General features: G+C 52.5%; 4 protein-coding genes across 9 annotated transcripts; 1 reads left to right on the top strand and 3 right to left on the bottom strand.

Moving 5' to 3' along the window:
- Positions 1 to 1,777: 1,777 nt before the first annotated feature.
- Positions 1,778 to 22,288, bottom strand: TRPM4 (transient receptor potential cation channel subfamily M member 4). 6 transcript variants are annotated; one of them, XM_036744254.1, is made up of 25 exons: positions 19,091 to 19,409; positions 18,659 to 18,726; positions 18,221 to 18,395; positions 17,783 to 17,963; positions 17,243 to 17,406; positions 16,956 to 17,139; positions 16,743 to 16,804; positions 16,125 to 16,328; positions 15,508 to 15,607; positions 14,867 to 14,979; positions 12,628 to 13,008; positions 12,328 to 12,447; positions 12,098 to 12,227; positions 11,518 to 11,663; positions 7,461 to 7,573; positions 7,136 to 7,213; positions 6,587 to 7,033; positions 5,488 to 5,701; positions 5,101 to 5,275; positions 4,807 to 4,984; positions 3,171 to 3,361; positions 2,936 to 3,068; positions 2,674 to 2,746; positions 2,497 to 2,590; positions 1,778 to 2,266 (listed from the first exon to the last, which is right to left on the bottom strand). In XM_036744254.1, exons 1-25 carry the CDS (start codon positions 19,112 to 19,114, stop codon positions 2,262 to 2,264), a joined length of 3,753 nt encoding a protein of 1,250 aa, XP_036600149.1. In that variant the 5' UTR covers positions 19,115 to 19,409; the 3' UTR covers positions 1,778 to 2,261. The 6 variants fall into 6 exon arrangements, 4 of the variants coding, with proteins under 4 accessions (XP_036600149.1, XP_036600152.1, XP_036600150.1 ...); XM_036744257.1 differs by having other exon boundaries at positions 5,488 to 5,620; XM_036744255.1 differs by lacking the exon at positions 19,091 to 19,409 and adding an exon at positions 22,146 to 22,288 and having other exon boundaries at positions 1,811 to 2,266.
- HRC (histidine rich calcium binding protein) lies at positions 20,274 to 23,398 on the top strand. Its single transcript, XM_036744260.1, has 6 exons — positions 20,274 to 21,862; positions 21,942 to 22,009; positions 22,277 to 22,345; positions 22,435 to 22,489; positions 23,022 to 23,058; positions 23,153 to 23,398. The coding sequence occupies exons 1-6, from the start codon at positions 20,491 to 20,493 to the stop codon at positions 23,187 to 23,189; spliced, it is 1,638 nt and encodes a 545-aa protein (XP_036600155.1). The 5' UTR covers positions 20,274 to 20,490; the 3' UTR covers positions 23,190 to 23,398.
- Positions 23,399 to 24,253: 855 nt separating this feature from the next.
- Positions 24,254 to 40,015, bottom strand: PPFIA3 (PTPRF interacting protein alpha 3). The gene is made up of 28 exons (XM_036744259.1): positions 39,764 to 40,015; positions 38,561 to 38,662; positions 38,253 to 38,417; positions 37,901 to 37,975; positions 37,685 to 37,762; positions 37,064 to 37,279; positions 36,248 to 36,394; positions 35,848 to 35,982; positions 35,659 to 35,742; positions 35,178 to 35,309; positions 33,835 to 33,897; positions 33,457 to 33,536; positions 32,897 to 33,044; positions 32,416 to 32,636; positions 32,047 to 32,293; positions 30,863 to 31,005; positions 29,861 to 29,991; positions 29,616 to 29,712; positions 29,324 to 29,405; positions 28,581 to 28,781; positions 27,606 to 27,668; positions 27,423 to 27,449; positions 26,497 to 26,672; positions 26,013 to 26,110; positions 25,532 to 25,707; positions 25,369 to 25,437; positions 25,088 to 25,259; positions 24,254 to 24,442 (listed from the first exon to the last, which is right to left on the bottom strand). The coding sequence occupies exons 1-28, from the start codon at positions 40,013 to 40,015 to the stop codon at positions 24,381 to 24,383; spliced, it is 3,642 nt and encodes a 1,213-aa protein (XP_036600154.1). The 3' UTR covers positions 24,254 to 24,380.
- Positions 40,016 to 43,298: 3,283 nt separating this feature from the next.
- LIN7B (lin-7 homolog B, crumbs cell polarity complex component) lies at positions 43,299 to 48,272 on the bottom strand. The gene is made up of 6 exons (XM_036745962.1): positions 48,195 to 48,272; positions 47,345 to 47,463; positions 46,662 to 46,733; positions 46,036 to 46,245; positions 45,219 to 45,382; positions 43,299 to 43,457 (listed from the first exon to the last, which is right to left on the bottom strand). The coding sequence occupies exons 1-6, from the start codon at positions 48,229 to 48,231 to the stop codon at positions 43,436 to 43,438; spliced, it is 624 nt and encodes a 207-aa protein (XP_036601857.1). The 5' UTR covers positions 48,232 to 48,272; the 3' UTR covers positions 43,299 to 43,435.
- Positions 48,273 to 60,948: the final 12,676 nt, after the last annotated feature.

Genomic DNA, 60,948 nt, shown 5'->3' with positions numbered 1-60,948 from the left:
TTGTCCCGTTTCCATCATTTCCATCCGAAAGTCGCAGCACCATAACTGTTAAACCCGAAAATTTGGTTGAAGGAAACAACAGAGCTAGGTGATAGAAAAATCCATGTTGTTTATTATTTTCCCTTAAAGCATAGAGGAGCTAGCTTACTTGTACGTACAAGGAGTCAGAGTATAAACTCCGGCTGCCTGAACAAAGCAATGAGAAAACTTATATACGTAATTTTAGCAGAGCTAGCAAGCCTGTATTACCTCATTTTTTATGACCCCCATGTATGTTTAACCATGATACAAGAAGAGGATTTTCCTTAATGGAATAGAGTTGTAAAGGATGTTGACAAAAGTCAGTTGAAACTACAGCCCAGCATCTCTGTGTCTCATTACATTCCATAACATAGTATATACCTGTAGAATATTAAGCAAGGTAATCTCTCTTGGGGTTAGGGTAATGTCCTTAGGTCAGTCTAATCTGGCCTTGTTGACAGAGGTAAGGGTATTGCCTGAGCAAACTTTTAGAGAGAACAAAGAAGCCCAGGTCCTGGATCTTCATCCAGTTACTCATTAATTCAGGCTCTGGGTCTGATTGAAATTAGAAATGATACAAAATAGTATAATATTTTCCACATTCCCCAGATGAAGGGGAAAGTGAGTCCTCATTTTGGCCCCCTACCAAGGCCTCAAAGTGGACAAAGACTGGGCTCCCTCCCACAAAGAGAATATTGTTTAGGGGAAAGCCTAGGGATCACCCTAGATCCTAGGATGGTATGCATGCAGGAGGCTCATGACCTCATACTACAGGTGCCCCTGATATGTGATGAAATACTCCCAACTGGACTGAGCTTGGCTCCATCTACCCTGGCGCCCTGATGCTTCAGTTAAAAGGCACAAACTTGTGGCTGCTAGACAGGGGAAGCACCACCAGCTGCTGCCATGGGAGAACATGGATCTGTTTTTCAGTTCTAACAGACAAGTTCCCAGGTCAGAACTATGATGAACTCTCAAGGATGCCCGAGGGTAGTTCTCAGGCATGGTTAGCCTGAGGGTTCTCAAGCTCTATGAGAGAGAAGGCTTCTATGGTGAGCCTCTTACCACCAGCAGATCAGGAGCAGTTCTGTTCCTGAAAAATCCTTTCCTTATACCTTATCCCACCCCCTTCTCTTTCAGTTTGGGCTCAGAGAGCAAGTGGAAGTCATGGCACTGGATCTGGAGCCACAGATACTGCCCCAGACATTTTTTAGATGAACTACCATCAACCTACACCTCTGCCATCTTGTATTTGGGAAGCTGATCTCTTGAAACTCCCAGGTATAAAGTTTGACATTTCTCCTTATTTGATTTCATCTTATGCAATGTTCAGTTCAGTGTTTTAGCCTGTCGAGAGCTTTTTTTGGATCCCGCTTTAGTCATCGATACGTTAACTGACCAACCCAATTGGGTGTCATCTGCAAATTGAATGACCATATTGTCTATCCCTTATCCAAGTCATTTATAAGAATGTCCAACGGCAGAGGGCCAAGCATAGATCTTTGGGACACGCCAATGGAGTCCTCCCTTCAAAGTGATGCCAAACCATTCCTGATAGTTCTTTGGGTTTGGCCATTCAGTGAATACCAAATTCACCCAACTGTACTCTTTTCCAGCCCACAACTGTCCGTGGGAATCATATGAAAGTCTGTCAGATGCTTTGCTTCAATCTTGGCAAAGTCTGGCTACAGCATTTCCTAATCTGCATGTCCATTTAGTTATCCTATTCAAAAAAGAAAAAGGAAATTGCTCCCAGCATCTTACAAATTGGTCTTTATTTACAGCCTTTGCAGATTTTAGACACTGGGGAGAGGGGTAGAACCCCTGGCCCTGACCCAGGCCCTGGTTCCCTGAGGTATCCCCACAGTCCAGGGTTGCCTGAATGCCTCTTTGTCATCCTCAGACTTGATCCTTGGACTTGGATCTTGCTGCCTGGGGCAGGGGTCATTTTAGATTGGACAACTGCGGATAGGGGGAGGCACCTGGTGATGGTTTTTTGGTGATGGGGTTATTGTCAATGTGGCCATCTTCCTGGGGATTGAAATGGCCATGTAAAGAGGGTCCAAGAGAGTGAAAGATCACTCCCTGAGAGGCCCCTAGGAAATGGAAGGGTCCTTTTAGACTGGAGACCTGAAGATGGAGATTGTCCCTGATAGGTTGAACTTGAAGGACAGAGAAGGATGGCCCTGAGTCCTGTGTTTCAAGGGGATGGGAGTCCTTTGGTGTCCAGCCCCAAGGGTTCATTCTGTGGGAAAGATGAAGGAGTTAGTGACCTGGAAGCCAGGGGTAACGAGAAGATTGGGACAGGAAGATGGAGACCCAGAGTGACTCAGGGATGGAGAGTAATACAAAAGCAAGGAAACAAAATATGGACAAAACTGGAGAGGGGAGTATAGAAGGCAGACATGACCAGGGCAGGAAGAAGGCCAGAGCCAGGGGCAGGGAGAGGGCAAGAAGAGGGCAGGGGTTGCTGACCTTTCAGGGGTTGAGTGGGGACGGCTGGTGAGATCAGCTCAGAGCGACTCAGAGCCTCAACCACCCTGCTGAGCAGTTGGCTGCAGTGACGGACCTGGTAGAAGTGTGGGGTCAGAGGAGGAGATGGCTGCACCCAGACCCCCATCCCCACCCACCCACCCACCCACTCCCTCTTACCTCATGCTCCAGCCCCACCAGACGCTGCTCATAAGCCCGAATCTGACCCAGATGCTTCAGGACTGTGTCTACCCTGTGTTTGGGAGGGAAGCTCAGAAAAGTCCCTTCCTCTGCCACATCTCTGCCCCACCAGGGATATCTCCCAACCCCAGAGAGCCTTCATTCTCAGAGACCTCTCACCCAAAGAGACATCCCTTCACTTCAGAGCTGTCCCCTGTCTCCCCCCACCTGCTGCCCTCGAGGGGCCTCCCTCCCTCCTCACTTATGAGAGGTTCTCCGGAGCCTCTCTGAATCACTCTCCCTCTTGTCCCGGGCTTGGACAAGGAGCAAGTTCTCTTTCTGCACAGACTCCCAGGTCAGCAACGTCCTCTCTGCCTTGTCAGACAGGTGCAGCCCTGGGGGGTGGCAGGAAAGGGCTCAGCCCTGGGCCCCCAGGACACCTGGGAGATCATCTGCTGGAGAGCCCTGCCCCCCAGCCCACCACCAGGAAAACTTACTGAAGTCCTCTGGTGAGGGGGGGATCCGCTGGTGGAGGCTGCACCTGGGATGCCTCAGCAGGAGGAGGATGTGGGAGAAGATGATGAAGGGTGGGGCCAGGGCTGGGCGGTTGTGGAACTCTCGTATCAGCCCATAGCGCTGAAACTTCCAGTATAGGTCGCTGTTTCCTTGCACCTTTCCAAAGGTGTAACTGCGGGACCAGAAGGCAAGAGGGTCAGAGGGCAACTCATCAATAGTTAAGGATCATTTAATCAAAAGACATGGATCAATCAGTGGTCAAATGGGGAGTATAAAATGGTTATTGGGTCAAAGATCATCAGGGTCAAGGATCAGTAGGTCAGACATCGAAGGTCACACTGAGTCAAGGCCGAGGCAGTAGTTACAAGAAGAGCTCAAACACAGATCATTGAATCATGGGTTACAGGGGTCAGAGGTTATTGGTCAATAGGTCAAAAGTCTTTGGAGTGAGAGGTCAGCACAGTGAGGATTTAATAGAAGGAAGTCATTGGATCAGAGGAGAAGTCTTTGGAGCAGAGAGTCAGTGGTTAGTAGGATGTGGACAATTTAACTCAACAAACATTTCTTAAGCACCTATAAGGTTCTAGGCACAGAACATATGAAAAATAAAGCACTCTCTGCCTTGAAGGAACTTCTGTATAATGCGGACATAGGAAAGTAAAAGCAGGCAAGGGAAGGGAGGGCTTCCCTAGAAGAGAGCCCCAGGGCTGAGCCTTGGAGGAGGGAGAGTGTGAGAGGGGTCTAGCTAAGGCAGATGTGGGAAGCAGAGTGTGAACAGAAAATAAGACGAGAAATAAGGAAATGGAAAGACCTTGGGAGACCTTTGGGAGAAAGTAGGGGGCCGGACTGAGAAGCCTCACAAAGCCGGGCTCACTTGGAGGTGATTGGGAGCCACAGAATATTTTTGAGCGTGGAAGGTCTGATCTGATCAGATTGTGTCTCAGGAAGGCACACATCTTTTGTAGCTGTTGGGCAGCTGGATAGGAGGGGGAGAGGTCAGGAAGAAGGAGAACATTTAGGAAGCTAACAATTAGGAAATCCAGGTAGGAGAAAGGCGTTGAGATCTTGAAGTGGGCAACAGCACTTACCTATTTTATGTCAGTGGGAGTGTCTGTAAGTGTGTAATGTAAGCACATAACACATCCATAATACTTAAAAGAAATTTAAGAAGACTCAGCAGAAGGTGAGGAGTTGAGAAAGACTCTGGAGCTAAGAACGTAAGAGACTGGCAAGGTGGTGGGCGGTACCTTCAACCATAAGGGGCAAATCCTTCAGAGGGTCTTTGGTAAGGCTGAGTTGGGGTGTGGAGGGGGCTGGCATCACATTCAGGTGTAGATAGTCCTTTGAGGTAGGGCCTACAGGTAACTGTCTCAATTTTACAGATAAGGAAACTGAGGCACATAATGGTTAAAGTGAGATGGCAGCTTCTTGAAAGTGAGGGGAGATAAATGACAGATAGCCTGAGGAGATTGTGGGATCAAGGAGAGAAGAGGTGTGGAGCTTCTTGACGGGGCCAGGAGGTCATTAGATGAAAGAAGGACAACAGGGTTTGATTGATTAGACCCTTGATGAACACCCAGCTGAGTTTGTTGTATGCTCATTGGCAGGGTTGGGCACCTGAACATGGCGATGAGAAGGTTGAGCAGAAGCACATTGGCCACCAGCAGAAAGATGACCAGAAGCAGCAACACCAGCCAGTTGGCATAAACGGAGACACAGGAGCCTGAGGGGGACCCTGGAGGCCGGGCCCACATGCCGAGTTCCTTGGAACAGTTTTCCTGCTGCATCAGGGTCACTGTGGGCCGCCAGGAAAATGGGACAGAGACAGGGACAAAGTCAGTCACAGAAACATCCAGAGACATCAGACATGCAGGCACACACACACAGAGATGCCTGGAAGGCCCTACTCACCATCCATGTCTCCCTGGGGGACCTGGCCAAAGATCTGCAGGTAGGGCCTGTAAAAAACCCGTCTTAGGATGGCCATCAGGTCACGGTCCTGTGGCCGGAGCAGCCCCTCAGTGGCCACACCATAAGCCACAAGCCACACACCCAGGAAGAAAAGGAAGAAGAAGACATCCTTCATCTGCAGGATAGGGAAGGGGGTCTGAGGAACCAGCAGGTACCACCTTTCTTCTTCCCCCCCCATCTGCCCTTCCCTCCTTTCTCCTCTTCCTCTCTCCCTGCCCTTACCCCTTACACCTCTTCTCCTTCCTCCCCTTCCCCTTTCTCCTCTTGCCCCCTCCCTGCCCTCCACCCCCCTCCCACTTCTCTTGCCTTGCCCAGCCCCACCCTCACCATCTTGTGCACAATCACAATCTTGGGTCCGAGCTGCTTATTGACTGTGAAGATGTGCAGCAGCCGCAGGGTGAAGACCATGAAGTCCAGGCAGAGCACTGCCCGGCCCAGTTGGTGCAGCTCCGTCGTTAGCCTGTGCGTGAAGGAAGGGAAAAACAGCCACCGGAGAAACCCATCTGCCGGGTACTGGGGCGAAAAGTCTCTCAGAAAGTCCCTGAGAATAGGGAGGTGAAAGAGATGTGTCTCCCTTGGAGAAGGAGGTGTTGGGAACCTGGACTGGGGGAGCACAGGCCGCACTGGGCAGTGGGGGAGCAACTTGAACCACAGATCAGGGACAGCTACCACAGCCCGGGTCACAAAGAGTTGGAGAAATGCCTAACAAAGTCCTACGAGCAAAATGTGGAAGGCTCACCCTCTCAGGGGCACAGAACCTAATCCACGTGCCAGCTCCTCTCCTTACTGCCTGGGTGGCCTTTCCCCTCTCCCTCCAAAGCCATTTCTCTCTCGGTAAACTGGGTCCATGAGCCTCAGACCATTGGATTTGATGGGAGTTGGGACGGTGGGAGGCTGCTTTATGATGCAGCTTCCTCTGGCATCATTTGCTAACTAAAACCCTAAGATCTCTAGGATTCCTTCTGGCTCCGACAATCTCTCAATGTTTAAAGCTGTCTCTGGGTTGAGGGGAAAGGGGTCCAGGTAGGCCAGAGGGCTCACACAGCCAATATCAATCCGTCAAAGGGTCCACGGGACATTTTTTGCATCCCAGTGAGAGACCAGCAGGACATCTCAGGGAAGGTCTTTGAGCTAAGGGGCAAGAACATGCAGGACAATCAGAGATGCCAAGGAAGTAGCAGCTGGAAACAGGTATTTCAAGGCCCAGAGGGTAAGCGAGAGGGTAAACATTGTCCTTAAAGCAGAAGGGAAGGCTGGATTCAGTTAAGAGGGCTTAGGGAAGAGTTGGTGCTTTGAAAGACACAGGTTTGGATGCCACTCTGAGGAAACCATAGGGGCCTGGAGTTCCTGAGGGAGAAGGGGCATCAAAGAAAGTAGAGAGGATAGGCCCTCCCCACCTGAAGTCACAGGGTCAGAGGTCACTTACCTGCAGCTGAGACCCACAAAGAAGAGGCCGAGGGCAATGAGATCACACTGGTTCCAGGTGTCAGCAAGGTAAAGGTGAAGCCGCCGACTCAGAGGCAGCCTCCCAGGCCCTGAGGGCGTGCCAACCCCAAGGTTCCCCCAGCCCCCCGACAGGCCCTGTCGAAGTTCCTCACACAACAACGTGAAGACCCAGAGGTAGAGAATGAACTCGATGGCAGTGGGTGATTCGGGCTGGATGTCTAGCAGTAGAACCCGTGCAAAGAGCAAGAGGAACAGGAGGTAACTGACCACGTTGCCCAGGAAGATTGTCACCGGAGCCCCCCAGAATTGGGTCCAGCGACGGAGGCATCGGGCCCACTGCAGCTGATCTGGGCACCAGCAGCTCCCTCGTGCCCCTGAGGGCGTCCTGGTCCTTGGCTTCTGGGGCTTCTCTGAGAAGTCTACCAGCCTGCAGGGCATTCGTGGGAAAGGCAGAGATTACCCCTAAACCTGGCCAAACTAGGACCCACCCCCCACAGGCTCAGAGGGAAAACCTCCACCTGGTCCTCACCCGGAGGGGCGTTCACTGTTGATGCCATCCACATTTGGCCCCCACTGCTCTCTCTTCAGCAGCTCCTCATCTATGGGTCTGCAGGCAGTTGGTAAAGGGGAAAATAGAGAGGAGTTGGAGGCCATTGAATCAAAGGGGAAACTGAGGCTCAGAGAGGTCTTATGGCTTGCCTAAAGGCACCATAGCTGTCCTGTTGTGAATTTGAAACCAAAGAAGCTCAGGGCGGGGAGGGTGCCCTGATTATGCTCAGTCCCAGCATGCAGGGGGCCTCTCGGGGGCAGGGATGGGGCCAAACACCAGGGTGGAGAAGGTCAGGGAGTCTCACCTAAAATTGATCAGGTTGGTATAGATGAATGGGGGACAGAAGAAGGTGAGGACCAGGGCCCAAACGGGAGTGCTGCTGTCCATTTCTCCCCACCACTTCTCGGTCAGCAGGGACTGAGGGCAAGGGATGGGGGTTAGGACCCTGAGGATCTCCATGGCCCCAAGATAACCCAGGAAGGAGCAGTCAATCTCCCTCCCTCCCAAGGGCTCAGCAAAGACATGTGAGAAGTCAATTCCTGAGGGAGTGGGAGTGGGGGGCGGGACAGGGTGAGGAAGAGAAGCCCTCACAGCTTCAAGGCAGTACTTGTAATTCTCCCTAACTCAGTCTCCATCCCACCTCCCAGAGCACTTTTAATGAGAAAGTAGAGGCTAGTCACTGTGAGCCCCTTCCTCTCCCTGTCCCTTGGTCTTCAAGGCCCTTGATGCCTTGGAGCTCTCTCCTCTGTCCCCTGGGAGCTGCCTCTTGCCTCCCACCCTCACACCTTCCCTCACTCTGCTTCCCTGCCTCCAGTCCACCATCCACTCAGTTATCAAAGGGATCTTCCTCAGTCCTAGGTTTGGCCAGGACACCCTCTGGTCGATAATCTCCAATGGCTCCCCATTGCCTCCAGGATCCAGCATACAATTCTCTGCTTCATAGCCTGACACCCTCCTGCCTCTCCAGTCTTCTTCTACCTTACACACTGCCTCCACACACTCAGTCAGCCACTGACACTGGCCTTTGGGCTGTTTCACAAACAAGACATTCCATCTCCTGGACTCCAGGCATTTTCAAAACTGGCCTCAGACATTTACTAGCTGTGTTATTGTTGGCACATCATTTAATCTCTATAGAAGAGGGTGGGGCTACAGCCCTGGAATCAGGAGTCAGGAGCCCTGAGTTCAAATACAGCCTCATAAGGACAAGTCACTGCAACCTGTTTGCCTCAGTTTCCTCATCTGTAAAAGGAGCTGAGGAAGGAAATGGTATCTTTGCCAAGGAAACCCCCAATGGGGTCATGAAGAGTTGATCTCGACTGAAACCACTGAACAACGAGAAGTTCCCTTCCAAATCTATGACCCTATGAATTTACTCCCATTTTCGCTGGTTTTGCCCTCCAGGGCCAGCAAGCCCTTCAGATATTTGAAAAATATCCATCCTGACTCCTTCCCAAGCCTTCTCTTCTCCATCCTAAACACACCCACTTCCTTCATCACATCCTCATCTGGCATAATATGGAGGCCGTCTGCCATCATTATGGACTTTCTTGGAGGATCTCCTCTGGATGACCATTGACTATCCTTCCTAAACAGTACAACTGGTCCCATCCCTCGCTTCCAGTGTGATCTGACCAAGGCTGAACGCCATGGGGTTTACCCCTCCTCTGGTCCTTCTGGCTGTAAAATGAAAGGATCGGGGCACTGTCTCCTCTGGTGCCCTCTTCTTCAACCCAAGGGAGAGAACGTGTCTGGGGTCCTCAAGGTGGGAGGACCTTCATAAAAGCCAATTTGTAGCCACAGAATGTAAAAGGATTGAGCTTCCTAGAACCCAAAGGCTCCTGATCTATGATCTACTTCACCTTGTCACACAGAAATTAATGTGCAGAAGAAACTCTTAGTCCTGTGTGAGGAAAGGGGAGAGTTCTACTCCATGTTCTGAATCACCAAATAATGGAGTTCTATATCATACATTTTATTAAACTTATAGTTTAAAAAAACCTCTCTCCACCGATGTGTCTCTAATTTAGTGTGAGATGTTTGCTGAGGACCCCAAGAAGTTGAATGATTTGCCTTGACTCCCACATCCTGGTCAGATTTCATCTCACTCCATCTGCCCCCATGTTCTTGCCCATCTGTATGTCATCAATCCTCACTCTGTCATCCCCTATTTCCCCCACAGCTTTGTATTATCTACAGATCTGCTTAGTAAAGTTCTCTTTATTGGCATCCATATCACAGATCCCCAGGGGATTCCACTGGAGACCTTCTCCCAACTTGACATCAAATCAAATTCTAGTCTGCTTGTTCAACCAGATGAGACCAATGCATGGTCCAGCCACATCTCTTCAACTGGTCCCCAAAGACTTTCTCTTACTAAACTAAACTACATCTTCAGCATTCCTCTGATCTATTAGTTTAGAAACTCAGTCAACAAAAGAAAATGTAGCCTACACGCCAAAGGTAACCACTGCCTCAGTTTCCCCAACCATAAAAAGAGAATAATAAAAGTACCCCCTTCCCAGGGTGGCTGTGAGGATAAAATGAGGCATTTGTAAAGCACTTTGAAAATTTTAAGGCACCCTATAAAAGCTAAGCATTATTCATTTATTTCTGTTCCCTTTCTTAGATTCTGTTCACTAGTACCATTTGAAGTCATTCTTCGTCAGATTCTCCCCCAGGACATCATAATCCTTAGCAACATCTTCTAGGTTCCTTTTGGTCAGGATCACCTGAGAGTCACCTTGGGAGGTTCTCTTGGATACTGGCCCTGATAGGTCACCACTCCTCTCTCCTTACTGGGGAGGAGACATTCACCTGATGGGATCAGTGGAAATGTTCGTTCAAGGGCCAATGAGATTTTCTCCTTTGGGAAGAGCCTCTGGTCTCTTTCTTAGTTCTAACTCTTCCATGTTATTCTCTCTCTCTGTCTCTCTTTGTCTCTCCCCTCCCTCTCTCCCTCCCCCTCTTCTCTCCCTCCTCCCCATCTCTCTCTGTCTCTGTCTCTCTCTCTCTCTCTCTCTCTCTCTCTCTGTGTGTGTGTGTGTGTGTGTGTGTGTGTGTGTGTGTGTGTGTGTGTGTGTGTCACTGTCTCTCTCTCCTTCATCCCTCTCTTCCACCTTCCAACCTCAGGCTCTTACTTAGGATCCTCTTTGGAATCTTTCCTTTGTTTTCACCCAGAAATCTTTCTTCCCAGTGTTCCAGGGATGATTCACTCCCCGTGACACCCTACTATGTGGAGAGGCATCCTGAAGGTCTTTCACATAAAGAGCAGCTTGCCCTTTGAGCCTAGACAGGAGTCATTTGGCTATGGTGGAAACATGAACATCCCACACTCTGTGAGATTCTCTCTTCACTCCGTCCTTGCTCATTCTTGTAGGAGCTCTTAATGGTCCTCTTCCATGCACAGCTGCTAAGCCCCACTTAGCACCATGTATGGCACATAGTAGGCACTTAATAAATGCATATTGACTGACTGGATGACTGTGACAGCTGCCCAGGATGACCTCAGACCCTGGAGGCCTCACTGTCCTCCTTCATTCTTTCACATACTGACACGTGTCTAACCCTTGTCAGACCACCTTCAGGGGCCCTTCTTTCTCCTCCTCCAACACAAGTTTTTCTTCATGTTTTTCATGTTGTTGTTCAGTCACATCTGACTCTCCATGACTCCATCCAAGGTCTTTTTGGTAAAGATGCTGGAGTGGTTTGCTATTTCCTTCTCCAGCTCATTTTACAGATGAGGAAACTGAGGCAAATAGGGGGAAGTGACTGGCCCAGGGTCACACAGCTGTGAAGTGTCTGATGCAGGATTTGAACTCATGAAGATGAGTCTTCCTGATTCCAAGGCCAGTCTCTAGCCACTACAGTTGCTAATGTCCTTCCTGACTCCTGAACCCAAATCTCAGTTTCTGTCCTCACCAGTGGAAACCCAACTGTGAAGACGAAACGGCCTGAGAGAGATGCCTGTTTTCTCCAGGCTGAGATGCCATTTCTTCATGGCAATCTACAGCCTGGCTCGGCCCTTCCTGATGTCCCCCACTGAAAGCCCCATCTTTCCTTAAGTCCCTGTCTGTGTCTGTGCCCTCTGCTCCCATTAAAATGTAAGCTTGTGGAGGGGAGGCATTGTTTCTTTTCATCTTTGTACCCTCAGTGCCTGGCATGGAAGAGATGCTAAATCAACAAATATTTGTTGGACTAAATTGTGTATGGGGGAGCAGGACTCTCCACATTGAAGGGGTGGGACCTTCCCTGTGGAGAGATGGGCCACCCTCAGTGTCTACAAGGTGGGACTTCCTATGTTTGCGTATAGATGGTGCGGTTTTCTCCATGGGGTTAAGCTGAGCTCCAACACCATTTACCTGCACCCCATCCTGTGCGAAGAACGCCCTGGCATCACCTTGTGTTGCCAGTTGGAGGCAGGTAGCGCCCCCCCAGAGTGGGGACCGGTGTAGGAGGAGGCAGGTGGCTCGGGACTCGCTGTTTCGGTGACACTCTGCAAACAGATCTAGAGAAAGAGAAACAGAGGCTGGGACCAAGGGTGGGATGCCTCTCTCCACCTCAAGAGAAGCACCCGCCTTAGAGATGCCCTCAGAAATGTATCCCCCATCTATGCTCCAGGAATCACTGGGACTGTGAGATTGAGAGCCAGGAAGGGCCTCAGAAGACTTCGATTCTGAACCACTCGCTTTACAGTCAAGTTAAACTGGGGGGCAGAGAGGGTAAGGGTCCTGTCCCTGGCCCTACACATGATATGGCAGTGATATTCTACAATGCTAACCCAGGGATGGGAGAATCCTAGACCCTACTACTGAGGCTCCCAACGTTCTCGCCTGTCCTCATAACCCCACTCCTGGCTCCATCACCCAAAGTGTTACCTCTTTTCCCCCAGGCCAGTCCCAGAGACCCTGCCCCTCCCAGCCCTCAAAGATCCATACATACTCATGGCAAGCCCCTCAAATTTGGCTGCCAGTTCCTTTCTCCTGGCAGCTTCCTCAGCCTCATGCTCCAGGCGGGCCAAGACTCGAAGCAGGAGGCAAGAACCCAGGGCACAGGCCACTGAATTACTACCCTAGGAGAGGAGAGTTACAGGTCAGGGGTCATACTGGTCAAACACATCTCCTCCTGCACACTCCCTGCTCAGATCCCATGGTCCAAGAGCCAAACCTCACCATCTCCCAGAAGTACACAGCCATTTGAGCCCGATTCAGAAGCAGGGCCCAGAGCAGCAGGTCAGTCCAGGGGGCCTGCCCCAGGGTGGTGTCCCATGTAGGGTCCATCAGGAGGCACATCTGAGCAGACAAAGGTGGGTTCAGAGCAGGATGAGTGCTGAGGCCTCCTGGGGCCATTCATTAAATGGCCTTTCCAGGGTCCCATGGGGATGATAGTGGAGCCGAGGGTTGACACCAGGATCCCCATTCCAAATCCAGGCCCATTTGCACTGTGCTGCCCCTATCCCATCTGGTCCTTACACTCTCTCGGTGGCCCCCAGAAGGATCTGGCTCCATGTCATCCACTGCAGTGTCCTCACGGTACTGAGGGGCACAGGTGGCCCCGAGCAGGTCTCGAAGAAGCCGCCCCACATCCCGCAGGTGCACTTCTCGGAGAGGGGAGGCCGGGAGGGCACCAGGGGCGGAGCTCTCCTTGCGGCCTCCATCAGCCCCAGGACCAGGGGCTACACGGTCCAGCAGGTGTCGGGCCAGGGAGCCCGAGGGAGCAGTCGTATACAGCTGGGCCAGCCGGGCTGGGGACAGGAAGTGACTGAGGCTGAGACCCCGGGAGACGAGGAGGCGCACAAACTCTGGCTGGTCATTCACGAGAGCATCCTGGAGGGAGACCTCGAGGTGCGAAGACTGAAAAGTCAGGGACGAATGGTTAAACGGACATGGGACAGACAGACCAGAGATGACAGATAAACAGGCAGACGTCTGGCAGAAAGACAGATGACACACAAGGAGGACAGACAGAGAGATGAGAGCATGGGCAGGGAATGGAAGAACCAGACAAATATAGGGAAGGATGGAGAGAAATGGACAGAAATGAATCGATAAGGAGCAGACAGAAAATAGACAAAGGGACACAGCTGGGAGATGAGAGGATTGGAGACATGGGGATAGGTGGATGGACTGGACAGACTATCACATAAGGATAGGGGAACAGATAGATAGATGGATGGATGGACAGAAAGGACAGGGTATACCTGATATGGAGACCAGAGGATGACAAGGATAGATGGCCCAAGCAAATCAAGAAAGAGATGGACAGACATAGATAGGGGACAAATAGATCAGAGATAAGGAAATGAATGGATAGAGCCAACACAGAGGGATGGAGAGATATACGTGTATTGTGTGTATACACACAGGTATAATGTGTGCATCTACAAGGTACCCCACCTATACATGCATACACATACATGTGGGTACACAGGTGTAAGTACACACACGTATGTATGTATGTATACATATATGAGGCCGAATCAGAGCAGGAATAGTGAGATAGATGACTAGAGAGAAAGGCTCAGATTTGGAAGAACAGACCAGGAATAAGGGGAGAGAGGGAGCAGCAAAAGAGATGGACCACATGAACACACTGACCAAGGGACTGAGAGACCCAGTATGACTAATAATAACGATGATGATGATAGCTAACATGTACGTAGCATTTACTATGTGTCAGGTACCATGCTAATCATTTTAAAAATATTATCTCATACAATTTGGAACTATGCCCAAAGGCCTATAAAACTGGATACCCTTTGACCCAACAATACCACTGCTGGGGCTGTATCCTAAAGAGATCATGCAAATGGGAAAAGGACCCATATGTATAAAAATATTTATAGCAGCTACTTTTGTGGTAGCAAAGAACTGGGAATCGAGGGGATGCCCATCAATTGGGGAATGGCTGAACAAGCTGCAGTATGTGAATGTAATGGCATGCCATCGTGCTCTTAAGGAATGAGGAGCAGACGGACTTCATAATAACCTGGAAAGACTTATATGAACTGCTGCTGAGTGAGGGGAGCAGAACTGGGAGAACATTGTACACAGTTACTGAAACATCGTATCTGTGCTGACTAACTTTGATAGACTTGGCTCCTCTCAGCAATGCAAGGTCCTAAGACAGCTCCAAAAGACTCATGATGGAAAAAGCGATTCACATTCAGAGAAAGAATTATGGAGTCTGAATGCACACTGAAGCAAACTATTGCTCTCTCTTTGCTTTTTTGTTTTGTTTCTTCCTTCTCCTGGTTCATTCCATTGGTTATAATTCTTCTTTACAAGTTGACTAATGTGAAAATATGTTTAATGTGAAGATATATGTAGACCCTATATCAGATTACATGACATATTGGGTGGGGAGAGGGGACTAGAGAGAGGGAGAGAAGATCTGGAACTCAAAAACTTGTGGAACTGAATTTTGTAAACTAAAAATAAATTTAAAAGGAATAAAAGAAATCAGAAGGAATAATATTATCTCATTTGATCCTCATTTTACAGGTGAGGAGACTGAGGTAAACAGAGGTTAAGTGACTTGCCCAGGGTCACACTGCCAGTAAGTGTCTAAGGCCAGATTGGAACTCATACATCATCCTGACAGTAGGTCCAGGGCGCTTTCCACATGGAACAGAGAAGTGGGAAGGAAGAAGTCTCCTGTCCCACAATTCCATCTCCCTCCATTTTTCCTACCTTCCCCTGGCCCCCTTACCCGCCAGTGTATGTCCCCTCGGAATATCTCGCTCTGTGCAATGTCCACACGATTCCAGGCCACGGCCAGACGTAATTCATCCATGTATGCAGATGCATCTGAGCTGCCACAGGCTGGCCAGGGGTGAGAATGGGAGAGAAGGGAAGGGATCAGTCCAGCCTCTAGTGGCAGGGAGGAGGGTATCATTATCCTAGAATGGACCTAAAGTGGTAGACTCCAGAAAACATGGCAGCAGGCATTGGACCTTCTCAGGCCTCTAGCGGAGAAGGCTACTCAAATTCCAAGAATGGAGTTGTGGCACCTCACCGACATTTTTAAAAATTAATTACAACGGTTCTGAGTTCAGGAAGAGAAAACAAGGGACCAAAGCAGGAGACAAGGAACAATTTTGGGTGAGATGCTATGAAAGGAAGCTCAGAATGGCGGACAGGCAGGGCAGAGAGAGAGAGAGAGAGAGTCAGGATCCCCAGCAGGAATGGGACTGTCCCATGACCCCTCTGTAAAACGAGGCTCAGGGCTAAGGAAGGAGGCAGGGCCGAGGGGCAGATGTGGCAATTGTAGGCTCCCCAGAAGAAATGGAGACCCTAGAGATTGAGGAGGAGGAGGAGGAAGAAGAGGAGGAGGAGGAGGTGGAACCTCACCCTTCACCAGAGCCCTCAGCACCACTGTCTCAAACTCCTCGGGACCATCATCAGAAGAATACACGGTCAGCATCTCCCGATGAGTCATGATTCTCTCTATCTGTGCAGGATGAAGGGGGAAGGCAGGGTGAGCAAAGACCTTCATCCCCAAGGCCCTGGTAGGCTCCGAGCCTGGTCCCCTATGAGACGGACTGTCTATGTGGTGTCCCTCTGCCCCTGAGAACCCCACATATGAATAGAAGATGAGTTTTCTGAAGGCAGATATGGTTTCATTTTCGACTATGAACCTTCTTCCTAAAATTTATTGGAACTATTAGGTGCCAGATGAAGACAAGAAATTCAGGGGGCTGGAAATTGAATTGGCTGGGGCTTTTAGGGCAAAGATAGTTGTTTAAGGTCATTCAATGTATGTAGAGTTGAGATCAGTAATATAGGTTCCCAGCCCCTCATACTTGAACTCCCCGGCCCCTCATACATACCTGGGCCCCTTAGCCCCTCATACCTGAGTCTTCTAGGTGCTCATACCTGAGACCCCCAGCCCCTCATACCTTAGCCCTTCAGCCCCTCATACCTGGGACCCCAAGTCCCTCACACCTGAATCCTCCAGGCTTTCATACCTGAGCCCCAAGAACTTCAAGGTCCCCCTTGGGAAAGAAGCGCCGGATCCGTTCACTGACTCCTATACTTCGGGTCCCAAAGGAGGAAGAGGAATCCCTCACAGCCAGGGCTTCCTCCAATGTCTCAGCAAGACAGTCAGCAGCACCCCCAGAACCTGCCACTAGCAGGCAGGGCAGCCGAGCCTTGGTGGCATCTTCCACACGCTGGGGAGAGTAGGTTTGGGGACTAAACGTTCTTAGATGTTCAGGCCAGCTCCCACCCTCCTTGGAGAGTCAAATACTCTTCCTCCAGCCTCACCCTGTCAAGGGATTATCAGTCCCCTGTGCCCAGCTCCTTCCCCTTGGGGATGCAGGTGCCCCTGAGCCAGCCTTCACCCCCTCAGGAACCCAGGCACCCCTGCCACCAGCCTTCAAACCCTCAGGGATCCCGGCCCCCAGGCTTTACCCCCCAGGCACTCCTCCATCCCCAGCCTTCACTCCTCCAGACACCCCTTCCCCCAGCCTTCACCTCCTCAGGGACCCAGGCGCCCCTGCCCCAGCCTTTACCCCCCCCCCCAGGTACCCCTACCCCCCAGCCCATACTTTCTCAAGGACTCAGGTAGCCCACCTCCCAAATACCTGTAACATCTTTTCATTCCCTTCAATGAGGAGAAGGAGCACAGGGATGTCGATTCCAGTGCCTGAGGAGAGATGAGAGCAGGTGGAGCTCTGGAATCCTGGGTCCCCACATAACATCCCAGCCAACCTCTGAAGAAGGATGCCATCACCACACACCCTCCTGGAAGCCCCTCAGTCTGAGTACCGGCTGCCTTCCCAGCTATGCTGGCTCACCTCCAACTCCAGTCTTCTGCCGGGAGATGTAGGACTCTAGCTTGGCTCGGAAACGTGTCTCACCCCCAAAGCTTCCGTAAGTCCCATCATCCACCAGGAAGAAAGCAGAGTAGTTATAGTCCAGGGAGTATTGGGCTCCATCGTCAACATCTCCTCGCCAATGGTACTGAGCAGGGAACAGGCCCTGGGGCAGAGGGACACCACACTAAGAACCCTGGTGTCTCCTCCCCATCCAGAGAGCCCCAGACCTGAAACGGAAGGACCCAGGTGCTGGGGCAGGGACTTACCTTGGGGCTGATGAGGGCCTCCCTCCTCCGTACTACACCCCAGGGGGCCACGCCCATGGCAACGACCTTGGTGGAACCTGTGCCCGCTGTGTTATGGTCCTGCACGGCCACCCCAACGTGACGACTGATGCCAGCGTGGAGCCCCTCAGTCACAATCCAGGCCCCTGGGCAGGAGGAAGCCCCCATGGCCCCAAGGGTCAGGACCAGCCTCATTGCCCACTCCTCTCTGCCTCTCCTCCCTTCCTCCCTCCCCCATCACACACATCCTGGAGGATATGGACTGAGTCATGCAAAGGCAGGAACAGAACTGGAACTAAAAGGAACCTTGGGAGCTCTCTCCTCCAAATCCCACATTGGACAGAAAGGGAAACAGAGGAACAGGGGAACTGAAGCAATTTGCCAAAGTGACGCCAAGTCAGAGGCTGAACTGGAACTCGGGTCCTGACTCTGGCATCACTGAGCTAGAAATGGTGGCAGGGTATAGATGGGGGTGGGGTGGGCACTAGGGTACACCAGGCCGGACAGGAGGAGAGGACTCACCGGTGCTGTGGGCAGCCCTCACCAGCCCTCCACGCAGCAGGTCCCTGAGCCAGGGCTGCAGCCTAGGGCCTACAGAGCCCCCCAGCACAGACACCACGAGGTTGGGGGGTGGGAAGCCCCAAGTGTGGGTGACCAGGGCATAGGCTGCAGCAGGGTCTGTGCGGTCAGACAGCCGAATGAACTGCCAGGGAGACAGAGACACAGCACTGATGGAGCTCACCATCTTTCCTAAGTCACCTCTCCACTCTGCCCACCCCCACCCCAAAGGCTAGCTAAACCTTAGCGACTGCTTTGTCCAGTGGGGCTGCCTCCCCGCAAGGTCCTGGGACTGATAAACCTGGGGGAGAAGGGGGCTGCATGGGAAATAGGGGATACCAGGGGGTCCCTGGGAAGACCTGTGGAGAAGCCTGGCGAGAGGGGGTCTCAGGGGAGCGGCACCTTGCTGAAACCTCGACCAGCCCCATGGAAGTCAAGGTCTCCATAGGCATCAGTGGGCTTTTCTGTGGTGTGGTGATCCCCATCCCACACTGTGACCACAGCAGCTCCGAAGGCATCTTCTATTGCCACAGAAGGGTGAAACTCCCGGCGGTGACCACACTGGCATCGGTTGCCCCTACATGGGCCAGAGAAAGGGGCTCGGGGATTCAAATACCCAGGGACCCTCAGAGTGAGGGACCCAAGTACCCAGATGAGGTTCCTGCAGTAGCCTCAGCGACACAGGAGCTCCAGGTTCAAGGACACAGAGACAGGAGAACCAAGAGGCAGCCACAAAGGCACCAGGTCATACCAGGTACTGACTACTTACTACCAGGTCCCAGGCCCTCCCTGAGGGGGGAACAACAGGCGGGGGCTCAGGACTCCTGAGTTCAGCCTTACCCAGGATCACTGAGATCAGCCACAAAGGTTGTACAAGTTTTCTTCTTGAAGATTCGTGGGATCCAGCTCTGGGGAAGGGGGTAGAGATACGGTCTGAGACCAGGAACCCTCAGACATCCTGCCCTCCAGACTGTCCCAGAGGCTTCCTCAGGGAGCCCCTCCCCCAACTTCCACCAGTCAACAAAGATGTCCAGATGTCCAAGCTCTCAGATCCATCCCCTCTCCTCTCGGGGACCCAGGTGTCCAGGCTCCAGCCCTTCCCCGGTTCCCTCCCAGATCCGGGCATCTATGCCCTCAGATACTCCCCTTCCTCTAGAGGACAGGGGCATTCAGGGCACCTTGCCCATTCAGGGTCCCAAGACCAGCTGGTTGTTCAGGGCCCCAGCCGCTCAACCCTCAATCCAGGATTCCTATAAAAGACCTGACCAGTACCTGCTCCTTCTCAGGCCCAGCCATATCTCCTGCTGTCTCTGCAGTAGCCTCAGCCTCACCCTCCTCAGCCCTGCCCAGCCCAGAACCAGCTCCGTCACATCCCACCCCACCCCGTCTGCTCAGGTTCCAGCCTGCCTCCTCCAGTCCTCCCTCCCAGGAGGCGGGGACGGGGGCGGGGAAAGGATGGCTAAGCACATCTCTGTCCCTGGGAGGGAGAGGCTGGGATGGATAGACAGAAAGACAGGAGAGAGACTGAGGAAGATCATCCACCCAGCCTGAAAGAGCTGAGACAGGATCATTGTGGGTGGAGGCAAGGACTGAGATGCACAGAAACCTGGAGAGAAAAAGAAACAGATCCAGAGATGCTGAGAGACAGCCAAGATGGAGATGAGGGTTCTGGTCCTCAGTTTCCCTCCTGGTCCAGTGATAGGGTAGGGCTCCAAGATCACTAAGGCCCTGAATGGCTCTGGTTGCAAAGTTTAGCCCAAGCCAGGGACCAGAAAAAAAGAGAAAATGGGGAAAGGATAGGCATTTTGAAGTGTCTATGTGCCACTCACTATGCCAAGTACTTTACCCAAATTATCTCACTTGATACAACCCTGGGGGGTAGGTGCTATTATCATCCCCACTTTACAGCTGAGGAAACTGAGGCAGGCACTGGTTAAATGCCTTACTCAGGGTCACACAGCTAGTGAGGGTCGTCCTGACTCCCAGACCCAGTGTTCTCTCTACTGCACCACCTGCTGCCTCAGAAAATACAAAAAAAGCCAGAGACAGAGAGGCCGAGGGCCCAGGCCCAGTCCCAGGAAGGGAACAGCTGAGTCCCTGTAACCAGACCCTGCTCACCTGCCCATGCCCTCATGCTGAGGGTATTTTTAACTCATGTCCACCGAGGGCTCTCAGCTGGAGAGGACAAGAGGGCCAGGGGACGTCTGAGCTCAACTCATCCCTGACCTCACCCCCCCACCCCTAGCTGGGGGCTCCTAGCCTGGAGCTGACTGTGTCACCAGCCTGGGCAGGATGTCCCCCTTAATCCCAGAGACCTCCCCTCCTCCCCAAACCCCTGGATATTGGCCCAGCCTGAGAATATGCAAGGAGAGGAGGGGAGGGCAGGGCCTGGGGCCAGTCCCAGAATAGACACCGCCTTGGAGGTAAAATTAGCCCAATGAGAGGGTGGGGGCCGAGACTAGCCCACTGAGGCTGAGCTCAGAGGGCATCAGGACCTGGAGGAGAGAGAAACCAAGAGAAAGGCAGAGTCAGAAAGCAACAGCCAGTGATTGCTGGAAGGAGAGAGAGAGGAACTGCCGTAGCCCCAGAGGGTCAAGGAAACAGGCCCCAGAGAGACAGTGAGCTGAGAAAGCCCAGAGGGAACACAGAGAGTGGAGCCCCAGGCTGGGCCCATGGTCCTGGCTGACCTCATGGGTCCCCTTTGGCCAGGTCTCCGCTTCATCCTCTTCCTCTTCCTGCTATCAACCTCCAAGGTGCCTGGGAGCCTCTCCAGAGCCCAGGCCCAGGCCTCCCCAGATGCTGCCCTGAGCCCCACAGGAGGCCCCGATGATGGAAACCAGCCCCACTACATAGCTGCTCCAGGTCATAGTCCAGGAGACCACAGGGAGGAAGAAGAAGACACCTCCGCTGAGGCTGGGCTCTGGGGGGCCCATCACAAGGAGGCTGAGCACAGCCACCCTGAGGATATGTCTGTGGAACACGGGCACTGGGGGCGAGAAGAGGAGGATGAGGAGGAGGAAGAAGATGCCTCTGATGAGCAGAGAACCCAAGGCCATGAAGATGAGGATGAGGAGGACAATAAGAATGCCTCAGAGGAGCAGGACTCCTGGGGTGGCCACAAGCCCCAGGACCCAGAAGAGAAGGAGGAGGAGGAGGAGGAAGAGGGTGTTTCCACAGAGCACAGTGACAGGGACTTTGGGGACCGAGGACACAAGGAGGAAGAAGACACATCGGCAGAGCTTGGCCACTGGGTAAGCCACGGGGACGACTCTATGGAAGAAGAGCACCTTGGCCCAGTTTCTGCCAAGTTTCCAGGCCAGGAAGGAGAGGAAGGGGAAGAAGAGGAAGACTCTGAAGCCCAACCCAGCCACTGGGGAGGCAACAGAGGCAGCACAGGGCCCCAAGGCCAAGAGGAAGAGGAAGAGGAGGAAGAGGAAGGGGAAGAAGAAGAGGAAGATTCTGCAGCCCAGTCTAGCCACTGGGGAGGCAGCAGAGGGCCCCAAGGCCAAGGGGAGGAGGAGGAGGAGGAAGAGGAAGCCATCTCAGCTGAAGCTCAGCGCTGGAGGGGGGCCCTGAGTCATAGAGAGTCAGAAGAGGAGAATTCTGCTGAAGCAGGGCATGAGGACAGTCAGGAGGACGATCAGGAAGAAGATGGAGGCATCTCTGCCCATGGTGACCATGATCCTCCAGGCCCTCAGGAGGAGGAGGAGGAAGAGGAGGAGGAGGAAGGCATAAACACCTCTGAGGAGGAAGGGCACTGGGGAGGTCTGAGGCTTGGAGCCCAGGACGAGGAAGAGGAGGAGGAGGAGGGCCACCAGAGAAGCAAGGAGGAGGCTGAGGAGGAGGAAATCTTCACCATCCAGGAGTCCTTGAAGGCTGAGGTACCCAGTGAGGACCAAGAAGAGGAAGCTGAGGCCGGTATCCCAGAGGCCAGAGATAGCTCTGAGGAAGTGGTCAGCAGGGGCCCTGGAGAGGAGAGCCTGGAAGAAAACAGTGAGGAGGAGGAGGAGGAGAAAGAGGAGGAGGAGAAGACCAGAGGCCAGGGTGAGTGATCAAGTGACCAGTGCCGGGGAGAGCAGGGATGGGGGCGGACCGCAGACATCTCTGTGCCTTCTTTTCACAGGCCAGCAGGAGCGTGAGGAAGAGGAGTACCAGCCTGGCTCCCTGTGCCATTACTGCGGCTTCTGCAAGGTGCCCGAGTGTGTGTTTGGGCGGCGGGGAGGGGGGACGGGCGGGTCCCGTCCTTGCTGGGCTCTGTGCTTTCCCCAGGAACAAGCTTGAGACCCCCGCCTGGCGCCCCGTCTGGGCTCCGATCTGTGGCGTTTACCATGTCTCTTTATCACTATCTCCGAGGTTCCAGCTTCTGGATGTCGCTCTTTTTGTGTGTCTCCCTGTGTCTCTGTCTCTTGGTATGACCCTGCCTCTGACTCTCCGTGTCCCACCACCCCCTCTCCTCAGAGATGCACCGAGTGCGAGTCCTGCCGCTGTGACGAGGAAAACATGGGAGAGCATTGTGATCACTGCAAGGTCAGAGACCACCCCTCCCTGCCCCACCCTTAGTCCCGCCCAGCGGACCTGGCTCTTCTCACAGCCCAGTCTGTCTCTGTTCCCACCAGCACTGCCAGTTCTGCTATCTCTGCCCTCTACTCTGCGAGACGGTCTGTGCCCCTGGTAAGCAAGGGCATTGGGGGTGGGGCTGCCCTGGGGGCGGAGCCGGAGACGCTTTGGAGGCGGGGCCAGGAGGCCTCCCTAGGGGCGGAGCTGCTCTGGAGGCGGGGCCAGGAGGCCTCTGGACATTCTCCGGAGGAGCCTCCTGAGGGTTGTGGCTGCCCAGAAGAGGCAAGGACGGAAGATCCCTGGTCTTTCCAGGGAGGAGCCTCTTGGGGGCGGGGCTGCTCTTGAGGCGGAGCCAGGAAGTTCTTGGGAGGAGCCTCCTGGGGGCGGGGCTGCGCTGTGGGAGGTCTCTAGACTTCTAGGAAGAAGCCTTCTGGGGGCGGGACTGCTCCGAACGCCGACCAAGAGGCCTCCCTGAGGATGGGGCTTCCCTGGGGAAGCTCTTTGGACGTTCATTGGAGGAACCTCTTGGGGGATAAGGGCTTCTAAGGGGGCGGGGCCAGATACTACCAGGTTCATGGGAGGAACCTCTCCGGGGTTGGGGCCAGAGGTGTCCAGATGCTGACCGCAACCCGCCTGTTGCCCTTAGGAGGCTATGTGGACCACTTCTCATCCAACCTGTTTCAGTAAGTGCGAGTGTGGCAGGGACTGTGTATGTGGGGGCGGGCGGAGGAGGGCAGGGACTAACCCTTACCCGCCCCCCCCAATCCACCCCAACAGAGCCTTGGCCGAGATGGTGGAAACCCCAGAGCCATGATGAACTTCTGGACAAAGAGCAACCCCCACTCCCGGTTCCACCCACTTATTTATTTCGAATAAACCCTATCCTTGCAGGAGCTTGGAAAGGATTTCTGGGATTCTGGGCGAGAACCATCTAGGTTCCCCCAAAGAGGGAAGGGCTGCCTGGATCTTTGAGGGGAAAGGGCGAATCCAGGGGTCCCTAGGAAATAAACGAGCGGAGGCGGGTCTTTTGAAACAGTTTTCTTTCACCAAGATCACTGACATCTGAGGTGGGGGCAGGAGGAGGGAGGGAGCCCACGGCCCACCTCCCTCCCCAGTCCCTGCCCCGGCGGATTCTCCCATGCAAAAACAAACCAAAACAAAAAAAAAAACAACAAAAAAACAAAACAAAACAAAAACAAAAAACCGGAGCCCGCGGGGAGGACCGGGAACAGGGCAGGGAGGTGAACACCTGGTTCCTTCTCTCCCTCCATCCCACTCCCCGGAATAACGGGTTAGGGGGAGGGGAGGACGAGATCCAGGAAACGCGAGACACACGGACGGGGAAGGGGGCCCCCAACCCCCACCCCAAAGATGCCTGCCTGGATGATCGGGAACCTGAGGCGTCCCGGATAATCGGAGAAAACGAGGCTTCCACGTTCCCCCACCCCCACCCCCAAGGAAGGAGAGAGGGCAAGAGAAGAGGGGGCGGGGCCTGTAGCAGCGAGTCCCCCGCGGGGGTGCACCCGAGAGGACCGAAGCCCCGGGGCTGGAGGTGGGGAGCAAGTACGGTGGAAAGGAAGGAACGAGGTCGGGCCACGCCCCGCCCCCTGCATGCGGCCCCTGAGGAGGCGGGGTTGCGTCCCCTCCCCCCTCACTCGGAAACAAATAAATTACAAAGTAGCAAAAGAGAGGAGGAAGATTCCAAACGGCCCCCTCCCTTCCCGAAATCCAGTTCACATGGATTGGCCAGAGGCTGACATGCCTCTTCCTCCCGGTCTGTACAAAATGGTTCAGTCCAGAGAGCCCCTCTAGTCTCTCCGAACCCGATCCCTTTCGAGGGCGAGTCCATTCTCCTGGAAGGAGGAGCAGGGCGGGCCTTTAGCTCTCCATACTGAGGCTCCTCCTGGGCGCGCCCACCTGTACCAGAGGAGGGGGGAGGGCAGGTCAGAAAGCTCGGAAAGCCGTGGCTCCGGGACTCCCGAAGGCACCCTCACCTGGCTGAGCACTAACAAGAGTATGTCCGAACGGAGACTCCGCCATCCGCCCGCGGGCTCCCAGAAGGAGGACCTAAGATTGAGGCAAGGGACAAAGTCAAAAGGACCCCTCTCTTCCTCCAAGTTGAGAGCCAGTTGGTTTGACCCATTCCTACTCCGCCCCACCCGCTCCCAATCAGCAACTTTATTAATCAACTGCTGTACACAAGAACCTCCCACACACCCAAGGAGTACTGAGTTTGGAGGAGAGGGATGGCTGCCTTTCCTTGAGAAGTTAGTGGAAAATGTCATTAAAAGTTCCCTCACGTCCCCCAGGAATCGGGTTGCCCAGGATGCTATCTCCACATTCCTCGCCCCGCAGCACAGCTGTAACGGATTTACCCAAGCTACTTCCCGATCCTGCGGCATCCCAACCCACTGACCTTGCCGGGATTCGGGGTTCCTGGGGAGTCCCTTACTCCTCCTCTCTTTCCTGCTTCATCTCCCCCTTTTCTCAAATGAATGACTATTTGCAGAAATCAGACTCCAGGATTTTACCAGGGTCCCCGTCCCCCGCGTTTTCTCTCAAGAATGGTGGGCGCCCCCAGCCTACCGCTACACTCTCCCAAGGTCCATTTCCCTCCACCAATAACGAGCTTTTCCGAGACCCGAGAGGCGCCTCGAGCGAGTCCATGTACGCCTTAATGTGGGGAGCCCCGACGGATCTTAGAGAACGCACCGTCCGGCTGCAGCTTGCGCAGAGGGAGGCCCGGCGAGCCCAGGGCTCCCGCGGCCGCGGAGCGGAAGTTGGGCGGCAGCATCTCGGCTGAGTCCGGGCTCACCCCGCGCAAGTCCTTCTCCCGGAACATCTTCCGCCACGAAGGGGATCGGCTGAAAGACTTCGCGCTGTCCTGCGGAGGATAAGGGCCACAGGGCCACCGAGCTGGCTGGAGCAGGGGTGACCGGGCAGCACTCGCTCCCTGCCCTGCTGCCCCCCAGATCCAAGCCTGGGGCCCCTACCTCATCCAGCCTCCGGTCAGTGCCCATGGAAATGAGGTTGCCAAACTCCTTCTCCAGCAGCTGCCGGGCCTATGGAAAGAGCGTCGAGGCGTGAGCAGGAACCGGCAGCCCTCGTGCTCGCCACACGCGAGCCTTCACCCCCCAGGGCTGGCAGCCGCCGGACCTGCGCGTTCTGTGTCGGGATCTGCAGCAGCAGGGCCAAGTCCGAGCAGTCGAAGGTCTCGTCCAGGGCCAGCAGCGCCCCGTGCACTCCGCTCTCTGACAGGTTTCCGGCAAACTCCTTCAGCCCCAGGCCTGACACCCAGCCCATCACCCGTTCATTCGACCACACCATCACATCTGAGGAAGAGGGAGGGGGCCTTGAATGCTAACGCCAATCCAGCCCTCTCAGCCCAATCGTGCGGGAGGGAGGGGAGCGGGGGGATAGATACTGATTACTGACCCTTGGCGGGGATGGGGAGGAGAACAGAGCCTTGACTGTCACCACCAATACTACTGCCCCTGCCCAGCTCGTAAGACCACACCATTTTATTGGGGTGGGGGGGGGGGAGCCCGGAATGCTGACACTGACCCCCAGATTCTCCTCTAGCTCTTTCAACACTGACGCCCTGAACGCCAACACCAGCCCCGCCCCCCAGCCGCACCTCTCACGTGGCTCTGACTCTCCTCTCGCCTCCGCTCCAGGTCCTTACGGTCATAGTTGAGCCTCTTTAGACACATGATCCCATAGTGGAGACTCACTCTGGGGGAGTTAGGGGAGTGGTTAGGGCATGCCAAGGGGAGGAGCCAGGCACAAATCCTTTAGGGGGCGGGGTCTCCTCAGAAAACCTTCCCAGTGGCCATCCCTCTCCTAATGGGCGGAGCTTCCACAAGGTTGTTCCCATTAGCTACTGTGTTCTCCGCCCAGGGCTCTACTTCTCAGGCCCCGATTCCCATTGGTCGTTGTCCCCCCAATGGGCGGGACTTACAGGAGGCTGTTCCCAATTGGATACTGTATTACCCCTCCATGGAGACTAGTGTACAGGTGCTGATTCCCATTGGTCCCTGTACCCCCCCATGGGCGGGACTTCACAGGAGCTAGTTTCCATTGGTCATTGTCTCCTCAGCCGTGCCTAGGCCGGCCCCCACCTGTGGAAGCTGTCAACCATCTTGAGCTGGCCCCGAAGCTCTTTCTTGTTGAGGTGGTCGAGCATGCGTGCATCTACTAAGGATTCCATGAAGTAGCTGCGATACTGGGGCAGCCCCAGGCTGGGCAGCCAGTCGTTCCCCACCCACTCGTGGTTCATGTCGCCGTAGGCCAGGATCTGGGGCCAGTGGGAAGTGGGGAGTGGACAAGCTCAGGAACAAGGATGGAATGGGATAGCCAGCATCTCCCCCCCTTCTGCAATGGGACTTTCCAAGGTCTCCCCCCTCTCAGGGCAATGGAAAGGTCATTGAGCTAAGTCCCCTCTTAACTAATAGAACAGTCCACTGACTCCCCCATCAGTACAATGGGATAGTCCAGGTGGTCTAAAATTTCCCTCGCTTTTTCCCTCACCACTTCCAAAACCTCTACCCCAGGGGGAGAAAAATAGGTTGAGTCTCAATCTCGATAGAACCAAGGCTCGCTATCAAGAAAATGAACTAATCCATTCCAATCATCCTCCCTCCACGATGAAAGCAGTCGACTAGTTATCTCTTCCTACATTGGAAGGATCCTGACAATGGTATCTACCAGTGCTTCCCCCTCCACCCGCGATGATAATGGAACATTCCAGAGCTCAGGCACCATGCAACCTGCGGTGATAGGATGATTCACCCCAGAGTGAGCCTTCCCCCTCCCTCGAAGATAATGGAACGTTCCGCGGCGCAGTAATACAGGCAGAGCAGGCGCACATAGATTCTGGTGACAATGGTTCAGTCCACAGGGTTTCCCTCCCCAGCTCTTCCCCGCCCTCCCGCCCCCCGCCACGACCCCCCAGCCCACGATGATAATGGAACAGCTCAGGCAGGGGCAGGAGCGGGGAAGAGGTGGAGGAGCCATGCAGTCCGCGCGCAGGCGCAGACGGGATCACCTGCTCCCAGCTGATCTCCTTGGGCTCCTGGCGCAGCCGCCGCGGGGAGCGCGAGGGGAGGGGCGAAAGAAGGGGAAGGGGCGGGTTACGGCGCAGGAGGGGCCGGGATGGAGACCGGTCTCCTCCTCCCTCTCGTCCTCTTCCCCCTTGTCCCCTCCCTCCCTCAATCCCAGGTAAACTCACAGGCTTAGTGGCTGCTGTGAGCGACTCCATCTCTTCGTGGGTCATCCAAACATTGCCGGTGCACTGCAGGAGGGGTGTGGTATTGAGAGCATGGCCCCGGCCCGGCCTGGCCCTTCCCTGGACCGTGGCGTGAGACCGAGAGCACTCAGGAAGGGGCTGGATCCACTAGGATCCCTAAAGCATTCTGGAGGATTCACACCCAGTGGGACCCGTGGAAGATCCCTGAGCTCACCCTTTTCTGCTGGTCTGTGTGTGCCATTGTGACCCCGTCTGGCCCTCTGACTCTGCTCTCTCGGTCTCTGCTTCTGTCTCTGTGTCTGCCTGACCCTCAATGGGAACATGGATTTTGAGCTGGAAGGGAGTCTTAATCACCTAGACCAAACCCTTCTTTTTACAAATAAGGAGACTGAGGTACAGGCAGATTAAGGGGCTTAACCAAACTCGCATAGATAAAAAGTGGCAGAGCCAAGATTTGTGTCTACTTTAGTGGTTGGAGTGCTGGGCCTGAAGTTAAGAAGTCCTAAGTTCAAATACAGCCTTAGATACTTCACTAGCTGTGTGACCCTGGAAAAGTCACTTACATTCTGTCTGCCTCAGTTTCCTCAGCTGTATAATGGTAATAACACCAACCTCCCAGGGTTGTTCTGAGGATTGAGATCATATTTATAAAAAGTGTTTAAGTAGAAAGGTGAAGCATTACACCATTCCTGTCCTCACCTGGAGGGAACAGGGCAACTATCCCAAGGATCCCTGAATTCACCTCTCTTTCTCTCTCTCTTTCTCTCTCTCTCCCCCCACCATTCTTATCCAAGTCTCTGCTGTCTAATTCTAAAAAGGGATTGGGGCTGAGGTCTGAGCATGAGGAGAAAAGTTCTTGGAGGAACCCTCTTCCATTGAAAGAAGCTGAGCCTAAGGTCAGGTTAAGAGGAGGACCAGGGTCCCAGAATGTCACGTAAGCCATGAAGGCTGGCTCACCGTTCTGGAGGAGGCTGGTGCAGAGGGCGAGGTGAGGGACACCATCTCCTGGATGGCAAGTCGAAGCTTGAGCCGGTGCAGGGGGTTGCTGATGCCAATCTCCCGTTGGATTTCCGTATCAGACAGGTTGGCCATGATGGCCCCACTCTTCACATTGGCCCGGCAGGCTGCCACATACCAGGCTGGCATCCCCACCCACAGCTGCCCCCAATAGAGAGAGAAAGATCCAAGAGAGACAGAGAAACAGAGGGAAAAAGAGACACAAAATCAGGGGCAAGAGCCAAAAAACAGGGGCCCCAAACATGCAAGATGAAGAGAGAAGGGCAGGGGACAGACAGAGACAAACACACACACACACACACACACACACACACACACACACACACACACACCAGGGAAAAGGAAAGGAGATACAGAGATGGAGAGGACAGAAAGAGATGAAGGAGAAACAGGGACAGGAGGGAGACAGAGACAAGCAGTCAAGAGCAAGAGCGGAGAGATGTAGACAAGGAGAGACAGAGGTTGGGGGGAAGAGATAGAGAAGCTCAGCCACAAGTTTCTGAGCCCTTTTCTCCTCCCTCTCCTTCAGGGAATGCTAATAGAATGTGAGCTTCCCGAGGGCAGGGACTCTCTCTCTCTGATTTGTATTGCCAGGCACACACATTCAGGGCATCTAGTAAACACTAGCTGGATAACGTTCATGGCAATGTTTCCTGGGTTTCCTGATCTGGGGGTGGCCGTACCTCCAACCAAGAGACAACAGTTGGTCCATCCCAGGCAGCAAAGGGCAGGCCCTGTCGACAGGCTTCCTCCAAGAGTTCATGCCTAGAGGTTCAAGGACAACGGAGAGAGAAACTCACCTTCCATCTCCCCTGCCGCACAAGAGAGCTGTCCTTGGTCCTTCTCTCATCAATGAGACAGCCTGAGGCTCCCAATCTCAGTACCTTTTCCACCTTTCCACCCAAAACCCCATCAGACCAAAGTGGGGTCTGAATACAGCATTCTTCCCCCATCCCCAGGCCAAGCCCTGCTCACTTCCTCTTGTTCCTCCGATCCTTCTCTCCTGGAGGCCCAGTGAGCTTTGATAGCCCCAGAGGGTCAGCAGGGGACATCTCATCTGAGGGGGTTCCAGCTGTGGGGCAGAGAAAAGGGGGGGGCAGGAATGATGTGGAGTGTGAACCTGGGGCATGGACTCCATTCTCTAGGAAACTGATCCCCTCTCCCCACTATACCATGACCAAGAAGTAGGAAACCTCTCAAAAGGAGGTTCTTGGACCTACCCAGGGAGGGCCCATCCCGGCCTGGAGGGCCTCCCAGGCGGCCCTTCTCCTTCTTGCCAAAGAGGCGGCCAATGGAGGACTTGATGCTCTTCTTCTTGGGGGCCTTATGAAGGGGGTCTGGGGCACCCTCACTGTGGGGGGGAGAGAAAAGAGGTGTGATGAGGGCAGTCCATAGCTCACCCTTCTCTCCCCCCAAAATAGGAAGCAGCTCCAGAGTGAGGGTTCCAGTCTCCCCTCTGCCATTAATATGATATGTAACTTTAGCTAAGTTGCTGTCCCTCTAGGCCTCAGTTTGCATTGCTGTAAAATGGGTGTTTGGACGGGATTTCAAAGACTCTTCCAATCTTACATTCTGTGATGGGCTTAGAAGGTTGAAGTCCCAGCTCTGTCATGACCACACTGGGTAGCCTCCAAGTCCCTACCCTCCCTGGACCAGTTTTCTTCCTTGTAGAATGAGGCTTGTGAAGGAAGGGATCCTCTGAATGACCTCTGAATCTTTGGCTTCTAAACCGCTGAGCCTATAATCTCTAAACTGAAGCATTAACTGGGTTTTTATCTGAATGTCTTTTTCACCCCAAGTGCGCGCGCACACACACACACACACACACACACACACACACACACGTGCACACACACATGCCTCCGTTCACATTAGGTGCATAATAAGGGCTGTTGAATGAATCAGTGAATATATAACTTCAGTGAGATTCCATTGTTATTCTGGAGGGAAGCAGGAGCCCTGCCTACTACTCTTGTTCTGCCTAACCTTGGTTCATTGTGTGACTGAATGGATTCTTACCCCTCTCTGGGCCTCAGTTTCCCCCTCCATAAAATTAGAAGTCTGTCCTGATATCACTAGGGATTCACCCTGTTCTGAGCTTCTGAATCCTGCCATGGGAGCCAGGACACCTGGGTCTTCACCATTATGTGATGGGTGGGGGGGAGTTGGGACACAGCTACATGACCTGGATAATCCCCCTCCCTGATCCCGGAGCAGCTGACCTGGGCCGTGCAGGGCTCCCATCCTCCAGGGAGCCCCCAGCCTGCAGAGCTAGAGCCTGGGTCATTCTTTCAAGGCGGGCAGATCTTGGTGTGGGGGGTGGTGTGTCCCCAGGGACCACACCATCCTCCCTGGGCACATGGTTCTGCAGACAGAAAGGAAGACTTTGGGCTCAGGGAAGGAGCCCCTGACCACCAAGGTGCCTAATCTGACCTTATTGGGTGGTCCCTGGCTTTGGTGGGACAGAACAGGGGTTAGGTGAGCATTTTTCTGGTCTGGCCATGGCTCCCTGGGGCTCTCACTTGAAGGGTTTTAATTCTCGTATTTCCTGGTCCTGGAGCTGCAGGGACCACTTCCTCCTAGTCTGGCCCAATAATGTCTTTCAGGGACCCCATTTGAGGGAGTTGGGACCTCATAGTTCTGAGAAAGATCCCTGCTTACCCAGAAAAGTCATTCCTCTCCAGGACCTAAAGTGTCTAGGGCTTGCAGAGTCCCCATTGGGGAGGTCCTTATCCAACCCCCCTGGGAGTCCCCACTTTGTGGGGGAACCTGGGCCTAACATCATGACCACAGACAAATGATCACCCTTCTTTGATCACCAAGGCTAGGCAGTCTCTTTCTTCTGAGGTTCCTTAGGCTCTGGGGAGTGGGAACCCAGGCAAGTGGCATTCCCTTTCTCCTGAATGCAAACTAGTAATGCATGGCTCACCCAGGCCCTGCTTTTTGTGGGACTTGTGCTTTCCCATTCTTGTAGGCTTAGAGATGGAAGTCAGACTTTGGTGTGGGACCCTGGGGCTAGTGACTTCCCCCATCTTGGTCTGCAGATACTTCTGACTCACTAGGGACCACTTCTTTCTGAGGAAGAGCTTGGCCTCTTTACTATGGGGATACCTGCATCTTTCTGGACCCCATGGCCAGGGGCCTTACCCACAGGGCCCTGTTGGGGAGTGTCTGAAACTCTAGAAGAGCATCCCATTTAGGGGAATGACCATCCTTGCTGTGTGGTTTGAGTAGAGGGGACCCTTCTCTGACCCCAGTGGATATCTGAGGCTCCAGGTCCCTAACTGTGGGTTTGGGAGCTCTGAGGTCATCCAGTTTTGAGAGAGCGGCCACAGTCTGTGTGTGACCCCTGACAGTCAGGCAACTATTGGCCCCTGTGTGGGGGCCAAGGGGGCCAGGGACTCACAGGCTTATCTGCAGCGTTGCTAGTGCTGTTAGCTGGGGCTTCCCGGGCAGGGCTGGGTGGGGCAGGGCGGGGTGTGGAGTGACCAGAGCTGGGAGGTGACGGGCTGGCCAGGGTGGATGTGGTCAGGGAAGGCGGAAGGGAGCAGCTGGCCCGGTAGCGTCCCAAGGAGTCCAGGCCAGAGCCAGATACCCGGCTCTCTAGCTCCTCTGCCCGTTGCTCAGTGGTCTCCTTCTCCTCCTGGATGAGCCTGGAAGAAAGGAGTACAGGGGCCCAGGATCGCTCCGATTTCTTGGACAGAGTCCTGAAGGGAGGGGAGAGGCTGTTTGAGAGGCAGCACCCAGACCCCCTCTCTGCACCCCGTTCTCGCACTTGATTTCCTTATTGATCGCCTCCAGCTGCTCCTGCAACATGATAGCGAGGGTCTGCACGTCGGCCTGACCGCTGGGCGACAGCAGCTCGGGTCCGAACAGGCCTTCAGGTTCGTCCTCGTCTGAGCCCTCCAAGTCGGCCTCGAAGGCTCCTGGGGCAGGGCCTGGCCCAGTCCCGGAGCCAGAAGAAGATTCCCGGCCTGTCACTCGCTCCGCCCATTCCTGAGCCTGAGGGGAAAGGAGCCGGACGTCATCTCGGGCTCCGCCCCCTCATTTGCTTGGTGATGGGCACTGTCCATCACCCTAAGACCTGCCCCCACCAGCCTAGGCTCCTCATCTGGTCCAGGAAAGGACCCTGGGGTTCGCAGGCTGTAAGGTTGGAGGGGGTCAAAGATGGTGGTATCAGTCTCTCCCCTGCAGGCCCTCCCCTTGACCGCAAGGGTCTCCTGCTCCTCCTCCAAGCAGTCCCCCCGGAATCAGACCTTGGCCGGCTCGTCCTTGGTCCCGGGCCAGCGGCCCCCTCTCTTGCCGACCCGGCCTCCGGGGCCGCCATAGGGGTCCAGGTGGGCGCCCGAGGGCAGTGTCGGAGCCTGGGAGTAGCGAAGCTCTAGAGCGCTGCCCGGGAGGGACCTATGGCAGATAAGGGAGAGACACAAAAAACAAGGAAGATCCTTCAGACCAGCAGGTGAAACCTGGAGAATGTAAGGGCATTGGCCACGTCAGGCCCACAAGCACCTCTTGTCGGTGCGAATCCCCAGCGGCCTAGATACTGCCCAAGCCTCTACATTACTGAGACCCACCTTCTGGCTGCCCTCGGGATGAATGATGAGGAAAGAGAAGCCAAAAAAAGGAGCGAGGGAAAAGAAATAGGAAAGTCCTTTGGAAGCTGGGGACAGTCCCTCAGCTGCGGCCCCGAGGCCACCACGCTGCCCTTTCCCCGCTTCGACTCCCTAAGGCCCGATTCCCCTCCCCCAGTCCTACTACCTGGAGACCCAAGCATTTCAGCCCCATTCACTGGCCCCGCCGGGTTCCCGGGACTCACCTGGAGTAGGAGGAAGGCGGCCTCCCCCGTAGTTGGTCGATTTCCATCTGCATCCGCTCCATCTCTGCCAGGAGCTGCTCCTGGGGGACAGAGAAGGGGGCACGAAGGCGGGGTTCAGCGCAAAAACCCTTCCCCCAGCCAGGCTCCACCTCCTCTTCATCCCCCTCCCCTCTTAGCCCATGGTTCTGTCTATTCTGGCCACATCCCGCTCCCTCATTTGCTCAGGCCACGCCTTTTTCTCCGATGAAACCTGTCTCTTCTTCTACCAGTGCGGCGTTCAACCTCCTCGTAACCCTACTGAAGCTCCTCCCCTTTCCGGAGTCCCGCCCACTTGGCTCCGCCTCCTCATTCCTCTCCAGGCCCCGCCCCTGGTCTCACCTTGTTGAGCAGCAGCTCATCCTGAAGCTTCTTCATACTGGCAATCTCCTCGCTTAGCGTGTTCTGAAGGGAGAAAGGTTAGTTAACACCTGGGTCTGATGTTCCTATTTGTCAGCTGGTGATGACTGTGGACAGCCGTGGGCCACTGCTTTTGGCTACCTCTCTAGCTCCGGATCTGGAACCCTATCGGACTGTCAGCTGGGAACCTCAGGAAAAGATTGGGAAAGTCGGGCAGGCCCCACTTTCTGGCTCCGTGGGGTGGGGGGCTCCAAGGGCCTGGAGTATTCCCAACCCAGGGGACGAGTGGGGCTGTTCTAGAGAGGCTAAGATGGACAGTCCCCATGCCCTCCGAAGGTGTCACTGGCTGGAGAGAGGCTGGAGAAGGGGGAGCCCTGGAATAGGAGGGACGTTTTCTAACCCCGCCCATTTCTCTTTGACTCCTCCCATCCTCTCCTGTGGGAGAGTAGAAATGAGTGGGAAGGAGGCCAACTTCCCACAAGCTGCCCATGATCCTCTGGAGGGAGTACCCTGCCAGTCACTCAGTATCTTCTCGGACTTTCCAGTCTTTACTATCTCCTCAGTATCTCATGGGTGCCACCCTAGTTCAGACCCTTCCTGATTACCTCTCACCTTCACTACTGCTGTCACTTTCTTTTACTTTCCCTGCTGTGTGTCTCTCTCTGTCTCTCTGCCTCTCTCCCTCTGTCTCTGTCTGTCTCTGTTTGTCACTCTTTCTCTCCCTTCCAATTAATCCTTCACTGAGCTTGGAATCTGTAACTTCCCTCAATTTGATGTCTGACCTTGTCACTCAGTAAACTCAGGGGCTCCTAATGCTTCTAGGAACCAGAAAAAAAAATTGGCATTTAAATCTCTTCAAAACATATGGGACTTATTGTACGTTACAAGACTGTCCAGCCAAACTGGCTTTCTTATCTTTCTTTATACATAACATTCCAGATCCCACCTCTGTGCCTTTGCATTGGCTGTCCCCCATACCTGGCATGCTCTCCCTCTTCACATGCACCTTTTAGAACCCCCTCTTTTAATTCAAAACGTTCACATGAAACCTTCAACATGAGGCCTTTTCTGACTCCTCCTCAGCCGTTGCTGCCTTACTAGATACTTTGTATCCTTTTCCCTGTATACCGATGCACCTGTATGCTGTCTCCCCTGACTAGATCGTAAGTTCCTCGAGGGCAGGGTTTGTTTCCCCAACTTTTTGTGTCCCCGTTGATTGGCACCTGAGGCACTTAATAAATGCTTGCTTTCTTGATGGATCCAGGCACCACGCGGGTTCTCGTGGAGGGATTCATTGGCAAGCATAGGGTGAGCAGAGAACGCACCTTTTCCTCGAGTGCCCCCATGCGCTCCTTGAGGTGCAACTGCAGTCGCTCGTTGGACTCGCTCAGCAGCTTGTCCACCGTGTCGGAGAGACGTTTGTTGTGCTCATCGTTCATCTTCTCCCGCTGTCGGGCCTGGAGAATGGGTGGGGGCGGCAGGGGCTAGGTGAGCTGCGAACAAACTGCTTTCCCTCCTCCCCGCTGCTCCTTTCCCTCCTTCCCCGATGCCCCTTCCCCACCTCCCCGCTGCCCCTTCCCCTTCCTCCACCCCCTCCCGGCTGCCCCTTCCCCCTCCTCCCCTTCCTCCCCACTGCCCTTTCCCACTTTTCTTCTCCCTCCGTGCTGCCCCTTCCCACTCCTCCCCTCCCTCCCTGAGGGCCCTCCCCCTTCCTCTTCCTTCCCTTCCTCCAGTCCCCTCCAAGAAGTCCGCTCACGGGCCTCTCCATCAGGGCTTGCCTCAAGCCTGCTAGCCTGCGACACCCACCCGCTGCAGCTCCTGGTTCTTCTCTTCCAGTTGTGCCTCCAGCTGCCTCAGGCGCTCCTCGAAGTTTCCATGGCGCTCCTCTGCCTGCCACGGGGAGAAGCTGAGTGTCCTGCTCCTACCTCTCTAGGCCAGGCTCTCCAGGGGCCAACCTCGGACCCTCCACCCCGCCCCTCCGGGCCCCTATCCCACCTTGCTGAGGGCTGCCACCCTCTGTGCCAGCTGTGCCTCGATCTCAGGCAGGGTTTCTGCCTTCTGCAGCGTCTGGGCTAGTTTCTGCTTCGCATCTTCCAGCCACTCCGCCAGCTGGCGGCCCTTCTCCTCGCTCTGTGGAGCACGTGGCAGGGAATTGGACGGGGCACCACTGGACCCAGACTGGCCTACATACCCAGGCTCCATCCCTGGCCTGACCCAGCTGGACAGAAACTCCTGGCTGGCCACCATTAGGTCTGAGCCTATCCCCAGGCCCCACCATAGCCAGATCCCCTCCTGCCCACCCAAGCCCTGCCCCAGCCTCTACTAGGAGCTACACAGACCCTAAGGTGGTTCCTCCCTTGCTTAGGCCCTGCCTCCAGGGCCCTCCAGGCCCCACCTGGCGATACAGAGACTCCTTGCTGGCTAGCTCATTCTCCAACTTATCATTGGCATCATGGAGTGAAGTGGCTTCCCGCTGTGCACTCAGGTAACGCTTCTCCAATGTTGTGATCCTCTCTTCCATATCCTCCCTCTGTGCCAATGCCTGTTGGGGACAGAGATGGCTTGGGAAATGGAGCTTCAACCATCCCCATTGCTCTCCTTGGGAGATGCTGGGGACCATAACTCCCAGCAGCTCTTGGAGCAAAAAGACCCAGAATTGGGGCTCTTGCAATGGGGAATTTAATCCCAACCCAGGAAGCAAAAAGAAGGAAAGAAACATGCATTTTAAAGTAACTACTCTGCTCCAAGCTAAGCAAATTACAAATATTATCTCATTTCATCCTCACGAAAACCCTGGGAGGTCGATTTTGCAATTGAAGAAACTGAGTCAAACATGGTTAAGTGATTCGGTCACATAGCTAGTAAGTGTCTGGGGCTAGATTTGAAATCAGGTCTTCCTGACCCAGTCCCCCCTAACTGCTTTGACCAGGAATTTTATAGTACCAGTCTGAGGGATCACAGGAAATGGTGCCCCTGAATACTGTGGAATCCTTTCCTAGACTCTCATGGAAAATGTAACCTCTCCATTCTGCCTCTAGAGGGAGTCAAGATTGATTAAAACCAAGAGTTTAGAAGCTCCCGCCCACATGTAGTTTCTTCCAGGATCAGGGAATATCTAAACTGCATGCTTAGGCTGAGCTCAAAGCTGGCTGCTGGCTTGGGAAGGAGAGAGAGTAAGCAGAGCCCCCAGGGCCATCCCAGCCTCACTCACCTCCTTGAGGTCTCGCTGAAGCTTGAGGCCAGCCTCTTCTGCTTTGCCCAGCTCCCGATGGGCTGCCCCCAGCTCTTCCTCCAATTGTCCCATCTGGCGGCAAAGGGCAGCCAAGCGTTCCCGAAGCTGCCCAGTTTCGGCCCGTTGTCGCTCCAAGGCCTCTTCTAGTTCTACCACCCGGCGGTTGGGCTCCCCCACGAGCCCGTTCACCAGAGACTGTGCCCAAGGAGGACCAAAACCCAGGAGAGGACGAGAGAGACAAGAGAGGGTCACAGGGAAGGAGAGACAGAGACAGAGACAGACAGACAGACAGACAGACACAGAGAGAGATCAGCAAGACAGAAATTCTAAGAGAGATACCAGACAGGCCAAAGAGAGAGATGCAGGCGACAGAAATATGAAGAAACAGAGGGGCAGAGATACCGAAGGAGATGAGATAGAGATAAAGATGGGGAACAGAACCTGGAGATGCAGTTCGGTAGAGATTGGGAAGGCCACTGCACGGAGACACAAAGGGGGCGTGGGGTCATTAAAACGAAAAGACTTATGTGGGGTGATGAGGCCAGTAGGATTGAAGGGGAGGGCACCTCTTACATGACCTGGATACCAAGGAGGCCTCACCTGCCCATCTGATTCCTTCCCTGCTTCATCCAGTCCGGAACGCCGGCCCCTAGACAGCTGCTCCCTCAGATTTAGGGACTGGAGGAGAGGGGCGGGGGGCAGGGACTGCCGGTCAGACGATGGCCCCCTCTTCTTTCCAGCGTCTTCTCCCCTCCCCCAACCCGGCATCATCCCAGCTAGACTCCATTTACCCCTGGAACCCTGCCCCGCCCCCACCTCCTGGCCACTCAGCTCCAACTCTTCTTCCAGAACAGCCACCCTCTCCAGGGCTAGTCGGAGCCGCTCCCGCACCTGATTGGGGGAACAGACAGAAGTCAGACCCCGCCCCTCCTTTGCTCTCCACCCCTTCCCAGACCTGGAGCACCGCTCTCTAATGCTCATCTTCTGAGCCCCGCCCTCGGTCAGAGCGCCATCGGTCCTTAGCCACGCCCTCCATGAAGTGCCGCCTCACCCTCGTCCTCTGGGCGGAGTTCCCTTAGCCTTTACCACTGGTTAGGCCCCGCCCCAATCCACCCCCTGGGCAGAGCTCCCTTAGCACCTCCCCCAGCCCTCCCTGGGTCCCACCCACCTTCTCATCCAGTGCCTTGTGATGTTCGAACAGAGACTTGAGGGCCTTGAGCACCTCGACCTCAGAGGAGACCCCAGCTGGGGACTGGGCCTGGCGCTTCACGACCGTCATGCGTAAGGAGCGCTCGTGTCGGGACACCAGGCATTCCAGGTGCTCCAGCAGCAACTGCGGAGGCGGTGGAGCCCGGCATCAGGGCAGGGACACCCCCTCTGAAGTTGAGCCAGGATGCCCTCCAGCCCACTTCAGCCCTGTTTGGCAATCCCACCCCGAGATGCTCCCGTGGCCCTACCCGGGTGTTGTGGCCCTACCCGGGTGTTATTCCGCTCGGCCTTCAGCTCAGCAATCTCCTCCTCCCGCTCCAGCAGCTGTTCCCGGCACAGGTTCAGCTCCTTGGTGAGGGCAGCGAACTCCTGCCCGAAGCCAAAGCCACCACATTGAATCCCAGCAGGCTGGCCAGGCCCTATAAGACCCACCACCACCACCCTTCTGACCCCTTTAGCTCCCAACCTAAGCTTGTCCCCTCCCCTGGCACCCTTCCAAGAGAAGACTGGACCCCATGCTCAGCTGGGTACAAGATGGAGCATCTTCAGGTCATTTATAGCTCTATTTGAGTTATGGTCTCATCCTTGGATTGGAATATCTGCCCCTTCCCGCACTAGTGGGGTCACATTAACACCCATCTCCCACCCTTTCCTGGCAGAACTGGGACCCTTAATCCCAGGTAAAGTTTGGAATACTTCCTGTTCATTCTTAACTGTTGCTAGTCATGGGAATCAAGCCTAGACCTATGATCTCCCTCCTAGAGAGAACTACCGATAAGAAAAAGCCCTCTAGCAATGAGGGTGAACCCCTTCTCTGAATCTTGTGGTCTTGGTGAGCTGCCAAAATCAGGGTCACACAGTCAAGAGAGCATCAGAGGCAAGCCTTGAATTCAGATTCTCCCGGCTGAGGCCAGCTCTCTACCCAGCAAGTCAAGCTGCTTCTCAAATGTCATTTGAAATAATTCTGGTCTTCTCCTCTGATCAGAAAGGATCATAGGATTGAGAGCAGAAAGAGGAGATTTAGAAATAAGCTAGTTAAATCACTTCATTTGAAAGATGAGAAAACTCCTTCCCAGAGAGAAAGTCATTTGGCCAAGGTCTCCCAGGGAGAGGGTAGAGCCAGGAGTCAGATTGAGGTCCTTCCACCTCAGCCAGTGTATCCTCCTATTCTCGAAGGCCTCTGTTACTAATCAAAATCTAACCTATTAGTATATTCATTACACATATCATTTTGATTATTATAAAAATCAGAATTCCCTCCACACCTGTACATAGCTTGCTTTCCCTCTACACCTCTCACTTACCCCATTGCTAAATACAATTTGTTGTGATTCTTTAATGCTCAACTAGTTAGTACTTAATGGAGTCCTGGCTTCTTCCTAGCTTGAGAGTGCCCTCTCCCTTCAACCTGTCTGCAACTAGCCAACACAAGGACCCTAGTCCTTCTCAACCCACTAGGGGCCCCCATACCTGGGGCAATGCTATGCTGAGCTGTCGTTGCAATGAATCCTTCTCGTGGCCCAGTTCACGAAGGCGTAGTTGGGCAGTGGCCAGTCCATCCTGGGCCTCACGAAGGGTCTCCAGGAGGCGCTCACGCTCTGTAAGCATGGTGACCATGAGACGCTCCAGTTCACCACCTGCTGCCCCTCCTGCCTCCTCTGGGCCCAAGGCTGAGCCCCGCCGGGCATCCTCGCTGATGGTTGGCATCACCTCGCACATCATGGTGGCAGTGACAGGCCCACCAACTGGGGGCACTAAGGAGGAAGGAAGGAGAAGTTGGAATAAATGCAGAGGAGGAGGCTTGGTGTGAGGTAGAGGAAGCCAGGTTGGTGGGGGGGGGGGCACTATAGGACAGAGGCCAAGACAGTGGATTAATTATGATCGGTTATAACTTAATATAATCAAATCACAGGATCAGCAGATGATACAAGTAGAGTTGGAAGGGGCCTTAGAGGCCACCCAGTCTGATCTCCTCATTTACAAATGAGCAAAGTCATGCCTGGAGAGTTGAAGGGACTGTCCCAAGGGCACACAGGTAGAAAGTGTCCCTGGATTCAAATCCCAGGAGTACAATTTGAACCCAGATCCTCTTAATCCTAGTCTGATCTTTTCAGGTTCACTGTCCCAGGTATCCAGCTCCCTCAGGGACCCAGCAGGAATGAAGCAAGGGGCGGAACTTCTAGGGTGGAGTGGGTGTGGCCTTGGGAATGAGGGGAGCCTGTCTATCCACCCTGTGGTGGCATCAGGTCAGACGGGTCTGGTTGGAGGGCAGGAGGGTGGAGGAGGCCAAGACTTTCAACCTGTTCTTTTCTCCAGCAGTTCAACCGGTCTGGGGAGTCCCAGGGGTCAGTTCTGCCCCACCTGCACTTTGGATCCCCAGGCATTTGGCTCCCTAAGGATGCTGGAGTTCTGGGCACTGGGGTTCCAGGAAGGAATGCCTGTGCTCCCAAGGGGTTGGCAGCTGGGTCCCAAACAGCTAAATGCTGCCATCCTCTTCCTCCTCATCCTTCTCCATCGAGACACCACCAAAGAATAGAACCTGTATATACTCCCTTCCAGGGCACCAAGGAGAGCACAGGCCTGAGAAAACTGGACAGTCCCAAGGCCAGTGACATGTGATATTCAGGGGGTCCAGCCTGAGAGAGGGGTCTTGAGTCTAGAGCCCATAGAGTCAGCCTGGAAACTTGGGACAGCTTGGGATCTGGCATGGGACCCAGCACATAGAATGCATGGAGCTGGGGCACATCTAGAACACAGGACATAGCTAAGATGCCTGGAATACAACATAGGACTAGGACCTAGCTAAAATGTGACACACGACTGAGATAAATCCAGAATATGGCACACAGCTGGATCATATTTAAAACAGAGCATATGGCTAGGATGAGTCTAGAACACAGAAAGTGGGTGGAACACATTCAGAACATGGACATATATGGCTCAGCCCTGAGGCTGTGCCCCCCCCCCAACACACACAAACATCCCTTTAAGGCCTTAAGTGAAGGAGAGAGGATGGCTCGAGTGAGGCCATAGCCCAGAGTGGTGATCACTCAGACCCTGGACACCCGGGGCTAGGTCACTGTAACATGTCAGACCTGAGAGAACACCTAGTTCCCTGAGAGGCCAAAGGGGCTGGGGGAAGGGACTCCGGTGTCCCTAAGGAGACAAGGGATGGAGGATTTGACTCCTGCCTCCCTGGGGGGTGGGGAGGAGGAAGGCAGGTGGCTGCAGTCCAGACCTCTAGGGACTGGATGGCCCAGAGCAAGCCTAGAGACTGGGAGCTTGAAGGGAAAGGGGGACGGCAAGGTCTAGGCAAGCCGGTTTTACCATGGACAGCTCCAAGACCGGGCCTGAGGCCAGAGCCTGTGACCAGCCAGATGATCCCGCCTAAGGGCCTGAGTCGGGGTTCTAGAATGGGGCCGCTGGCCAAAGATGGGCGGAGATGAATGAGGCGGGTGCGGCCCGGGGAGAAGCCAGGACGCATGGGTCCAGGAGAAGGGAAAGATGGAAGTGGGGGAGCAATACAGTGGCGGCTGGGGGAAGGGACCACAGGCTCGTTGAAGGGATAGAGGCTGGGGCCCGGATGTCTGGGTCCCTGGTGGATTCTGGGGAGTCCAGAAGGTCTGGGTCCCTGCGAGGTCCCAGGGAAGTCTGGACGCCCTGGTCCCTGAGGGGCATTGGGGCAGGTAGGGAAGCTTGCCCAGGTGCCTGCGGGATGTTGGGGAGACCGGGATGCTTGGATCCCTGAAGGATGTCAGTGCAAGAAGGGACGCCCGCCCGGGTCCCTTCGGGATGCCGGGACGCCAGGGTCCCTGCGGGACGTCGGGGGGGCCGAGACGCCGGGGTCCCTGCGGGACGTCGCGGGGCCAGGACACCCGGGTCCCCAGGGCTCAGTCTCTTACCTGATCGGGCGGCGGCGCTGGGGCTGCGGCGGGGGCGGGGGTGGCGGGAGCCCCGAGGAGGCCGGGAGGGGCCCCCGCCTTCCTGCCTTCCTGCCTTCCCTCCTTCCCCGGCTCGAGGTCTCTCTGTCTCCCCTCCCTCCTTCCCTCCCTCCCTTCTGCTCTCGCCTCCCGCCCGGCGCTGTCTCTGTGTCTCGGCGTCTCTGTCTCTCTCTGTCTCTGGGTTGCTGTCTCTGTCTCTGGGCCCCGGCTCGGGCTCCCCCTGTGAGGCCGCAGCCGCCCCCTCCCCCGCCCCCCCCCCGCTCCCCCCAAAATCCAGCAGCCCCCTCCGTGCACTCCCGGGGCCGCGGCCCCTTTAACAGTCGCCTGACGGACGGTCAGCTTGAGCCAATGGTGGGGCAGCACTGGGTCCGGCGCGCCCGAGGAACCCTCCCCTCAGCGGGGCGGGCGGGGGGCGGGGGTAGTGCCGACCAATAAACGTGCTTGGGGGGCGTGGCTCCACTCGCAGCCGAAGCGATGATGTCACCGCGGAGGAGCGCGAGCCCGAGGCTCCCCCAGCCCCTCCCTCGCAGAACTCGGGACCGCGCTGCGGGGGCGGGGGCGAGGAAGGAGGGGAAGGTGCGGGGATTCTCCCATAATGCACCGCGTGTTCCCCTCCCCCCCCAAAACCAAGCATCTTCTGTCTGGGCGGGGAGCCTAAGGCGCGGGCATTGATTGGCTGCTGGGGGAGACCCGGGGTGGGAGGGGGGTTCTCCTCCCACGGTCCTGGGGGTTTTCCCCCTCGGACCAGAGGCTTCCTCCCTCTGCCTATGGGCCCCCCCTCCCACAAAACACAGTCCTCAAGCCTCTTCCCTTGCTGCAGGGTTCTCCCCACCTTTAGCACCTTCCCTCAGCACCTCTTCCCACAGGCTCGGGACTCCCCCCACGCACTCAGGGCTTCCTCTCTCTGAGTATGGCCTCTCCAATGCGACCCTGACCCCTCTCCCTCGAATATCTCCTGTCCTCTAACCTGGACCTTCCTCCCTCTGACTATGGCCTTCTGATGAGGACCTGGGGCCCCTTCCCCTCTGACCCTGTGGCAGGAAGTACAGACAGGCAGACACAGAGCAGGGAAAGAAGAGCTTTAAATAGGGTCTAGGGAAGGACTGGGCAAATAAATACTGTACAGAGGGACCAGAATGGGGCAAGGGGGAAAGATGGTTCATCATCCAGGTTTGAGGAACAGGAGGCAAGCCAGGAGATCTCAGCCTCGGGACTCCAGGGACCTGTGGGGAAGAGAGAGAGACCATGAGCAGAAGGAGTTTTGTGAACCCCAAATGGCCTTGTAGGTCCAAGGGCTTAAAAGCAGGAACCACAGCCAGCATTTCTCTAGGGTATTCAGGTTTGCGAAGTGTTTTGTATGACTTAGTCCACTGGAGTCGCCCCCTGAGGCAGTCACTACAGGCCTCATTGATCTTGATTTTGCCAAGGAGGCAGCATAGACTCAGAGACATTAAGTGGTTGGCCCATCGTCACTTAGCTAGTGTCTGTGACAGGATTCAGGCCCAGATCCTCCCGGTTCCATGTCCCTTGAACTCTGGAGGGCTTATGGAACTCTTATAGGGTCTATAAGCTCTCTGAAGGGTTAGTAGAGATGGCATGGCCTAGTCCAGGGGTTCTTAACCTGGGGTCAACAAATAGACACCCCCAATGGGTCCATGGATAGATGTCGGGGATCCTTGAACTTAGATGGGGGAAAATCAATTCCATCTTTCTTTTCACTAACCTCTCCCTATAACTTAGTACTTCCTTCCATTGTGAATGCAGGCCAAAAACATGACTCTGAGAAGGGGTCAATGAGCCTTAGCAGACTGAGCCAAAGGTGTCCATGTTGCCCACACAAGAGGCAAAGGGCTCTAGACTTGAAGTCATGAAGACCTGGATTCTCTTCCATCCTCCAACATTTACTAGCTGTGGAAGTAACTGGTAATTGCTCTGAGCCTCAGTTTCTCCTTTGTAAAATGGGGGTACAAAAACCTGCAGTATTTGTAGTCTGGTAGATCATTATCTCCTCAAGGGCAGGGGCCTGGCTTTTCTTTTTGCAACACTTAGCACAGTGCCTGGCATATAGCAAGCAAGTGCTTCAGAAATGCTAGTGGTCTGACTGAATGACCACAGTACCCACCTCTCTGGGCTACTGTGAGAATCAAATGAAATCATGAATGGAAAGTGGTAGGCATGAGTTATTGCTCTTATCAGGGCCTGGGAGGGTCTGAAGGGTCTGGCAAGATCTAAGGGGCTTGATAAAGGCTTGAGGTGCTTTGCAATGGCTAGCAGGGATTTGGGAAGGGGCAAAACCCAAGGGGCTTAGGCCTAAAAGATTTCTTAAGTCCTAAGAGTCTTGATAACAGCTAAAGGTTATTGGTAAGGTCTAAGGGAAAAGTGGTAAAGGTTAATCAGCATGGTAAAGGTTAATGGGCACGTGAAGAGCTAAGGATGGCTTAGAAAGGTCAAAGGAAAATTTGGTAAGGAGTAAAGGAGCTTGGTAAGGGTAAAAGGTTATGATAATGGCAACATGTAAGGGCTAATACGCTTGGTGAAAGCTAAGGGGCATGGGAAGGACTAAGGGGCATGGTGGGAGCTAAGGGGCATGGGAAGGCTAAGGGGCATGATGAGGGCTAAGGGGCATGGGAATGGCTAGGGGGTTGGTGAGGGTTAAAGGGCTTGGAGAGACGTAAGGGTCATGGGAAAGGCTAAGGGGCATGGGAAGGACTAAGGGGCATGGTGAGGGCTAAGGGGCACAGGAAGAGCTAAGGGGCACGGTGAGGGCTAAGGGGCATGGGAAGGACTAAGGGGTATGGGAAGGGCTAGGGGTTGGTGAGGGTTAAAGGGCTTGGAGAAAAGTAAGGGGCATAGGAAGGGCTAAGGGGCATGGTGAGGGCTAAGGGGCACAGGAAGGGGTAAGGGGCATGGGAAGGGCTAAGGGGCACAGGAAGGGCTAGGGGGTTGGTGAGGGTTTCGGGGAACAGTAAGGACTAAGCTCTCACGAGTAGCTTTGGTGCTGTTGGCGCCGCCGAGCTGAGCGCATCTTCTCAAACCGGGCCTCCATCTCTTCCAGGACTCGAGGTGTGTACCGGACAACAAGCTTCACGGTGCCTTGAGCAGCCTTGAGCAGCTCCACAGCCTTCTCATGCTGCTCCCCTTCCACACTCTGCCAGAGGTAAGATCCCATCCGAGCAGGCCCACTTCGCCCAGCCTGGCCCAAGCACCAAATCCCCAACACTATCCCCAACCTGTCAGCCCAATCTCTCCCTTCATTTTGCTGTATAACCCTCACTGGGTGACAGTGTCCACATCCGTATAGTGGGGTAAGGTGGAACATAGTTTAGTCTGATGGTCTTTAAGACTGGTAGCTCTGCATCTAGGTCCCACACAAGAATATCCACTGCCAGCAACCAGAGGGCTAGATTACATAATACCTAAGCTCCCTCCTGATCCTAGAAGCTAATGACATGCCTAAGGTCAGCCCTTCTCCAAAGAGCCTTCCTTGACAGCACAGAGTTCTTCCTCTTTCAGACCCTTCCCACAAGAACTGGAATCAGGAAACTTGGGTGGGAATTCTGATTCAGCTACTGACTCCCTAATTAACCTTGGATGAGTCACTAGTCTCTCTGGGCTTCAGCATCCCCAGTTATGAAAGAAGGGAGAATTTACTGACCGCTAAATCCCTCCTAAATTCACTGGTGCTTGTCTTGCTCTTCCATGTCTTATTCTAGCCTTCCCAATCCATTCCCAGCCTCTCCTTCCTGACCCTGGGACGCCCACCCCCGCCCCTGCCCAGGCTCTTGGGGGCTTGAGGCTCACCACTCCATTGACAGAGAGTAGCTGGTCCCCTCTCTTGAGGCCACCATGTCGGTCAGCCACCCCACCAGGAATGACTCGAGAGATGTAGATGGGAGAGTTCTGCTCTTTCCCTCCCATGATGTTGAAGCCCAGGCCTTCATCTGTTCTGGGCAGTTCCACCACTCGGGGGTGGGCATGGCCCTCACTGGCAGCAAAGGCTGCTACTGTGGCCTAGAAGGGACAGGAGCCAGAGGCCAAGGTCCCTGAGGGAATAGGGGCTGGTGGCCATAGACACTCCCTGATCCTTGAAGGTCTGGGAGCTCAAAAAGGGATGGACATCTCTTAAAAAGGTAGAGAGCTGAGGAGGCAGCTCATTGGTCCCTGAGGAGATAGGGATCTGTGGGAAGGGAGAAATGGGTCCCTGAGGGGACAAGGGCATGGGAAGGGAAGCCTGGATCCCGGAGGAGCTGGAGGATTGAAAAAAAGAACATTCAGGTGCCTGGGGATGGTAAAGGACAAGGAGAGGGACCCAAGGGAAGGGGAGATGTTGTGGGAGGGGAGAATCTGGGTATCTGAGAATGTAGCTATCTGGGGGGGGGGGGATATAGGGAAAGCAAAGTCCTGGTGCCCTGAAGGGGTAAATTCACCTTGGCTGTGGCATGAGCCCGGATCTCTGCACTGCCTGTGATATCCAGAGTATCATAGAGTTGTTCATACACCTGAGGAAGTGGGAACTGTCAGAGATACAGGGGTGCCAGTCCCAACCCTCAGCTCCCTCTAGGACCTGAAGGACACACAGAAACTACAATTCTCATGGAGTCTCATGGTAGACAAGCTGGCCTGGCATCTCTATAGACATGGGTCCTTCCTCTCAGACCAGGGGGAGGTGGAGACTGGAGGATAGCGGACAGGGGGAAGGGGAAGGGAAGAAGCATCTGTTAACAAGCACCATGTGAAGTGCTTAACAAATAGGATCTCATTTAAGCCTCACAACAACTCTGGGATGTAGGGGCTATTACTGTCGCCATTTTACAGCTTAGGAAACTGAGGTAGGCAAGGGTTAAGTGACTTGTCCGGGAACACAGAGCCAGTACGCATCTAAGCCACGAACTCAGATATCTCCCCTCCCTGCACCCTCCGCGACCCAGGTGTCCCCCGACCCGGGCACCACGCGGGACGCAGGCAGAGCCCCACCCACGTAAGAGATAGCTAGAGAAACTACAGTTTCCAGCAGCCTGTACGCTGAAGAAGCTGGGGAGGGGGCTTGGGTGGCCCGGGGCTTGCTGGGAATTGTAGTCCGGCCAGCGAGGGGATTCAGGTGCTTGCTTACCTCTCGGATGGCTGAGCAGAAACGACTCTGCAGGACTCGCTGGAGGGCCTGCAGCTTCTGGGGGGGTAGCTCCCCGCTGCGCTGGAGCCGCTCCAGGAGCTCCACTGCCCGGGACACGTCTGTGGGGGGACAGAGAGAGCAAGAGACAGAGACAGAGACTCGAGGAGACAGAGACAGGGACGAGGAAGGCAGGGACCGGGATGGGGGAAGCAGGATGGAGGCAGAGACAGGAATAGGGATGGGGGCGGCAGAGACAGGGATGGGGGCAGCAGAGATAGGGATGGGGGTGGCAGAGATAGGGATGGGGGAGACCACCATAGGGATGGAGAAGGCAGGAACGGGTGAGAGAGGTACCGGGACCGAGACACAAGTGGAGCCAGAGAGACGCTCACGTAAAGAGATAAAGGTAACAAGAGAGACAGAGGGCGAAACGTCGGCGGGACGGAGGAACAGAGAGATACCAAGAGACAGGGAAAGAGAGATAACAGAGATGAGGAAAGAGGAAGAGATACCCAAAGATACAGACGCACACAGAGATCGGGAGAAGCAGAGACATGGAAAGATTGGGGGGAGAGAAGGGGGAGCGGCAGGGGGAGGGAGAAGGAAAAGACATAGAGGAGACGAAGAGAAAGATGGTGACAAACAGAGAAAGATAGAGAAAGCGAGAAGGACAGAGCCAGCGAGAGAGCCGCCGAGAAATAAGGAGAGACCGGGAAAGACAGGTACACCGAGACACAAAGAGAGAACGGCAGAGCGGAGTTGGGCTTCCCGAAGGCCTCCCGCTTCCAGGTTCACCCCCACGTTGGGACAGACCCCTGACCCGCCCTCGCCCGGCCCAGTCCGGCCTTACCCCGTTCCAGCCCCAGCGGCTCCGCGAGCGCGGCCATGTCTGCGCCTCCGCCGGGCCCCGCCCGCCCGCGCGGGACCCGGGACTGAGGGACTGACGGAGGGAGGGAGGGACCAGGAGGGGAGAAGCCCCGCCCCCTGGCCGGTCAGGCCCGCCCCGGCCGAAGATGCCGCCTGCCTGCGGATGGCTTCAGCTCCCGCAGAAGCCCAGCCGGGCTCTCCTCTGCTTCTCCAGCCTCTCCGTCCTGTCTCTTTGCCCTCTCCCCCCTGCTTGTCTCCCCTTTCTGCCCTTCTGGTTCCCCCTTTCCTCTGGGAGTGCTCCCCTTCTCCCCACTGCCTGTTCCCCTTCTCAAGGCTGTGCGTTCCTCTTTCCATCTTTCTTGTTCCACATATCCATGGGGAGTTCCCCCTCTTCCCGCTACCTGTCCCCCATTTCCCCCCTGACTTTTCCCTTTCCATCCTTCCCCCTTTCCGCTTGATCTGTTCCTTCTCTCCCCGCTGCCTGTTCCCCTTGTCCGTCTTGCTGGTTCCGCCTTCCCCTGCCTATCCGCCCTGTCTCCATGGGTCCCTCCTCTACTTCTGTCTCGATCGCCCAATACTCTCTCTGGTGCTGTATCCGCCCTCCTTCAGCATCTCCATCGGCCGCCTATGTGCCTGGCTTCTCCAAGTGTCCTTCCCTCTCGTCTCCGTCAGTCTGTCCTTGTCTCCTTCAGCCCACCTCCTCCGCGCGTCCGCTCTCTTCGTGTTGGCCCCAAGGGAAAGAAACAGGATGGAAGTTGCAAAGAGGCTTGAGTTCAGGGAAAAAACCCTCCTAATAAGCTGAGCTGTCCAAAGTAGAAGGAAACCGCCTCCCAAGGCAGTGAATTCCTAGTCCCTGGAGGGTTTCAGCAGAGGCTGGTTGGCCACTTGTCTGTATGTGATAGTGGGGATTCCTTTCAGGTATGAGCAGCTGAGGTCCCTGTCATTTCTCATTCCGTGATCTCCCTCCCTCTTCCCTCTTCCGAGATGTCCTTCTACATCCTCCCTGGCTGTCCTCTTTCCTTCTAGTTTTCTTCTCCCTCTCTCTGTCCCCAGGTTGCAAGAATCGGCACCTACCCATTTTCTGTCTGTGCCTTCTCCCATTGCCTCGATCCTCTCCTTACTGAGTCTGTCTTCTCCCTTTCCCTCCTCTGTCAACTCTTCTCTCCCTCTCTCCTGGTCAGTCCTCTGCCTCCTTTCTCCGCCGCAGTACTCCCTTCTTGTCTTTTTTGGCTTGTCTGTATTTGTATCGCCTCAGGCTCTATATGGGCAGTTAGGTGGCACAGTGGATAGAGAGCCAGTCCTGCAGTCAGGAAGGCTCATCTTCCTGAGTTCAAATCCAGCCTCAAACACTTACTACTGCATGACCCTGGGCAAATCACTTAACCCTGTTTGCCTCGGCTCCTCATCTGTGAAATGAGCTGGTGAAGGAAATGACAAACCGCTCCAGCATCTTTGCCAAGAAAACCCCAAATGGGGTCATGAAGAGTCAGACACAAGACTCACTATAGGGTCTGGCTCATAGTAAGAACTTAATAAAGGCTCATTCCTTCTACCTACCTGTTCTCTCTCTATTGTGACTTGTTCCTTCCTGTCTGTCCTCTTCCGGCCCCAAAATCTGCTGTCTTTCTCCCTCTCTAGGGAGGCCTCTCTTCTCCCTATTCATCTCTTCTCCCCTTCCTATATTTCTGTCTCTCTACACCCCCTCCCCACTTCCCTTCCCCTTTGTCATTCTCTCCAACATTGTCTTCCTAAACTTCATCTACTTGCCAATCTTGTACCCACAGACATCCATCTTCTTGTCTTTGTCTGGCCTCTCTTTTGCTCTATCTTCCCTGGCATCTCCCTGGTTTTTTGTCCTCTCCCCACTCTGTCCATCTGCCACAAGAACCCAGACTCTTACAACCGGAAGGCCATCTAGTTCAGCCAGTGCCAGGACAAGATCCTTTTCTGCAATATCATTGACCTTGAAGACCTCCAGAAAGAGGAACCAATCCCCTTCTCCATCCCATTTTGACACTTCAAACTTATTACCTTAATGTCTTTCTTTTCTCTCTAAGTCCTACACACACTCACACTTCATTTTTACTATGAAAGTTCCCTCAAACACCTTGGCCTCCCAATTCATCACCCTCTGCAACTCCCATGATCCATACCCACCTCAGGCATCCATCAAGGTGGCCAATGGCCTGACTTGAACCATAGTTCTGGAGATTCTGAACTTGGAAATTCCTGATAACAACTCTCCTATCCTCCCAACTCAGCCCTCTACCTTACTTGTCCTAAGTGCTTCATCCTGGCCATGACCTCCATCCTCTCATTGCTCCTTCTCCCCATCCATCACTCTTGCTCTGACATTTCTTTCCTTCACAATCTTGACTCTATTGCTGACCAGTTTAAGTTATATGTGAGCCCTTACCTGTGTTTTTCTTGCCTCATTGGCCTACCATCAATCATCCTTTGTGAAACACCAACCCTTGATTACCTGCACCACAATCCTCCTTATCTGCTCCTCCTCACATACTGCTGTGCTGCTGAAGAAAGTCTCACAACCATAGTGATGGGGACCGCTGCAAATGTTTAATATCTAGACTCCTTTGAGTCTTCACTGCTGTGAGACACTGCTGCTGCTTCTATTCCTTCCTGATTGACTATCAAAGTCTTCAGGGACTATCCATACATTTTCTTCTTTTTTAGAATCTTCCCACCCTCCTCTTAACATAGGATCTCAGTGCCAAGTTGACATTATCAACCCCCCCCAAAAAAAAAACACAACCATCTATTATGACCTCCATTTTCTTCCCTACTGTAGACCTCAAGACTGTGATAGGGAATTAATAAATGTGATTCCACCATTCTCTTGTTCTGGTCTCCCTGAGGAGGTAGGCCTTCTCCTCAAAAGATCTATCCCTCAACTTATGTTCTTGATCCCCTCCCTCCCATCTCTTCTGGGAATTTGTCCTCTCAATCATTACCTCTCCTTCTCTCTTCCTCAGTCTCTCTATACCCACTAGCTCCTTCATAGTGACCAATGACTCCAATCACTGTGACTTTCCAGATGGAAACCTCCTCCAACTATGCCTAAAGGGCTATAAAATGGTACATTTTCTTTGACCCAGCAATATCACTACTAGGTCTATATCCCAAAGAGATGTAAAAAAAGAAAATTATCTATTTGTACAAAAATATTCATTTTTGTGGTGGCAAAGAATTGGAAACTGAGGCAATACCCAACAATTGGGGAATGACTAGACAAGCTACGGTATATAATTGTGATGAAATACTTTTGTGCTATAAAAAATGACAAGCAGAATGGTTTCAGAAAAACCTGAGGTTTTTATATGAGTTTATGCAAAGTGAAATGAACAGAACCAGGAGAACACTGTATATAGTATCAGCAACATTGTAACAAAAAGCAACTGTGAAAGACTTAGCTACTCTGATCAAGACAATGAGATAAGACAATTCCAAAGGATCCCTGATGAAAAATCCTATTCACCTCCAGAGAACTGGTGAACTTTGAGTGCAGACTGAAGCATGCTTTTTTCAATTTCTTTATTTTTCTTGTCTTTTATGTGTTTTCTTTTGAACATGGTTAATTTGGAAATATGTTTTAAATGATTTCACATGTATGATCAATATATTGCTTGCCTTCTCAATGGCTTGGGGAGGAGGGGGAAGGAGAGTGAGAATTTGGAACTTAAAATTTTTAAAAATATTATCAGGAAATATTTTAAAAAGGAAATAAAAATAATTTTTTTTAAACTGGAGAGAAAAAAGAAACTCTTCCTTGGCCACCACTCTTTTGCTTGTTCTTTTTCCCATTAGAATTTAAGTTCCTGGAAGGCAAGGATGGTTGGATTTTTCATATTTGCATTCCCAGTGCTTAGTACAGTGTCTGGCATATATATATAGTAAGCCCTAAATCGGTGCTTTAAAAATAGTTTAAGGAAAACTTTTAATTTTAATACCAACATCAATACAATGGCAACAAGCAAAAAGATGGTGATCTCTGGAATGAGGCTTCTCCCTTCATTTTCATTGTTTTCTTCACTCTTCCACACAATCTGAGAAAGGATGCAGCACCATACCAGTGAACCCACAGAGCACATTGTTTCACCATTCACAATTCATCACCTCTTATTAAATCAGATTCTCCCAGTGCTTACCATGCTCTCTTATTTTAATTTAGATACCCTCAGAAATTGCATTAAATTGCTTTCAGGATCGCTGCCAAGATGCTTAAAAGATCAAGAAAAGGCAGAGAACTCAATTGGTTTATGAATTACAAGGGGAGATCTGGCATAAACTATGAACCCTGAAGATGTATAGCCATGATAACAACTTTAAAGGGGATTAAATCAGCTTTGTTTTAAAACTGTTTTGAAAATACTTATTATTTCTCCCAGGAAATAGAGAGCATGATTCATCTTCAGTCCTGTGGATTCATAGGAGAGTGAGAATTTGGAACTTAATTTTTAAAAATTTTTAAAAAATGAATGTTAAAATTTTTAAAATCATATATTCACTGATCTGCACCCTAAAGTCTTTCAAAGTTGTTTTGCATTATAATGTTGTTCTCATTGTATAAACTGTTCTCCTGGTTCTGCTCAGTTCACTCTGCATCAGTTTAGAGAGGTTTTCCTACTTTCCTCTGAAATTATCCATTTCATCATTTCTTATGGTACAGTAATATTCCATGACATCCCTATACCAAAGTTTGTTTAGCCTTTCCCCAATAGGTGGGCACCCCCTTGGTTTCCAACTTTGGGCTACTACAGGAAGAGTTGCTATAAATATATTTAGTACTTAAGGTTCCTTTTCTTCTTTCTTTGCCCTCTTCAGGGCATAGGCCAATAGAAGTATGTCTGGGCCAAAAGGGATGCACAGGTTGGTAACTTTCTGACCATCATTTCAAATTGTTTTCAGAGTGGCTGGACCTATTCATAGTTCCTCCAAGGGGGCACTGGTGTGTCTGTTTTCCCAAAATCTCTCCAACATTTGTCCTTTTCCTCTTTGATCAGTTTTTGCCAGTCTGATAGGTGTAAGATAGAGTCTCAGAATTGCTTTAGTTTGCATTTCTCTAATTATTAATGATATGGAGCACTTTTATACAGTTGTTGTGCATTTGTTTAGACCCTTTGACCAAATGTCTATTGAGGAACGGCTCTTAGTCTTATAAATTGGAATCACTTCCATATTTATCTTGGATATGAGACTTATCAAAGAAACTTGCTGCAGAGATTTTTTTTCAGGTTATCTAGTTCACTTATAACTTTAGCTAATAGGTTTGTTTAGGCAAAACTTTTTTTAATTTTATAAAATAAAAGTTGTTTTATCTTCTGCAATCATCCGTCCCTTAGTTGGTCATGAACTCTTTTCCTAGCCATAGATCTCACGGGTAATTTCTTCCTTGCTACTCTAATTTACTTATGACTTCACCTTTTTATGGTCTAGGTCTCATCTCTATATGGAGTTTATCTTGGCATATGCAGTGAAAAGTTGATTTACACCTGGTTTATACCAAACTGCTTTCCAGTTTTCCCAGCACTTATTGTCAAATAGTAAGCCCTTTCCAAGGATGTTTTAGGATCTTTGGGTTTATCAAACACTACATTACCATGTTTGCTATTGTATGTTATGTCACTATCAGTTCCAGTATATCTATTTTTTAACCAGTACCCAATAAACTGAATGATCACTGTAGTAGAACTTCCTTCTCACTTTTAAGCTATTTCCCTTGAGGTCCCTGACCTTTTGTTCCTCTATGTGAATTTCATTTTTATTATTTTTAGTCCTATAAAAATAATTCTTCAGCAGTTTGGTATAAGATTGAATAAATGCATTGTAATTTTTATTATATTGGTTTGACCTACCCACATGTTTGGTAGCTGGATTCATAGCATTTCTGGGTGTCTCTTAGTAGTTAAATTCTCAGATATTTTTATACCTTCTGTAGTTATTTGGGGCAGCTATGTGGTACAATGGATAGAGCACCAGACCTGGAATCAGGAAGATCTGAGTTCAAATCCAGCCTCAGATACTTACTAGCTGGGCAAGTCACTTAACCCCTTTTGCCTCAGTTCCTCATCTGTAAAATGGGGACACACTGGAGAAGGAAATGGGGAACCACTCCAGGATCTTGTCCATGGGTCACAAAGAGTCAGACACAACTGAAGGACAACAAGCTATCTCATTTTTTTTCTTTTCTCTGTGGAGGGGGGAAAGGCAGGGCAATTGGGGTTAAGTGACTTGCCCAAGGTCACACAGCTAGTAAGTGTGTCACGTGTCTGAGGCCGGATTTGAACTCAGGTCCTCCTGACTCCAGGGCCAGTGCTCTACTCACTGCACCACCTCGCTGCCCAACAACAAGCTATTTCAAATGGAATTTCTTTCTAGATCTTCCTGATGGATTTCATTGGTAATATAGAGAAATTCTGATGATTATGTGGAATTCTTTTGTATCCTGAAACTTTTGTTGTCTATTGTTGCACTTAATTTCTTAATTGACCCTTTCAAGGTTTCTTTGTAAATCATCACATCATCTGCAGGAAGTGGCATGCTTCTTCTTTGCCTAGGCTGAATACTAGGGGTGATAATGATCTCCTTGCTTTACCACTGATCGTTCTGGAAAGGCCTCTGACTTCCCTCCATTACACATAATGTTTGCTCTTGGGTTTATTATATGCATTTATTACTGTACTATCCAGAGGTGTTTTTTTTTAAACAAATCAAGTGTTGGAGTTTTTCCAAAGCCTTTTTTAGCATTTCTTGATATGATCATGTATTTTCATTATTTACATTAATATGATTTATCACATTTAGTCTTTCTCTTTATATTTATTAAAGAATATTTGCATTAACATTTATATAAGAATATAAAATAATTTTGTATAATATAAATGAATATGTTTATTAAATAATATTTATATTCTTTATATATAATCAACCCTGAGTTCTTGATATAACACCAACATAGTCATAGCACACAATTTTTTTTAACATATTGTTATAGCCTATTTGCTAATATTTTATTTAAAATTTCTGTATCAATGTGCATTAGGAATATCGGTCTAAATTTTCTTTCTTTTTATTGTCACTTCCTAGTTTAGGTATCAAGACCATATTTGTATCCTAGAAAGAGATTGTAAATATCCATCCCTTCTTTTCTTATTGTTGCAAACTCTTCACATAATATTACAACTAATCTTCAACAGAGGGAAGGCATTAGAATTAAGGGAACTGCTTACCCAAGGTAGGATTTTAGGTTGGACTTGGAGACACCAGGAGATGGAGAAGGAGTGGAGAAGGAGAGCGTACCAGGCATGGGGGGAGAGCCAGAGAAAATGCCTGGAGTTGGGACATAGAGTGTCCTGTTTGTGGAACGTCAAGGAGGCCAGTGTCACTGGATCTCCAATTACATGGGGAAGTATAAAGTGTAAGACTGGAAAAGATGGGGATAGGGGTGGGAAGGACTGGTTATGAAGGGCCCTAGATGTCAAACAGAGGATTTTGTATTTGATCTTGGAAGCCATAGGGAGTCACCGGAATTTTTTGAGTAGTGGGGTGACATGGTCAGACCTGTGCTTTAGGAAGACCACTGGCAGCTGAATGGAGAATGCACTGGACAGGGATAGAGATTTGGGGCAGGCAGACCCCCAGCAGCCATTTCAATAGTCCAGGTATGAGGTGATGAGGGCATGCACCAGGGTGGTGGCAGGGTCAGAGAAGAAAAGGGGGCATATTCGAAAGATGCTACAGAGTCTAAGTCTATGGGCCTTGGCAACAGCTTGGATTGGGAGAGGGATAAAGAGACAGTGAAGAATCCAGGAAGGCTCCTAAGTCACAAGCCAAAGGGCGGATGGTGGTACCCTCGCCAGTAATAGGGATATTAGGAGGAGGAGAGCGTTTGAGAGAAACAATAATCAATTCAGTTTAGGGCAAGTTGAATTTCAGTTGTCTACAAGACAATTAACTCAAGATACCCAGTAGGCAGTTGGAGCTGGTAAATAACTGGCAGTCAGCAGAGAAGTTGGGTCTGGATATGTAAGTTTGAGAATCATCAGCATAGAAATGATCATGGAATCCATGGTAGCTGAGATCCCCAAGTGAGGAAGTCTAGACGGGGAAAAGAGTCCAGAACAGAGCTCAGTAAGAGGGCATGAACTGGAGGAGGATCCAGCAAATGAGACAGAGAAGGAGCAGTTAGGGAGGGAGAAGGAGAACCAGGAGAGGTGTGTGTGTGTGTGTTTGTGTGGGAGAGAGAGAGAGAGAGAGAGAGAGAGAGAGAGAACAGAGAGACAGAGGAAGAGGAGAGAAGAAAGGGAGAGACAAAGAGACAGAGAGAGATACAGAGAGGGACAGAGAGGCAGAGACAGAGAGAAAATAGACAGAGAGAGGGGGGGGGGGGAGAGAGAGAGACAGAGAGAGAGACAGAGAGAGAGAGAGCGCATATCAAGGAGAAGAGGGTGTTCAGCAATGTCCCCGGCCAAAGAGAGGTCAAGGATAAGGACTGAGAAAGGGCCATTAGATTTGGTAAATTCGGAGAGTCCCATTTCAGTTGAGTGAGGTCAGAATCCAGATTGTAGAGAGTGAAGAAGAGAATGAGAAGAGGGTAAGAAGAGACGCACAATTGTTGCCATCTTCTCAAAGAGTTTAGCCACAGAAGGAAGGAAATGAGATAACAGTTACGGGGGAATAGAAGGATTGAATGAGATTATTTTTTAAGGAGAGACACGGGGACGTTTTCAAGCGATGGCGTCACTTCTTCAGGGCGCTCTTGCAGGCCATGTGGCCAGGGTGTCTTTCTTCTTGGGGGTTTTCCTTGGACTTATGAGGCTGCTTAGTTCATCACTTTCCTTGGTTTGTTCATCTTGGTAGCTGCAGCATCTGGGTTCCGAAACACGGGTCCAGCTTCACTCCGGTGCTCTTGAATGGAGCTGACGGGCCCTGTCTCATTCAGAGTCTGCGCCCCTCTTTTCTCAGACATTCTCATTTCTCATTGCTTTGTCCTATGCTGTGTTTAAGGCCCAAGCAGCCAGGATGTTGCTCGAGGCTCCTCCTCCTATATGGCTAGAGTTCTGGGGCTTTTTTTTCTTTTTCTTTTCCACTTAATAGTATTTTATTTTATCCAATTACATGCAAAGATAGTTTTTGACATCCAATTTTATAAGATTTTGAGTTCCAAGTTTTTCCCCCTCCCTCCTTCCCCTGCCCCATCCCCAAGAGAGCATGCAATCTGATACAAGATATACATGTACAATCATATTAAACATATTTCCACATTAGTCATGTTGTGAAAGAAGAATCAGAAAAAAAGGGGAAAAAATAGAAAATATAGTATGCTTCAATCTGCCTTCAGACTCCATAGTTCTTTCTCTGGAGGTAGATAGCATTTTCCATCATGAGCCTTTTGGAGTTGTCTGGAATCATTGTATTGCTGAGAAGAGCGAAGTCTATCATAGTTGATCATCACACACTGTGGCTGTTACTGTGTACAGTGTTCTCGTGGTTCTGCTCACTTCACTTAGCATCAGTTCAGGTAAGTCTTTCCAGGTTTCTCTGGAGTCCTCCTGCTCATCATTTCTCATAGCACAACAGTATTCCATTACATTCATATACCACAACTTGTTCAGCCATTCCCCAATGGATAGGCATCCCCTCCATTTCCAATTCCTTGCCACCACAAAAAGAGCTGCAATAAATATTTTTGTGTTCATGTAGTTCCTGAGTTTCTTGGCGGGCAGACTTCTGGGTCTTTTTTTTCCATCCTACTATGGGAATCCTGACTTTCCTAGACTCTCTCTACGATGTTCCAGATACCCCTCCACCCCAGAAGTTTCACTTCATCACTGGACTCCTCACACTAGAAGGACCCCGTACCCCAAGGCCTTTCCCTCTAATGGGGGTGGGGTCCTCCCAGAAACTCCAGCCATGTCTTCATTCTTCTCCAGCTGCTCTCTGGACTCTTTCAGATTCTCGCTTTCTCTAGAGTGCTACCACGTAGGGATCCCTGAACCCCGCTCCCGTTCCTGCTCTCTTTTCTGTATTGTCTTCTCCCATTCCAATGTGAGCACCTCGAAGGCAGGAACTTTTTCTTTCTGCTCGTATTTGTATTTTAACACTTAGTCCAATGCTTGATCCTGACACAAAGGAAGCCTTAAAAAATGCTGGGTGTCTTGCTTGATGAGCTTTAAGCACCTACTTACTATATGGCAAGCATTGTGGCACTAGGCATACAAATACAAGAAGTGTTTGTACGTGTGTTCGCACTTGTGTGTGTGTGTGTGCGCGCGCGCGCGCGCACACACACGCACGCACATACAGCTAGGTCATGCAGTGGATAGAGTACCAGGCCCAGAGTCAGGAAAACTTGAGCCTGAATCTGGCCTTAGATACTTCCTAGCTGTGTGACCCTGGACAAGTCACTTAACCCCATTTGCCTCAGCTTCCTCATCTGTAAAATGAGCTGGAGAAGGCAATGTCAAACCACTCTAGTATCCTTCCCAAGTAAACCCCAAGTGGGCTCAGGAATAATAGGACAAGCCTGAAATGACGGAACAATGACAACAAATATATGTACATATATGTGGGTAGAAACGGTCTAGATTAGATAAAGTGTTTATCAAGCATTTACTGGAAAGACCAAGAAGGTACAAAAGAGAGGTCACTGGTAACTTGGAAAGAAGGCATTTTCTGTCTCTAGCAAGACAAGGAAGTAATCCTTAGAAGTGAGTGAGAGAAGACAAAGAGGACAAAGAGGAGGTAATGGCATGTTTGGGAGAAAGGATACAGGACAGCTCCAGAGATCAGGGTCAAGTGGAGTTTTCTGGAGGAAGAGGAGGAGGAGGGGGAAGATGAGGAGGGGGGAGGCAGAGAAGGGGGAGAAGGGTGAGGAAGAGAAGGAAGAGGAGAACCCAGCATGTTTGCAAGCAGCATTGACCTCCTGAGAGAGATTGAATGCAGAGGGATGGGCCTCAGCAAGTTCTTTGCTAGAAAAAGGACCACAGGAGGAGAAAATGGGACTTGTACAGAGGTGAAGAGGCGGGGAGCCTGTGCTAGATGGCCTTTATCTTCTCAGTAGAGGAGGAGGAGGTGGTGAGGAAAAGGCTTAGAATAGACAGTCGGAATGATAGGACTTCATCCAGGAAGAGAGGCGGGGTGGCTGTGCAGCAGTGAGAGCCCACTTGAGACGTGCTAACAGGTGGGCAGCAGGGCTGTGTGTCTCATACCACCAATATCAAGCAGCCAGAGAACTGGAGGAGAGAAGGTGGATGGGAAGAACTGGCATGACTGCATTTCTACAGAATTTTCAGGTTTGCAAAGTGCTCTGCAAATATCTCACTCTCACAACCCTGGGAATTAGGCGCTGTTATTAACAGGTGAGAAAATTGAAGGAAATGTCAGTTAGATGACTTGCCCAGGGACACATACCTGGTGTCTGAGGCTGGACTGGAATTCAAAATGTCTCTGACTCCATGTCCAGAGCATATGCACTGCGCCCTCTAGCTTAATTTAGGTGAACTGCCTAGCTCTAAGGTCAAGAAACATGGGAGGTTGGAGGAAGGGCAATGGACTGGGGAGAAAGATGGCACAGAGGGACTGGACGTTAAGAGTGCGGCAGAAGAAGAGGGGAAAGAGAGGAGGTTGGGGCTGAAGAGATTTGGAATTCTGGACGGCTGAGGGAGGGCTGTTATGGGTCAAGGGTCTGAGAATCCCTGTGTGGTTGTGAGCAGAGATGAGGATCCTGGGAACTAAGGAGGCTGAAGGAGTGAGGTGAGGATATTTGAGCGAAGATCAACGCATCACAATTAAGTCCTCATGTTTAAGGGCAGAGGATGGGGTCAAAAGGGAATCTAGGTTAGGCTCTAACCTCCCTGGGAAAGGAAGGGAAATGATCCAGGGCAACCAGGATCTGCATTGTATCATATAGACGGAGGAGTCATATAGGAGGCAAGACATTGATGGGGTGGTGACAGAGGGAAGGGAGAAGGATAAGGGAACTCTGGCTGGCTGGCTGGCTACCACTGGCCTGCTCTTTGAGGATAAAGGAGGCATTGGTGAGTTCTCTCTCCAGCCTTACAGAAAATAGGAAAGGGTCCATCATCTGAGTCTGTAAATACCTGGAGTCCAAGAGAACTCATATGGTGGGCAATGATGCCCACTCCCCGCATATGGGAGATGCGCTTGGCTCTTGACTGAACATGGTACATGAGGCCCTGCTGGACGAGGTCCTGGAAGCAAGATTCCTTGGAGCCAAGGTTCTGGTCCCTTCTAGACAGGGCCCTCTGGGGTCTGATGACCTAGTCTTCAGAGGTGTCCTCCAGATGAGAGGCCTGTGAGGGTCTAAGGATCTAGTTCTGCGCAGGGATCTGTAGATGAGAAACTTCATGTCTGAAGGTCTCGTCCTGGGAGAGGTTTCCAGCTCCCTTCAGAGAACATTCATCTTAGGGGACGTGTCTACTTCCAGGACAAGGCTGTCTCCTTGAAAGGATTCTGCATCACCAACCAAGACACAGTGCCTAGAACACAGCAGGTACTTAATGAATGCTTGCTGCATGGAACTGAACCCCCATCTCCCCAGTATGGCTCATTCCATTCTTGGACAGCTCAAATGAAATATGCTTATCACTAACTTCCACCCCGAGGCTGGATATGCTCTCAGGGGACCAAGCAGATTAAATCTAACCTGTCTCCTACATAAGTCCTTAAAATACTTCAAGACAGATCCAGGTCCCTTA

The sequence above is a fragment of the Trichosurus vulpecula genome, chromosome 2 (genome assembly GCF_011100635.1).
Source record: "Trichosurus vulpecula isolate mTriVul1 chromosome 2, mTriVul1.pri, whole genome shotgun sequence".
In the NCBI taxonomy this organism is placed as follows: domain Eukaryota; kingdom Metazoa; phylum Chordata; class Mammalia; order Diprotodontia; family Phalangeridae; genus Trichosurus; species Trichosurus vulpecula.
This window is presented reverse-complemented; position numbering and strand designations above follow the sequence as displayed.

What these genes read in the sequence shown, in the direction of transcription:
- TRPM4 (XM_036744254.1), bottom strand. Translation starts at nt 19,114, where the DNA reads ATGGCTGGGCCTGAGAAGGAGCAG. An exon ending in TTTGTGGGTCTCAGCTGCAG is followed by an intron (nt 5,702 to 6,586) that starts GTAAGTGACCTC and finishes CCCTATTCTCAG; the next exon opens with GGACTTTCTGAGAGACTTTT. An exon ending in CTTCTCATCGCCATGTTCAG is followed by an intron (nt 3,362 to 4,806) that starts GTGCCCAACCCT and finishes CTGGTCCCGCAG; the next exon opens with TTACACCTTTGGAAAGGTGC.
- HRC (XM_036744260.1), top strand. Translation starts at nt 20,491, where the DNA reads ATGGTCCTGGCTGACCTCATGGGTCCCCTTTGGCCAGGTCTCCGCTTC. An exon ending in GGAGAAGACCAGAGGCCAGG is followed by an intron (nt 21,863 to 21,941) that starts GTGAGTGATCAA and finishes TTCTTTTCACAG; the next exon opens with GCCAGCAGGAGCGTGAGGAA. An exon ending in AGCATTGTGATCACTGCAAG is followed by an intron (nt 22,346 to 22,434) that starts GTCAGAGACCAC and finishes TGTTCCCACCAG; the next exon opens with CACTGCCAGTTCTGCTATCT.
- PPFIA3 (XM_036744259.1), bottom strand. Translation starts at nt 40,015, where the DNA reads ATGATGTGCGAGGTGATGCCAACCATCAGCGAGGATGCCCGGCGGGGC. An exon ending in CCGAGCGGAATAACACCCGG is followed by an intron (nt 38,418 to 38,560) that starts GTAGGGCCACAA and finishes CCGCCTCCGCAG; the next exon opens with TTGCTGCTGGAGCACCTGGA. An exon ending in GATCGGAGGAACAAGAGGAA is followed by an intron (nt 29,406 to 29,615) that starts GTGAGCAGGGCT and finishes TTGAACCTCTAG; the next exon opens with GCATGAACTCTTGGAGGAAG.
- LIN7B (XM_036745962.1), bottom strand. Translation starts at nt 48,231, where the DNA reads ATGGCCGCGCTCGCGGAGCCGCTGGGGCTGGAACGGG. An exon ending in GGGCTCATGCCACAGCCAAG is followed by an intron (nt 46,246 to 46,661) that starts GTGAATTTACCC and finishes TGTCCCTTCTAG; the next exon opens with GCCACAGTAGCAGCCTTTGC. An exon ending in TACTCTCTGTCAATGGAGTG is followed by an intron (nt 45,383 to 46,035) that starts GTGAGCCTCAAG and finishes TACCTCTGGCAG; the next exon opens with AGTGTGGAAGGGGAGCAGCA.